Source organism: Pinus tabuliformis, chromosome J, assembly GCF_031772625.1.
Source record: "Pinus tabuliformis cultivar Carrire ecotype Pingquan chromosome J, CPIR1, whole genome shotgun sequence".
In the NCBI taxonomy this organism is placed as follows: domain Eukaryota; kingdom Viridiplantae; phylum Streptophyta; class Pinopsida; order Pinales; family Pinaceae; genus Pinus; species Pinus tabuliformis.
In genome coordinates, this window is record NC_142295.1 from 6,135,741 (window position 1) to 6,207,829 (window position 72,089).

At 38.4% G+C, this 72,089-nt stretch overlaps 1 protein-coding gene across 2 annotated transcripts; it reads left to right on the forward strand.

The window, feature by feature from the left end:
• The first annotated feature begins 13,958 nt into the window (after window positions 1-13,958).
• LOC149225146 (ricin B-like lectin R40G2) lies at window positions 13,959-50,808 on the forward strand. Of its 2 annotated transcripts, none has more exons than XM_089376945.1 (8): window positions 13,959-14,116; window positions 46,339-46,486; window positions 46,646-46,768; window positions 47,084-47,312; window positions 49,424-49,779; window positions 49,922-50,044; window positions 50,144-50,375; window positions 50,527-50,808. In XM_089376945.1, coding segments are annotated over exons 2-8 (1,203 nt in total). In that variant the 5' UTR covers window positions 13,959-14,116; window positions 46,339-46,348; the 3' UTR covers window positions 50,529-50,808. The 2 variants fall into 2 exon arrangements, with proteins under 2 accessions (XP_089233071.1, XP_089233072.1); XM_089376946.1 differs by lacking the exon at window positions 13,959-14,116 and adding an exon at window positions 14,123-14,262.
• The last annotated feature ends 21,281 nt before the right edge of the window (window positions 50,809-72,089 follow it).

Genomic DNA, 72,089 nt, shown 5'->3' on the forward strand with positions numbered 1-72,089 from the left:
GTTTCTTCCGACATTTGGGACAGAAGATAGATAATGCAACATTTTTGGAATTTTTCTTGTTTTGTATTTTAAGGGTGTCTATTTGTTCACTTAAGCTCCCTAAAATATATGTTTTAAAGGTGTCAAGCAGATTTCCTATTTTTTCCCTACTAACTGTTCCAGCTGCAGACTTGTTTATTCTTGATAAGAGAGGGTCTCTAGGACTCTTTCCAACTCTTGCTTTGCCCCTTGAGATATGTACACACAAATCACAAATATCTGCAAATGGGAGTTGGGAGATATCTCCTTTTCCTGTTAGGTTAAGTAGATCGATCCATTCATATTTAATGGCCCTGAGTAAAAGAGCTTTTAGGTTTTCTTCATCCAAATTATCCATTTTTTCTCTTTTAACATTATAAACAAATCTTTCTACCAAGTATTCAAGATTCTCATCTTCTTTTTGTGTCATTTTGAAGACTTCATCTTTAAGGTTACTAGGCATACAATAATCTTCGTACTTGCCCAAGAAAGCCTCCTTCATCTGTGCCCATGTTGTTATGGAATGCACTCCTAGACTCATGAACCATTTTAATGCTGAGTCTTTTAATGTGGCAGGAAATAATTTCAACTTTTGAGCATCATGCAGATAGTCATATGATCTGCATAATACTTCAAATTCGAAGAGAAATGTCTTTGGATCTTCGTTTCTTTTCCCATGGAAATTATGAAGAATCGAAGGTGATATATTTTTCATTGTGAGGGTTGTATCTTCATCAAGAATAGGGAATCCCGAAAGATCTTGATTCCCCCTGCCTCTACCCTTCCTCTACCTCTACCTCTTCCTCTTCCTTTGCCTCCAATCCTATCCTCTTCACCATGGACATTATGTACTTCTCCTTCTTCTTCAACCATGATAGATTCTTCGGAGGTAAGATAATGTTCTTCTAATATTTCTGGTTCCTCTATCAATGGTTGTTCAGAATAAGTTTCCAATCCCTCCTCTTCACTAGGAATTTCTAATTCTTCTCCCACGATTTGTTCACCAATGGGGGATAGAAAGATTACTCCTATGGTTGGGGATGTAGGATTTTCTTCAATTACAGCTTCAATAGAGGAAGTAGGTGAAGTTTTGGATTGAATTTATGATCTTGAGACTTTAGGAAGTCTTTGTCGACCCCTAAATGGAATTTGGGTTTGAGTAGGTGGTGTTGAATCTCGAAATCGTGGTGGAGTGAGTGGATTTGTGGGAATTAAACTTCTTCCTCGTCCTACAAATCTACCCCTAGAGTCTCTATCCCTACACATGTCATGTTTTTAAATTAATGATGGTTTTGTTTGTTGTTTTTTTTATGGCTTCTAATTATACTTCCTCGGCAACGATGCCAAAATGTTTGGTCAATTCAATGTCCTTGAATTGGCAATCATAAATTGTCAACTAGGGTGCATAGATTGATGAAGTATAGGTGCACAATATGTGCTTAGAAGTTGTTTTAGTAGGTTGTTATGTATTTGTCAAGGTCTAGTCCTAGGATGGAGGTGATGTTTGTCAATTGTATTAATGTTGTAATTCTTAAGGATGTTGATTAAGTTTCCTAGGAATTAATCGCTATTCAATCAGTTTGTGGATGATGTGAGGGTGATTTTAATTATGTTAGATTGCTGGGATTTGATTTTAAATCTCTGGAATCTTACTCTAGCAACTATGAAGGAATACTGTTGAACTCAATTGTTTTAGGAGAAGTCTTCTCACTTGTTCAATTTATGCTCAAACAACGTAATCCAAGCAACATCTATGAATTGAACACACTTCAATTATGATGGGTAATAAGCAAAGGAAATAACTGTGCAGTACTAGGTATAACGCAAAGTTAACAACAACCTAATCTAGGTATAAAGCAAAGTAGAGTTCTTATGCAGATAACAATTTGAAATCATTATACAACATGATCACACAGAACAGAGCAATTGAATAATTGAAGGAAATCAGATTGTATTTGATTAAAACCTACCATTGTTTGTAGGGGCCCTCCACATAGCAGTTTAGCGCTTCAAATCAGTACAATGCTTGCATATAGAAACCAAATTCATTCACACAAAATTCACAAATTATTCAGAAAACATATCATTCGTCGTGCACCCCAAATAACAGTGCGACCGTTAACTTTATAGCATGTCTCTTGCATAACTGTATGAGAATCCTAAGCCTAATATCTCTTAACCCTATCTAAAATTATATCATGAAATCGCTGTTTTTCTATTTCGAAAGCAAAACGATAAGGTTTCAACTGATCTCAGGCTCTCTTTTGCGTTAATCCGACGATTGACTCAGAGTTTGACTGCGATCTCCTGTGCCTATTTTAGAAAACAGTTTCGAGTGGATAGGAAGGTATCCATGAGGGAGTCATCTTCTATCCATCTGCACCTTTCGTTGCTGAACTGGAACTCTGGAACCTCACAAACAATGAAGGCAACTACGAAATCCTGGACTAGCTGTGGAAACAGCCTAATTCGGTAGCTAATTACAACTTTAATTAAAACAATAAGGTATACAGCTGAATATGAACAAGAAAACATACTAATGCATACCTTCATCAAAACCTTGTAGATATGGCTTTATTAAGTGGTAAATATATATGAAAAAGAGAGGATTATTGGGCAAAAGGATGTCACAGTAGGACAATCTTCAGACTCTACATATACACTGATGTCATGGAAATGCATCTACTAAGCAAATGAACAATTAAACTATGAATCTGTACTAGCATACATGTACAATAAAGAGGAGCCTTGGATGCTAGCGTTGGGCCCTAACCCAAGAGCTTCAGCCCTTTGAGTTAACTCAGTGCTGGTTCAAAACAAAACTCATTCTTATTACCAAAACAATGAATTACATTAAAAACTGTCACAAGTCTTACAGCTCGAAAATAGAGTAGAGTTTTACAATAAAAAATCCATTGTTTTGGAAATATAGTACATTATTATATTGTAATTTCTTAGGCTGGTAGCCCAGGAGTTGCAGCATCCTTGCTGCAATAGTGGCACTCATCATTGGGTAATTATATGGGCCTTAATTTACCTCCTAGCTTAGTCAAACCAACTATTCTCATAACTTATTGCATACTTTGATTTTATTTTGTTTATGAGATGAGTTAGAGTTGGATATTTTTCTTTGTGGTCTAATGTGCATTTAATTCAAGATTAAAGGATAAAAGAAAGGAATTTTGGCAAAGACCATGGTCAAAACTCGAATGGGACAAGGGAGAGGGATTATAGGAGGTAAATCCTCCTCATTTACTACCCCTCCATTCGAATATTCCTCCATCAACTCGGAGTGCAAACAGCCAAATCATGAGGACTAGAAGGTAGCTGAGCAAGTGAAAGACAAAGCACCAGTTTATCTTGAGTTTGGGAGCCAAGCCTCCCTAATTTTAAGGAAGTAATTGGAGACTTCAAATGTATAAGTAGAGAGGCCTAGGACCTCAGTAGGATTCGGATTTTATTATTATTGTAAAACTCTACTCTATTTTCGCACTGCAAGACTTGTGACAATTTTTGATGTAATCCATTGTTTTGGTAATAAGAATGAGTTTTGTTTTGAGCCAACACTGAGTTAAATCAGAGGGCTGAAGCTCTTGGGTTAGGGCCCAACCCTAGCAGCCAAGGCTCCTCTTTATTGTACATGTATGCTAGTATAGATTCATAGTTTAATTGTTCATTTGCTTAGTAGATGCATTTCCATTACAATAGTGTAGATTAGATTGGTTGTGTGATAGTTTTCTTCCATTTGTGCCTTCTTTCAAGTAGCAGGTTAGCAAGGAGAAAAAGGATCACCATAAGGTTGTCAGCAGGTGTCTCGGCCTCACTTCCTCCCTCTGGGACCATGACTTGAGGAAGGGACCCTTCAGCAGCCCCAAAAACACAGATTTCTAGTTCTTGCATGAGCTTTGGAGTTTGTTGTCTTTGATTCAGTATTTGGTTCATGTTGCAAGGAAGATTTCATTGTCATCTTTTTCCATCTCCATTTCTACAATAAGATCTCACTCATGCTTTCATTCCCTTCAACAACTTTGTTCATGCATAATATAGGCAATTGATTCATGCTTTTCTAGTTTATGAAAAAGTGTCTTGTTGCATAGTTCTTGGAAGACAAACATGTTTTAAGCAAAGCAAGTACTTCAGGAGGAGACCCAGACTTCATCACCAACAACCATCTTCCACCTTAGCCATCTCTTGTTCCCCCATCACCCTCACTAGTTTTTTTTTATCACTTTTCATTGAAATTCCCCTAGTTACATTGAGTGAATCTAGCCATCTCTTATCTTGGATATTGACTCCTGAGGGCTCCTAGACTTTCTAACACCCCATTCCACTCATCATACACCTTTCCAAAGCTTCCCAACACCTCCAATACCTCACAATTAGCTCTCGGTTGTATCCTATAGGCTTCCTGTAATTCCTATAGGATCATCTTGTAAGTTTCTAGTACATCCTATAGGTTTTCCTAAGACGACCTGTTTTGAGGTCGAATTGATGGGAAACCTCTAGGAAGTCACACAAAGCCTCCTAAGACCCTTACACACCATCCAACCACTCCATAAACATTCTATCCATCCTACATCACCTTTCATTCACCTGTCACATCCACAAGAACAATTAATTTGCATACTTGATTTTGCCTAAAAAAAAAAAGTGAAAACAGATTTAGTTTAGTTTTTTGCTTACACATTAGTATGGTTTGATGCTCTTTACTTTTGTAGCTTAGATAGTAGCATTTGTTTAGTGTTGATTTAGCAATTCTGCTTAGCATAGCTATTTAAATGGTTAATTAAGCTATGGTGTGATTTAGCGTTACATGTTGTTTTCTTCATTACTGCAGTAGAGTAGCTCCCTTAGAGTAGATTTTCTCTTCTTCCATCAAAGAATCAAGCTTCTTCTGACTCTATAGAAGTTTGGACTGGAACCCTTGGGGTCTCTCGCCAGACGAACAGTGACAACTGGAAGGACCTTCACTTTTACTTGTGCATACAACACTGTCACCTCCAAGTTTGTACAAATCTCGGGTTGATAAGTAAGGCTAGTAGCCCAGGAGTTGCAACATCCTTGTTGCAATATTGGCGCTCATCAACTACATGCCTCTGAACTGAGTTACAATGAGGCTCAAGAGCCTTTTTATTATTGAACAATAACTTAAAACCCTAAACAACCAAAACCCTTATCCAAGGAGATGTAACACCAAGAGTTTATGGGCCCAGTTGGGGATAGTTGGGCAGCCAACTTCCCGAGGTCGTAACTTGGTCATATTATCTCTGTTTGACGCATATGATACTTGTTGGAAAGATATCTTCAAGGAATATGGTTGTTGATGTGATTGTTTTAGCACTCGTGGAGTTTTGCAAAAAAAAAAAAAAGTTGTTTAGGGCCTCAAAACGGCTCCGGAAGTTCAGGACCCAAAAAACTACCAAAAATAGTAAATTTTGCTACAATTAAGGAAACATATGAAACTGGCTGGGGGGTCTAGGTGGAATAGGCGGGTGGCCACCAATATCCACCTAAATCATTCCTCCCCCCTTAGGAAGCAATGGTCCCCATTGCGTGTAGAACCTTCATGAGGTGAGGAAATTTTTGTTGAACCTGTTCCCTGGTGAACCATTTGCCCTGGTGCAGGAGTTGGCCTGCTTTGACAACTCAATATAGTTTTATCCTTTGTTTCCAAGTGTTCTTGATCTACGTTTCCATGATATGATCAGTTGTGGTTTGTTCCATGCAGTCCGAGTTGAGCTCTGTTGGTGTGAGTTGTTTTGCAATGTTAGATGTGTCCAACAATGGTGGAAAGTATCTCTGAAGGCGATCTACATTGAACACTAGGTGCAGACCAAGGAACGGTGGGATGATGAGCTCGAAGGCATTGCCACCGACGACCTTGGTGATGGTGTATGGCCCATATCAAAGCGGGCGAAGCTTGCGGTGAGGTCCAGCAAAGTGCTCCTTCTGCAAATGAAGCCAAACTTTGTGGCCTACCTGGAACTTGTATGGCACTCAATGCTAATCATGGCGCTACTTGTACTTAGCATTGGCTCTGTCCAATATATCATGGACATGTTGGCGGATGTGTTGAATGCGCTCAATGAAGTTGTTAGCCCTTTCAGCTTCGGATTGCACATGAGCCGAATCTACCTGAGTGGCTGTAAATGGTATGACCACATCAATGGGGCATAATGGCTGAAATACCAGCCCTACCTGAAAGGGGCTATGGCCTGTTGAGCTGTGGAGAGCTCTGTTGTAGCTGTGTTGGACATAGGGGAGACTTTCATCCCATGTGCGTGGATGCTTCGAGTTGTACATGTGTAGAATGTGTACGATCATCCTGTTGACAACCTCTGTTTGGACATCAGTTTGGGGATGGAAAGCTGTGGACTTAGTAAGTTTTGTATCCAACATCGACCAGAGACTTGACTAAAATGCACTCAGGAATCTGTTGTCTCGATATGAGATAATGGACAGTGGGATCCCAAAGTGTACCCACACTCGCTCAAAGAAGAGCTTAGCAGTGGACTCTGCTTATGATACCCTTCTTGCAGGCTACCATGATGGCCATCTTAGAGAATCTGTCGATGACAACGAAAATGCAATTGTTGTCGTGCTTAGTAGAAGGAAGCCTCGACATATAATCCATGGAGAAAAATTCCCAAGGCCGATTAGGAGTAGGTAGAGGAGTATACATGCCTTGCTTGTTGATGGTTGGTTTGGAAATGGCGTAGGCAGTGCAAGATCTAATGTACTTCCCAACATCCTGACAAAGTTTTGGCCAATAAAAATACTTCTACAATACCACCATTGTTTTCTCTACTCCGAAATGTCCAACGACCAGACCGTAGTGCGCCTCCCAAATCATCTTGGCACGTTAACTTGAAGGAACACATATGTGTCCCAAGTGGCATATCAGTGCATCTTGAAGGTGAAAATTTGGAACTTGCTTCCCTTCCAGGAGTGTTTGGTATATGCTACCGAATTCTGGATCACTCTTGTAAAGATATGGCCACCCTGATGTCCCGTGCCCACAGGAATCAAGCACAGTGATTAGTGCCATTACTGGTGGTCAGCTAAGGCAATCAACGACATTATTGGAACTGCCCTTCTTATACTTAATGTTCAAATGGGATTGTTGCAGATAGGTGGACCATTTTTGTATGGTGATCATTCTGCAACTTCCCTTGTGTTCGTATGAACTGTAAAGGCCGGTGGTTTGTGTGGATGACTATTTCCTTCCCCAAAATGTAATGCTTCCATTGACGACAGACCTGCATAATGGAATACATTTCTTTGTCGTAAGTGGGGTACTTTCGGACTGTGTCTGAAAGTGTCTCACTGTGGTAAGCCACTAGATGCCCATGTTGAGTAAGAACCGCACCAATAGCATAGTCGGAGGCATCTGTCTCAATCTCAAATGGTTGTTGCAGGTTTGGTAATGTGAGCACTGGTGCAGAACAAAGGCGATTCTTCAACTCAGAGAACGCTCACTGTTGGGTTTCCGACCAAAAGAACTTTGCTTTTGCTCCGACCTTGGTGACTTGACTTAAAGGCAAAGTGATATGAGAGAACCCCAACACGAACCTATGGTAGAAATTGGCAAGACCCAAAAAGATGCAGAGCTATGTTATGTTGATTTGTGGTAGCATCGAATGTGCTCTAGCCATGAAATTTGGTGGAGAGGCTAAAGCACACGAGATATCCAAGACCCAGAAATGGTTTGGGGAAATTCCACTCGATTAGAGAGATATTAAAATAATTAATATTTTTAATGGAGTTCCTAAGTCTAAACTTAGGAAAATTAAAATATTAATGGGTACTAATATAAGACTGGGTGAGAATGTTCTAAATGACATGGATCAAGCCAAATCTACTCTTACCCATTGATTAGAGACTTAATCTCTTGCGTTGAAGACCCAACGGGAAAAGTATAAGAGGAGGCTTGAGGTCAGTTGGAGACACACCAAGATTGATCAGTCAGTTCGATTTTCTGGAGCAGGGTTTGCCGAGAAAATTCGAACAAGTGATCAGAGTTGCAATGAGGGGTAGTGAGTGCATAACAGAGAGGCAGAGATAGTGCTAGAGGGCCAGCACAGTGATTGAGGAGGCTTACGCAGAGCCAACATGAGACACACAGAAGGCCAGAGAGACTACGCGGAGCTTAGCAGGGCCTGCGTGGGTGACACAAAAGGCCAGACAACTGACGCAGAGGAGCAGAGGGCAGACGCAAAGGGTTATAGGGCTACGCAAAGGATAGCAGGGCTAACGCAGAGCCTCAGAGAAGCATTGGAAGGATTTTTGTGGCGCAGACTTGCTGAATATCTGCTTCCGAAGAGAGGTATTACTGCCAGATAGAAATCTCTGTTGCATGGGCCAGTTTGGCACCCTAGTTGTACTCAAGAAAGCTGCTTAATAATAAAACCCTCATAGCTGTTGCACCGGTTTTCCCAAGTTGGGTTTTTCCGGGGACGATTGTCCAAAAATAAAGGTGTCCCTTGTGTGTTTGTCTATTATTTCAGTTGAAGATCTATTGATGAGTTGAGACTGCATTTGTGTTTATTTTCCGTATTTATAGGGTTAATAACTTGTTAAGGAATAAACAAGTAGGTGAAATAAACTAGATAATGTAGGAAGAATTCTAACGTGTTAGACTTAGAAATTTCAACATGTTAGAGTGGTTTGGGCTAACCAATCCTGAATGACTTGTATATTGGATGGCTCCACATGTACACCCTGCTCATCAATGATGTACCCCAGATATTGAACTCGGTTCAGGCCAAATGTGCATTTGTCCAATTTAGCACACAACTTGTGTTCTCGAAGGGTTTGAAGGAACTGTCGAATATGGTAGAGGTGCTCTTCCTAACTCTAGTTGAAGATCAAAATGTCATCTAAATACACCACCACGAATGCATTGGTGAAGGGCTGCAAGATGTTGTCCATCAGTCTCATGAAGGTTGCTTGGGCGTTCGTCAATCGGAACGGCATGACCAACCATTCGAAAATGCCATCCTTGGATTTGAAGGCAGTCTTCCACACATCAGAGGGTTCGATAGGCACCTAATGATAGCCTAACTTCAAGTCAATCTTGCTGAAATATTCCCCCCTTGAGCTGGTCTAGAAGGTCATTAATCCACCGGATTGGGTATCTATTCCAGATAGTGATCTTGTTCAGTGCCCGATAGTCAATATAGAGCCTCCAGGTCCCATCCTTCTTCTGTAGCAATACAATCGGGCTCCCACAAGGTGATGATCTTGGCCTAATGTGCCCTTTCTGTAGTAGTTCCTGAATTTGCCTCTTGATCTCATTGTTCTCCAGAACATAGCGTCGATAGATCGGTCCATTAGGCAGCGATGCGCCTGGGGTCAGATCGATGGAGTGCTTGACCTGACAGTGCAGGGCTATCCCTGTGGGTGAGGCGAAAATATCCCTGTACTCCTCCATGACCTTGTCCATTTGCTGCTGTTATGCAGAGGAGCTTTGCCTGGTAGCCGTGGCCACAACCTTCTTCCTGCCTTGGGTGCGAATCATAAGGAAAACAAATTTCTTGGTCTGGGAAATGATCTTACTACATTGCTTTACAGTGATCAAAGAGATGGCGGTAGGCGGGGCTACCTCCGGTATCCTGTACAACTTATTAGCCAAAGTAATAACCATAGAGCGAGGTCCAGACTCATATACAACATGTCACTTCCACATGTATGATTGTCCTAACAATACATCAAAAACTTTAAGAGGAGCAACGTCACACAGTACCTCATCCGTGAAGGGCTTGATGTTGTAGGGAAGGTGGCATTGTTGGTTGACGCGAAGATCTCATCCTTAGTGAAGCCACCTAATGGTGTACGGCTGTGGATGTGTTGTAGTCTTTAGGCCCAACTGATTCACGAATTTTGCTGAAATGAGGTTCTTTTGGCCCCCGCTGTCGACAATGAACTGTAGTGGAGAACCCTTCACCCACATCTAAGAGTGGAAGAGGCATTCCCCCTCCTCTGGATCTTCAGGCTTAATTTTCCGTATCTTTATGGTAGCCACAGTGGCACTGGGCTCCACATCAATGATCTGCTTCCCTTTGTCAGTCCCCTTATCGGGTTCTGATTCAGAGTTAGAACTAGTATCTAATTCAAAAGCCTCCAGCTCAACCACTAATGACTTCTTGGCCCAACACTCACTTGTATTGTGAGTGGAGCTCTTATGGAACTCACACGATTTTCCCATGTCCTTCGTCTTTGTGGTGTTGTTCTTTGCTTGCGGCTTCAGCGGGTTGTCCTGGGTAGCCCCGCCTTGGCTTGGTCCCTTGTTCTGTGGTTTGGGGGCGCCTTTTCCTTGCTTTGGATTCACAGATCCAAAGTACCGCTTCTTTTGTTTAAAATTCTACTTAATCTTTACAATGTACTGAGACGCCGTGCCGAGTGAGGAAATGTCCATGAACTCCATCTTGTCCTGGATGTATTTTTGTAGATAGCCACGGTACTTGAGCACCAAATGCTGCTCAGTATCCTTGATACCCAACTTCATGCGAAGGGTATGGAAAGTATTTGTGAACTATGGCACATCTTGGTCCCTTCCCTACCATAGCATGGTCCACTTTATGTATTTATCTTCATAGCTCCGGAAAAAGTAATATTGTTCCTTGATGGCATCTCGAAAAGAATTCCAAGTGGGTGCAGTTGAAAATAACGAGGGTTCACTCTTGTCCTTTTGTTCACAGTAGGTTTCCCACCAGTCCTTAAAGTGTGGGGTGACTTTGAGAAGTGAAAATGTAATATTTTCTCGATTGTAAAAGTTATGAACTGAAAAATATCCTTCCAATATATTTAACCATCTATCTATGGCGTTTGCATCTACTAGGCCTTCAAATATGGGAATATTGAAGTTAACTTGTACCTTAAAAGATGTGGCGCCTCCAGAGTGGCTGCTGGATGAAGATGCATCACTTGTGGGTAGTCGTCGAAGGATCTAGGCAAAGTTATCCATCATCGTATCCCTTTGTCGCTTGAGGGCTTCCTCGAGCAATATTTTGAAAGGATCTACTGCCCCCTCGTCTTTCTTTTCTTTCGCCATTGGAGGTCATCGAGTTTTGCGAGGTTGATCCTGCAATGGTTCAACCAGATCGAGCCCTAACTCCTTATACCCTGACCTCATTGGGAACATGCAAAGAAAAATCGAGAAAGAGCATACCACTCTGATACTACTGATCCAAACTTAAACATGAACGCAACAAATTATAGATATAATCATAAACACAGAGATGCAACAAAAAAACACTTCATTTCATTAATAGAAAAATACTGAACTATGCTTACAAACATAATGGAAATAAGATAGCTCGGGCGATGGTAGCTTATCTTTGAGAAGAGATGTGGCGACTACATGCCTCTGAATTGAGTTACAATGAGGCTCAAGGGCCTTTTTATTATTGAACAATAAGAGAAAACCCTAAACAACCAAAACCCTAACTCGAGGAGATGTAACACCAAGAGTTTATGGGCTCTGTTGGGGTTAGTTGGGCAACCAACTTCCCGGGTCGTAACTTGGTCATATTATCTCCATTTGACGCATATGATACCTCGTTGGAAATATCTCTTTGAGGACTAAGACTACTGAAGCGATTGCTTTAGCAATTGCTAAGAAATTTTGCCAAAAAAACGTCACTTATGGCCTCAAAATGGCTCCAGAAGTTTAGGGCTCGAAAAACTGTCAAAAATAACAAACTGTGCTACAATTAAAGAAACAGATGAAGCTGACTTTGGGTTCTAGATGGAATAGGCGGGTGGCCACCAATATCCACCTAGATCAAAAGGGGAGGGAAATGAGAGAGATAAGGGAGACCGAGTGCTACTTGGTAGGAAGTGGCAAAATCTAAACAACAAGAGGTTCAACTTGACTTTACAAAAATCCTCTTAGGGATGGTGCTTCACTCAACTTGAGAAACTCATACTAAAACATGGGACCCTAACTAGGTTGGTAGTGATAACCTTAGAACCAATGGAAAGTTGAAGAAAAGAGGTATCGAGAAGGAAATACAAAGAAGAAGGGATACCTTGTGTAGATGGAGGTAGGTGCAAAAAATAAGGGAGAGAAGGATTAAGTGATCCGAAAGATCCCAAAGGAAGCATGCATTTAAGGTAAAGGCTAACACGAGGAAGTTTTAGAAGGAATTGAGGGAGCCCTAGAAGTCCATTACTCATCATGTTTAAGGTGCCCTACAAAAGGTTTTATTGAAGCATCGAGAAAGGCATGCTTCCTAAGAAGGAAAAGAAAAAGTCATATGATGGTATGGGAATTAACACATCAACATCTCGTGCCCATCCTACTATATGAAACATCATTTAAAATTTTTCCAAATATTGGTTCCAACCTAGGAGGTACAAAAACAAGACAAATTATTATATATGGATTTTCCATGGGGAAAGGGGAGTGACTTCACCACCTTGATGTTCTATCAAAACCAACATGCCTTTCTATGCTTCTATAACTATTTTTACCAGTTTATCATACATGGAATTATTCCTTTCTATAGACATGATTGAAGGATGGTAGAGAACTTCAAAATAACTTTAGTCATATTGCATCTACTCATATATATAGAGCATATATATAATAAATAAGTGATCATTTTGGCTAGAGAAACAATGGATCTCTTCCACATTTATTTCCTCTGCTATAGTTTATAGTAAGAAGGTAGTATTGAGTTCTATCTAATTATTAGTGCCACTATGCAATTCACAAAAGAAAGAAATCCAATGTGTATCCAAGAGGTATAAATAATCACTTGCTCCACATGAACTTGGGTCACCCTTGGAAGTCCAATTAAAAACTTCCTCACACACACATACATAGATTTATTTATTTTTATTTTTATTTTAGTAAAACCTCGTAGGGAAACACAAGGAATGCTTCCCCACAATATGGGTGTCATCCTTAGTAAATATATTGGCATACCTAGACTAGTGCACCTCATTTAGGGGAATCTGAATTAGACACCTACTGGCATAGAACTAGGCAAATACCTCACAACATAGGGTGACAAATAGTTGAGCTAAACCATTACCCTCTCTCTCTCTCTCTCTCTCTCTCTGTCTCTCTATCTCACACACAAACACACACATTTAGGGAAAATGTTATGAAGGAAATCTTTTTGGCACTTCCTTACATTCATGAATAACGCTAAAGGTAAATGTTGTTAGAGTACAATATGTACACCCAACATAGAGGGATCCTTTTGAATCTAAACCCATGATCTCTCAAATGACCTTTGCCTTAAAACTAGTAAGTTCAAATTGATCGATCTAACCCATTAAGCCACTGGGCTTACAAACACAGATATCCATCCTTCCCTCTATAGCACACAATAAAAAAATAAGTATGAGTCTTACATAATTATTAGTACCACTTCCCAATCCACAAGTTTTTTTTTAAAGTGTATCCAATAGATAATTGCTACACATTAATTTAAATTATCATTAGAAGTTCCATTTAAAAGCCAAAAAAATTTTAGTCAATAATTTAAGGGAACCATGCTGGATTTCTATATTAAAAATGCTTGATTTCTATATTGAAAATACTATGAAGGTAGAAAGTGAAAACAAAGCCTCCAATTTTAAAGATTTTTTTGTAATGTTTTGCTCCAACCATTCATAATAATCCTATTAAACTTTTTTAACTTTTTGAATTAAAATTTACACCCATTCCCCGCCTCTCCTCAAATTCAAAAAAATCTATATAACCATTCATAATAATCCTATTAAACTTTTTTAACTTTTTGAATTAAAATTTACACCCATTCCCGGCCTCTCCTCGACACAGTTTAAAGTTAAACATAAAACTTAATAAAAACTAAAACCCATGGATACCTATTGAAGATTTTATACTCTACTTAAATAGCGACAACCTTTAAATATTCGTATATTCATTTTGCTTTGTACGCCGTTCCACATACCCGCGGAAACATCTACATTAAATGCTGATTTATGCCCAGTCACATGCATCGACCGACTCCGTATATAAACTCCTTTGTCCCCTATCCCTCTTAACTTGTCTGCAGATCACTTGAATCCGTCTGGTTAAGTTCAAGGGAATCCGTTCAAGCTCAAGTTTTCGTGAAAGGTACGCGAAAATTTTCATCTGGAAGTCAATAAACACAGATCGCACGCGCCTTTCCTAGTGGAAATCACTCTTAAAAAAATAAAAGAATCTCTGGAATTTCAAAAAGCTTTTCGTTGTAGTGCCGATCGAGCTTTGGAGTGATTCAGGTTTTTGTTGTTATTTTAGTTTTTTTCCCGGCAAAAGAAGCTTTTCAGAAATGTTCGTCACTCGTTTCTTTCTTCAAAACAGACATAAATCTTCTGCATTTTCTTGAAATTTGGATTTATAGATATGATTTTGCGTCATATTCTTGCTTTTATTTGTTTGCGGTCATTTGTAGCGTTTTTCTTGTATTATAAGCAGATCGGCTTGTAAACGAAGTCAAAGATCTGTTATATCGTACTTAAATTTTAGTTTGCAGTTTGCACCGTTTAAATTCGGCTTGTATCTTCTTTACTGGTTAAGTTCAGGTTGGAATTCCAATTACAGCTAAATTTCCTAGAAAACTTTTGAGAAACGTGCTGCATTCACGTTTGTTGAGTCTGTCCCTCTCGTTTCCCTGTTAATTTGTTTGGACATAAAGATTTGCCATGTAATTCGGCTGTTGTAAGTTTTGATGACATTTGGTGTAAATATTTAGCTGATTATATTAATCGATCCGTGAAAGAAGTTAAATACATGTTATTTTGTACTTGCTTTTAGCTGTCACTTGTTTTCTGGCTTAATTTTAGAGTGTATTTTTCCTGATTAAGTTTTGGCTTACACTTTCAATTACAGTAAAAGTTTCTCATATATATATGTGTGTGTATTTGATTTCTTCTAAAGAAAATCTGGGGCACTTGTGGGCATTTAGCTGATTGTAACCAGTGTAAACTTGTGGGGTTGATTATGGTGCTAATTCCATTGCAAAACTGAGGCAGAAACCACTACGTAGGCAGAACTCAGAGACCCTCTGCATTAAGATCAAAGCACATAACTACTCAAGCTAGCCTACTGCGCTTGAATTTCCTGTAATTCATATGTTGATTTTTTCTTTAAAAATCCTGTAAGGAAATTCGGGGCACTTGTCGGCATTTAGCTGATGGTACTCATTATAAACTTGTTGGGCTGATTATGGTGCCTAACTCGTACAGAAACTGAGGCAGAACCCAGAGTCCCTCTGCATGAAGATCAACGCACTTCCGAAAAAATGTAATTCATATGTTATGTCAGTTCAAATGGAATGAATTTTGAGTTTGTGCCTCCCTCTCACTTGTAAATTTATCTGGACGGGAAAATGTACATGCCACAGTGGGAAAATGTACATACTACAGTGTAATTGATGTATTTTAGGTGTTGATGACATTTAACATCAACGTTAAAGACGTGATAGGTTTAGAAAGAAATTAAAGATTTGGACTATGGTACTTGACTTTAGTTCACACCATCTTTTCTGGTTCAATTTTAGTTTACAATTCTAATTCTGGTTGAATTTTGTTGAGAACTTTTGAGAAACGTGTTGTCTGTATATCTTGAAGTTTATCTGGAGCGTATTCAGATTTGTAGCTATGGTTTAGCTGTACGTTTATTTTGCACTTAAAGATCTGCCGTATAATTGGTATATGGCAACGTTTAGTCGTCAATTTGTTCTGGACATAAGCTCTAGAGCGCAGCTGGTGTATTCTAAGTTTTGGAGAGTTTTGGCTTAAAACGTTAGTTTATTTAATTCATCCCTGTTTGTAAATAACACAGATTTTCTGTATTCTATTTTTCTTTCACTTGTAGCTGCAATTCCTTTTTTTGGGAAATGTTACTCATAGAAACTTACAGCTGTCTCTTTGGCTAAGTTGCCATGCTATTAGGGATGTACCTAGGTTGCCAAGATCACCCAGGACTTGTATCTGGCCCCATCTGCACCCACTTGAGAGATTTTAAACCTGAGTCTCCACATTAATAGAAGGCAGATTGCCTCATTGGTTGCCACTAGACTAAAATCTTGTGGGTTTAGCTGCAATTTCTTCCAGATTACATAATGAGATTTCTGCCAATATTTATTTGTATGGGTTCAAATTTGACTGGCCTACTTTTTCTGTGTAGCACTGGAGATCTGTTTTCAGTTTTTCATTTTAGCTTGGATCTCTATTTTACAGAGGCACCATTGCTCTTATAAGATAAAAATTAAGACCGATTTTCTTCGATTTTTTCATTTGGCAGCATTATTTTCTTCCAAATTTGTTGGAAATCTTGCCTTTATACTGTGCTCTAACGAATGAATCGATCTTTGCAAGGGTGCTTATTTTTCTTAAGTTTATGAATAGTTTTCACTTAACTCTGTTTTCAACACTTTTGATATAAGTTTGCAGTGTATTCTCTTTTAGAGGAAAATAGGCTCTTCTGAAGAAGAATGCAGAGCACATCTGTTATGGCTATCTGCTGCCACAATCAAAATAGTCCAGAGGACTCCAAAACTGAGCTTTTCAGACATTTAAAAAAGACAAAGATATCTACAAGACTTATCCTACTCAGAGTAGGACAAAATAAATGATAGGATCTTGCACATTACAGATATTTGTATGTATAATTGAACAGCAGATATATCACTTAATAACCTCAGATCAGAAGGCTGAAACCCAAATTGGTTGTGTATTGCTTGTTGTCTTCGTCTCTCTGCAATGTGTCTCACAGGTTGAATTAGGGGTTGCTCTTCAATAATCATTGGGTTTTGGCCATTGTAGATGTTGTCAAGCAGTGTATTGTCTTCATCTCTCTGCAATGTGTCTCACAGGTTGAATTAGGGGTTTGCTCTTCAATAATCATTGGGTTTTGGCCATTGTAGATGTTGTCAAGCAGTGTATCCAGAGAGATGAGAACTATATTCTTGAAATCTTCATCTGTTTGTGATGAATAATCTGTCTTGAGATTTATAGTAGCTGAGAGGATACGTTGATGGTTCAGTTCCCTTTGCTCAAACAAGGTCTGCCTGGTTTTCCCTGTTCTGTGAAGGAACATTCTAAGTGAAGTATTGTTGTTAAAATCCTCTCTTTAGAAACTCTGTTTCAGCTGCATAGAGGTGGGCGAGAGCTAGGGGTATGGGCCTCCTTGGTCCTTCTGTGCCAAGAAATTTGTGAATCATTCTTGCATATGGAAAGGGCTATCAAGCTGATTACCACTTACAGATGCAAAGGCCGAAGTACTTGGGCAAGCTCTCCCTCTTATTGTTAAAAATGCCACAATGTGAGAAGCAAAATGTGCAAGGGGGAGAAGCAAACTGCAAAAAGGTGTTTTCTCTTTTTAAAACAGTAGCTGAAAATATTATTTTAAGAAATATGTGCCTGGGAGTGCAGCGTTACATCAGAGATACCAAAAGTAAAAATTCAGGCTATCAGCTTCCAGCTGTTCAAAACGTCTGATATCATAACATGATTTGAACAAGACTTTCATATTATAGATCCTAATAATATAAATTCTCCAATACAGTCCTGTTATCAAACAAAATTTAACTTCCAAACAGTGCTAAGTCAGAGTATTTTGGTATTTTTCCACTTGAGCAACTATCTTTAGATTAGGTACTTATAGGTCAGTGTTGCTAACAGAGTTGCCAATGGAGAGAGAACAATGAGTTCAAAGCAACATATTTTGGACCAGTGTTGATAAAATCGTTGATTTTTTGGCAATGTGCCAAAAAATCATGATTTTTTTGGCGAGGTGATTTTTCAGCCGGAAAAATTCACAATTTTTCCTTTGATTTTTTCAGAGTTTTTTGTTGTTGTTGTGTTTTTTGCCGATTTTTTGGCCGATGTTTCCAAAAGGATCTTTTTTGGATCCTCACTGATTTTTTACTGATGCCATTTTTTCCAACACTGCTTTGGACAGCATGCCAACTGTAGCACTCACTGCCATGTGTTATGATATTATGGAATTGGTAGGTGACACCCTCTCATCTATAGAAAGGTGCCAATTCCTAATGATGTTGCCTTGTTTGCCAATTGGTTCACTATAGAGTTGTTTTGACACAAAATATGGACCACGTAAACTCATTCAAAATTTTCAAATGGGTTTGAATCCTTTTAAATAAGGTGTTGAGCTTGAAATCTGCTGGAGAGGAACCAAGATGAAGGTGCCACATTATAATCTTAGATTCCCCTATTATGGTTAGATTAAGGAGATTGAACGAGCTGGATTGGAGCAGCCACTGAAATAGAGCAGAAACCTCTACTCGATTGTATATGGCCTGCTTAAAACTCTATGAAAAAGTTAGTTCAACTTGTTCATGGAGGGGTGCATTAGTGCCCCCCTGCACTTGCCACCCCTAAAATGCGAAAAGCTATGTTGCACGAAACTTCTAGGAACCTGGTGTTTTGGGTTGTACCTGTACCCGAAGCTCCAAAACTCGACCGAAATTTGACCATCATATAATCATCTATGAGAGTTAATATAACTTGGTTTTCCTTCTAAATTGTTATCTATAGGTCTTATTCCCTTTATCTTGCAAGATAATGTGTTATTCACTTATTATAAATATATTTTTTATCTATGGTGCATGAAACTTCGGGCTGTACCCGTACCCGAAACTTGACCATCATGTAATCATCTATGAGAGTTAATATAGACTTGTTTTTTCTTCTAAATTGTCATCTATGGGTCTTATTCCCCTTTTTATTGCAAGATAATGTGTTATTCACGTATATATATATATATATATATATATATATATATATATATATATATATATATATATATATATATATATACGATGTTTCCATTTTTGGGAGGTGACGTTTCTAAATGTACCCGTTTTGGAAACTCTGAAATGTTTAGACATTTCGTATAACTTAGTTATATATATATATAACTAAGTTATATATACATATAACTAAAAAAGGTGCAAGGGGGAGAAGCAAACTGAAAAAAAGGTGTTTTCTCTTTTTAAAACAGTAGCTGAAAATATTATTTTAAGAAATATGTGCCTGGGAGTGCAGCGTTACATCAGAGATACCAAAAGTAAAAATTCAGGCTATCAGCTTCCAGCTGTTCAAAACGTCTGATATCATAACATGATTTGAACAAGACTTTCATATTATAGATCCTAATAATATAAATTCTCCAATACAGTCCTGTTATCAAACAAAATTTAACTTCCAAACAGTGCTAAGTCAGAGTATTTTGGTATTTTTCCACTTGAGCAACTATCTTTAGATTAGGTACTTATAGGTCAGTGTTGCTAACAGAGTTGCCAATGGAGAGAGAACGATGAGTTCAAAGCAACATATTTTGGACCAGTGTTGATAAAATTGTTGATTTTTTGGCGATGTGCCAAAAAATCATGATTTTTTTGGCGAGGTGATTTTTCAGCCGGAAAAATTCACAATTTTTCCTTTGATTTTTTCAGAGTTTTTTGTTGTTGTTGTGTTTTTTGCCGATTTTTTGGCCGATGTTTCCAAAAGGATCTTTTTTGGATCCTCACTGATTTTTTACTGATGCCATTTTTTTCAACACTGCTTTGAACAGCATGCCAACTGTAGCACTCACCGCCATGTGTCATGATAAGAAAGGTGCCAATTCCTAATGATGTTGCCTTGTTTGCCAATTGGTTCACTATAGAGTTGTTTTGACACAAAATATGGACCACGTAAACTCATTCAAAATTTTCAAATGGGTTTGAATCCTTTTAAATAAGGTGTTGAGCTTGAAATCTGCTGGAGAGGAACCAAGATGAAGGTGCCACATTATAATCTTAGATTCCCCTATTATGGTTAGATTAAGGAGATTGAACGAGCTGGATTGGAGCAGCCACTGAAATAGAGCAGAAACCTCTACTCGATTGTATGGCCTGCTTAAGACTCTATGAAAAAGTTAGTTCAACTTGTTCATTGAGGGGTGCATTAGTGCCCCCCTGCACTTGCCACCCCTAAAATGCGAAAAGCTATGTTGCACGAAACTTCTAGGAACCTGGTGTTTTGGGTTGTACCTGTACCCGAAGCTCCGTAACTCGACCGAAATTTGACCATCATGTAATCATCTATGAGAGTTAATATAACTTGGTTTTCCTTCTAAATTGTTATCTATAGGTCTTATTCCCTTTATCTTGCAAGATAATGTGTTATTCACTTATTATAAATATATTTTTTATCTATGGTGCATGAAACTTCGGGCTGTACCCGTACCCGAAACTTGACCATCATGTAATCATCTATGAGAGTTAATATAGACTTGTTTTTCCTTCTAAATTGTCATCTATGGGTCTTATTCCCTTTTTTATTGCAAGATAATGTGTTTTATAATATATTATATATATATAATTATATATATATATATATACGATGTTTCCATTTTTGGGAGGTGACGTTTCTAAATGTACCCGTTTTGGAAACTCTGAAATGTTTAGACATTTCGTATAACTTAGTTATATATATATATATATATATATATATATATATATGACGTTTCGGTCAATGTTTCAACCGATGTTTCCATTTTTGGGAGGTGATGTTTCTAAACGTACCTATTTCGGAAACTCTGAAATGTTTTGGTGCTTTGTGCAACTTAGGTGAAAAGGTATTGATAAGTGATCTTTTCACTGATTAAGTAGATGGGTATACATTTAATTCCACTCAGGATTGTAGGGAGCATAAGAGTGGGAAGCACAATTTTCAAAAAGGCTTATGTTAGCAAAATGTTTTGGGACCCTTTTTTATATAATACCTATTTCAATATATTTTGATGCATATATATGCACAATGTCAAATCAACTATACAAAACATGAAAACATAGACATAACTATCGGATTAATGATGATCATTAAGGCATCAATCGTTAAGTACACATATAACATCAATTATATGGTAAATATAACTTATAACATTGTCTTTTTATTTATTTATTTTTAATTAAATCTTTCGAGGAAAAATCAACAACTTTCAATTAACAAAATAAAATTTTACATAGAGTAGATGCACAAGTGCATTCAGGAATTGTCCCAGGGGACCGGTGTATGTGTTTGAAGCACTCATGGTAGCTAAGTGACAAAAAAAAATTACATTTAGCCAAAGAAATTGGTTTTTTCTTTTTTACCTTTTTTCTTTTGGACATTTTGCCAAATCGTGATTAAGTAGTAGTAACAATTTCCAACTCATTATTTCTTGAAATGTTTGGGGCTTCTTTATCTGAATTTGAGCTCTCAGAGACATGAGATCGCTTAGTTCCACCTGTGCCTTGATTGTGGTTCTTTTCCTCGTGTTGGTTCTCAAGGATCAGAACCACTGTTGAGTTATTTGGATTCTCTGCTTGTTTGTTCTGAACCTCCTCCTTCTCTTCTCCCTCCTCTTGAGAACCTTGTTGATTTTGTGTCTCCGGATGTTGCTGGGTCTCATCCATTTCTTCATCCTCATCATCTGATGAAGGAGGGTTTGGGAATTTCCATCCTTTTTGCTTTTGCGGTCTCTTCTTTGTTCTTTTCTTTGCTTGTTTGCATGTGTTCTGCAAGTGCCCTGTTGATTGCAAATCCGACATCTAAAGGTAGTGTTTTCAAAATCTAACCACTATGTCCACTTGAAGTCTTGATGTGTCAGGTGAATACAATTCAGAAGGCCTTTGCTTAAGTCCATCTCCACACAAATACATGCAAAAGTGAAGATACCTTTGTCCATTCTTTCTTGATCCATCTTTAGGAACCTTCCCAAAGAGTTTCCAATGCCTTCTAGGACTTGGTGGTGCCAAAAGGGGAGCGGAAGGTTATGTAGCCTTACCCAAACTAGCATTTTTGTAACCACCATTGAGTTTGCATCAAAACCAAGAAACCATGGGTTACAAAGAGACCCACCCTTCCCCAAAACCATGGTCCTTCATTTATGACATAATCAAAGTCTTTTTGAGTATCAAACTGAACCACAAAAAAACCTTTGCACATAGATAAATGTCACAATCTCTGGTCTATTTGATTATTTTGAGGTAGATCCACTCATTTAGATCTTCAGATTTGGGCCAGAAACCATTAAATCGACATATGATAGCTTTTGCTTGCAAAGTAGTGAAGAGACCACTTACTTCTGGTAATTCTATGGACAGATCTGGGGCTTTCTCCATCTTCTCTACAATGTATGGACCTGGGATTGTCAGATTTGGGTTTTGTTTGTCTTGTGTGGCAACTTTCCCTCTTAATGCATCCTTGAACGAAGCCGGACCCTTGCCAGTCGAAGATGATCCAGGTGGTATGCTTGCTCCTAGGGCACCACCTTGTAGTCTTAAATTTAGGATAATGGTAGAGTTCCTTTGAATACCATAGTCTTTCAAATGGACCACATCTTGCAACACTTTTTTGGAAAAATCAAACTTTGTAATGAAGCAGGAATACTTGTGATATTTTGGGCATTTTGCTTCAGATCTGTTACTAGATCTGTTCCCTGAACCCTTAGCAATATTGATTTTCCAGTAATGGTTTTGATAAAAACCTGAAACAAATCCTCTGAATCTGGATCTGCGCCTTTACTGCGGCCCTTGGAATTTAGTCCCTAGATTAACTTAGTGAGGATTTGCACTCCCTTTGACGATTGTGAACAAAACCCCAAATTGCAGGGGACATTGTGCTTCTCGGCCTTGGCTTTGCCATTGCCATTAGTCACAGCAGCAACGATGCTGATCGATGCACCTCCAACCCCGATTTCAATTCCTTCAGCCTCAGATCCAAGTGCCGTGAGGTTGGAGGGTTCCATTGAACTGCGCAAGTGGCTGTTGGATTTTGCTTTGGAGGCAACATGAATCCATGGCTTAACCATGGATCTGCGATTGCATAAGCGTAATTTGTCCCAAAGGAAAAAAAACATGTTGTCTGAAACCCATCTCCTTGCATATAAACGGATTTGGGGTTTTGAACGAGAACAAGAGGTGAGCGCAGACTTTGCGGCGTCGATAAAACCAACATAGAAAACCCTATCACTTCTTGCCTCCATTGTTCCCTCTCAACTTATAACATTGTCATTAATGATTAAATGATCAATCATCATCCCCAACACCAATCTTCAAGTTTCAACATATAAAATTAATCTTCAACAAATTGTAATAGATAACATCAACCATGAAATGAAACAGGATATCGTATTCATTACCAGAGAATTATAAGATTCAATCAATAGATCAAACTTCAAAGGTAGGATCAAAATTAAAGTTCAAACTAAAACTTTCATATAATGTTTACAAAATAAGCCATGACAAAGACAAGAATAAGTTCTAGAGACTAAATTCTAAATAGGAAAAAGAAAAAGATCTAGTATCTACTAAGACTTTCTCTTACTATGAGAAAATTCTAATTTCTTTTCCCATGATCCATGAAGAAGAGTAGGAGTAGGTGGAAGTGTTTGTGGAACATGACCAAGAATTACATGGCCCCAATGAAACCTTGGATGTTGTGAAGATAAAGACAAAACTCATGAAGCCATGGAAATGGCTTCATTCTTAAGGACTTTCCTCTTTATCAACGACCAACTTGGCCAATTCAACCATATACCCATTTTGTACCTTTTTGGATTTGTGTGTGTTGGTTGGGCCAACCAAGATGGAGAGTAATATTTGGGTGTAAGGGCATATGCTGGGGCATGGAGTGGAAAATTTAGATTGTCCTACCTTTTGACCACATGTTTATGGATATGATCATACAAGATCACATCTCTGCGGTCAACAATGTCATTGGTTTGGCCTAGCACGCTGTCCATTTACTGACACACCTCCCTAGTCATTGACTGATTTGTATTTGCAAATTGAATCATACTACAAATGAGTTTGGTGGAATGTAGAACATCTTTACCCTATTGCCAATATTGACCATCAAGTAGTGTGCCCTTCACCAACTGAAGTTCATGTTTATTAGATGCAAATATAGCCTTGTCTTTCAAATACTGCCACAAATCACTTGAGACCATACTAGCCAATGCCTCTCTCACCTTCAAAATGTGCTTGAAGGTGAGGTAATAGCTAGCAAGTTTGGTCTTGAGACCATATTAGGCAATGCCTCTCTTACCTTCAAAAGTTGCCTGAAGGTGCTAGCAAGTCTAGTCTTTGCAATCTTTAATAGGTCCAACTTAAAGTGATTCAAGAAAATATAGTTGGTCATGCTATGATTGGTAATAAATTTATCATTTTCTTCCCTCTATTTTACTAGGCACCAATACATCTATAATCGCGATCCTTCATCTTGATAATATGATGTATCAAGAGGTTTAATGTGTGAAGCAGACACCTTGACCAAAATATGTTAGCATACATATCCTCAATGATATCTTATATTACCTTACAATTAACAACATTATCAACGATGACTTGAATGACATTGCATCATTCAATTTCTTGAATGGTTTTAATTAAGGCTTTTTTGATATTAATGTGAGTATTGTAATGATTTGAGTAGTTATGGGCTGAAAGGAAGACTGCATCACTTGCAGACACACCAAGAATATTTTCCAGTGCCTTGCCTTTAACATTTCTCTGACCATTAGATACAGTGAATACCCCATAATGGTCCCAAGAATTTGTACATTTTTAAGCACTATAGATTTTGGCTCTGTTAATTTTAGTTAACAATGGTATGTTCTATGCTTATCACAATTACTTCAATGTTCCTTTAGTAGCCCAATGACAATTTCCTATTTAGATTTCCATAGCAATCACATTAACCATCCCTATCCCTTTAACGGTGTAGATGGCATTGTCTCCAAGTATATACTCTTAATTAGTCTTCTTCTCAATCATATTTGACAGGTCCCCTTTTACCAACTGAAGTGCCTTGAGGCAGCACTATCAATCAACCAATGATCTAAAGTATCTGGAGGAGAGGCAGTAGTGAGGGCAGAAATAAGATAAAATTCTTTTTGTTTTTCTACAACATTACTTTCCTCATACGTGGAATTTCTCTTCCTTTTGGGAGGTCGACCATTTCCATCTCGAGCAGCGAGAGCATTCCTCTTTCCTTAATTGTTGAACTTGTTGTTCCTTTGATTGCCATTGCCTTTGTAGTTGTTGTTGCCGTCATCCCTTGGAGTGTCCTTCTTGTGAGGACACTCTCTAGCATAATGGCATTCAGATAGATCAGAATGGACCAATTGAAGAATGTTGGTAGTTTGACTTTCACTTGAGGGGAATGGTCCCCTTTTAAGCCTTTCAGCTGCACAACCCTCACAAACACCTTCATGATTTACATTGAACTTGGGCATACTTGAGACCATCTTCCTTACCCAGATAAGGCTTTGTAATGAAGGTGGGCAAATCTTCGGTGCCATAATTCAGATTGAAGAGAAGTATCACATGTCAAAGCTCCCAAAGGGCTTCCTCCAACTTGATAGAGACCTTCAACCCTAAATCCAAGTGTAAATGCGTCTTTCGGGTTTCAATGAATGCTACCTTGAAGCCTTTATCTTCCATCACAGAAATAGACACCAGGTTCTTCTTCAAATCGAGTACATATAATACTTGTAGAAGGGTTTGACCTTGATTTAAGTGAAGAGTGAAAATCCCTATTGCTTTCACGGGGTAGATGGTATTGTCTCCAAGTATAATCTCTTAATTAGTCTTCTTTTCAATCAGATTTGAGAGGGCCTCCTTGTACTTAGTGAATTGCCTTGAGGCACCACTATCAATCAATCAATGATCCAAAGTATCCAGAGGAAAGGCAGTAGTGATGGCGGAAATAAGATAAAATTCCTTTTGTTTTTCTACAACATTACTTTCCTCATACTTGGAATTTCTCGTCCTTTTGGGAGGCCAACCATTTCCATCTCAAGCAGCGGGAGCATTCCTCTTTCCTTTATTGTTGAACTTGTTGTTCCTTTGACTGCCACTGCCTTTGTAGTTTTTGTTGTCATCATCCCTTGGAGTGTCCTTCTTGTGAGGACACTCTCTAGCATAATGGCCAAACCTGTTGCAATTGTAGCACCTTCTTTTTATTCCTTCTTTGAATCCCTACTTGAATTCTTGACCAACATTGTTCTTCCTCTTTGCATGAGTGGAGAAAGTAGTAGGTTCATTACCACTTGAAGGCTTGTCTCTCTATCATCCTTGTCTCTTCTTGAATGCATCTAGCCAATAATTCATCGAAATTAGGAATCTATCATTGTTAAGAATGGTGGTGTTAAACACATCCCATGCTTTTGTGAGACCTCCAAGAACGATGAGAGTGAGCAGAGTTAGCAACAACTTCTCCAATAGATAGAAGACCATTCTTCATTTCTGTAATCCTCAAGAAGTAGGATTAGATAGACTCCGCTTTGTCCATCTTGATATCCTTCAACTTATTTTTGAGAAAGAGGATTTGAATTTCATTGTTCAATTTTAACATCCCAACCAATTTATCATACATCTCATTAGATGTTCCTATATTAGAAACATAAGCAACGAAATATTTTTGAATGGAGTCTTTAATAATTCTTTTAGCTTTGACCTCAACTTTCTTGTATTTTGTCTTTGAAACAACAGGTGCATTTGAAGGAGGTTCCACCACTCTTCCCTTCACATAGTCCATGGCATCATTCTCTTCCAAAGTCAAGTCCAAAGTCATCTTCCATGCATGATAGTCAGATTTGTCCTTGAGCTTATCCTCGGATTTGAAGTAAGATGTAGAAGCCATTGAAGCTAGATCAATAGTCTTGACCAACAAATTTTTCTTAGTGATTGCTTTTCTCTCTCTTGCTTGGGCTTTGTCTTCACTTGTGCTCTGATACCATGTTAATTTTGGTTAGCAATGGTATGTTCTATATTTAGCACAATTACTTCAATGTTCCTTTAGCAACCCAATGACAATTTCCAATTTAGATTTCCAATAGAAATCACATTAACCATTAATCACATTGACAGTAAAAGTAGATAGAACATGAAACAAAATGTAGAAGACAAGCCAAGACAAGAGGACACCAAATTTAGCGGATGCTAGGAAAAACCCCAATGTGGGAAGTTCTTCTTATTATTATATCAAAATGTTCAGCAGAGAAAGAGAGAGTACAATAGTCGAAATTGAGTTGCCAAATTCAAGTCATAACAACCCTGTCAAAATCTACAGTCAACTGCAGTCAAACTTCAGCCCTAACCAGACTTCATAGATGGTTAACGCAATAGTCGAACTCCTCCTTTGAAGCTCGGTCAAAAGAAGTCAAACTCAACCTCCAACAGTGGTCAAATTCAGCCCAAACAGTCACCAAATCTGCAGTCAAACTTGGTCAATTTGTTGTCAATGCAGGTCAAAGTCCTTTTTCCTTGGTTTTTGTGCCCAAGAATGCGGTCTGTTGAGACAAGAATATTGTCAGGCCAGGGTAACTCCAGAATGTGCAGAAGAAATTGATTGCATATTTCATTAGACAGATATTGTTTATATACATAAAATGGACGGATCAGTTCATCTTCTTGATGACTGTTCACGTTCCAGGTTACCCAACCGTTGAAGATTAGGTGTGAACATTCCCCCCTTAATCTGAAGGGATGTTGGTGAGTCCAAGCATCGTTCTGAATCTTTCAAGCTTTTCTCTTCCAAGCGCTTTGGTGAAGATGTCTGCAATTTGCTCATTTGTGGAACAATGACGGAGATGGATTGTTTTGGCCTCAACATGATGTCGGATCAGATGATATTTAGTATTGATGTGCTTAGTACGATCATGGAACTTTGGGTTCTTGGCTAACTTTATTGCAGAGGTGTTATCAATCATGAGTGGAGTTGATTGTACTTGTTTTACCTGCAAATCTTCAAGAATTTTCCTGAGCCACACAATTTCTTTCGTTGCTTTAGCTGCTGCCACGTATTCTGCTTCTGTTGTGGAATCTGCTGGAACTGATTGTTTGCGTGATCTCCAGGAGACAACTCCTGATCCAAGACTCATAGCATATCCTGAAGTAGATACCCCAGTTTCTTTGTCTCCATCGAAGTCTGAATCAGAGTATCCAATCAAGCTGAAGTCGTCCACCTGTGTATACTTGATTCCAAGGTCTTGAGTTCCCTTCAAGTACCTTAGAACTCTTTTTGCAGCAGACCAGTGTCCCTCACAAGGCTTTTGCATAAACCTGGAGAGGATTCCAACAGCAAATGAAATGTCTGGTCTGGTAGTAGTGAGGTAGATGAGCCTTCCTACAAGCTGTCTATACTTTGTTGCATCCTCAAATTCCTTTCCTTCAATAGATGTGAGCTTCAAGTTTTGTTCCATTGGAGTAGAAAGAGGATTGCACTCTGTCATGCCAAATCTGTTTAACAAATCTCCAATGTATTTCTTTTGAGAAAGAAATATGGATTTTGGATGTTGGGTTACTTCAATGCCAAGATAGTAATGAACATAGCCCAAATCAGTCATTTCAAAACTTTTTCCTAATTCTTTCTTTATGGATGCAATATAGCTTTCATTGTTCCCTGTCATTAAAAGATCATCTACATATACCACAAGATATACAACTGTTTTGCCAACTTTCTTGACAAATAAAGTTGCATCATCAAGATCAAAATGTTTGAAGTTGAGTTTCAGAAGATGCTCAGTTAGTTTTTCATACCAGGCTCGTGGTGCTTGTTTGAGGCCATATAAGGACTTCACAAGTTTGCATACTTTGTGTTCATGTCCTTTCACAACAAATCTTTCAGGTTGGGACATAAAAAACATCTCTTTTAGATCTCCATTCAAGAATGCAGTTTTTACATCCATTTGATGGACTTTCCAACCGTTCTGAGCAGCTAGTGCAAAGAGTTTGGATGGTGGCCCATTTTGCTGTGGGGGCAAAAGTTTCCTCATAATCGACCCCTTCCTTCTGTGCAAAACCTTTTGCCACAAGCCTAGCTTTGTGCTTGTCAAGTGAGCCATCAGCTTTGTACTTGTTCTTGTAGTCCCACTTGCAGCCAATTGGTTTGGTTCCAAATGGAGGATCAACCAGCTTCCAAGTGCCATTCTTTATGAGGCATCATACTCCTTCTGCATCGCTTCTTTCCATTGATCATGAGAAGCAACTTCTTTGAAGGAAGTTGGTTCAAAATCTGTAGACAAGTTCAATTCACAATCATAAGTAACATCCATATCAATAGGTGAATTAGAGTTATCTACATCACCTCCATCTTGTCAGTTTGTATTTCTGGTTCTTGTTTTTCCAATTTCATCAGGATGAACACTTTCAAGTGTCTTTGTCAGCCACTTTGGGGGACCTTTCTGAGATGGTCCAGGCTGCTCTGTTGATTGAGTTGGGACTGAATCAAGATTGAGTCTCCCAATTCTATCAATTACATCACTTAAAGCATCATCCGTTGTTGGAGTTTCATGCAGAGGAGATTGTTCTTCAGAAGAAGATTCCACATGTTGTTCTAGTATAGGAAACCCCCCTTCAAGATGTGGAATCTGAATATCAACTTCTTGAAATGATTTCGTTTTTGCGAATCTATCCAAGCGATCAAGTTGCCGCTCAACAACACTGTCAGATTTGGATGATTCAAGAAAAATGACATCTCTAGATACAACAAACTTTTTATTTACTTCATCATAGAGACGGTATGCTTTAGAGGTGTTTGAATACCCCAGGAAGATACACTTACGACTTCTAGCACCAAGTTTATTTCTATGTACCTTTGGTATTAAAGATAATTACATAACAGGTGGAACCAAAAATCCTGAGATGTTTTACCGAAGGAACATGTCCATACCATAATTCATAAGGAGTCTTGTTTCTTATAGCACTAGATGGACATCTATTCTTTATATATGCAACACATAGAACAGCATCAGCCCAAAACATTATCTTTACATTTTTGAAGAAAAGCATGGATCGTACCATTTTCAAAATTGTTCTATTCATTCTTTCTGCTACACCATTCTGTTGGGGATTATAAGGTACAGTTGTTTGATGTTTGATCCCCATGTGGCGAAGATAGTTTTCAAATTCATTTGATGTATATTCTTTTCCATTATCAGTGCGAATAGACCCAATATGAGATTGTGCATCATTTTCAATCCACTTATGAAAATTCTTGAATGTTTGAAAAGCATCAGATTTGTTCTTCAATAAATAAAGCCAACACATTCTGGTGTAATCATCAATAAATGTCATGATATATTTATTTCCATTTGCAGAAGGAACAGGCATTGGACCACATAAATCTGAATGAATGAGTTCAAGCTTCCTATGTGCTCTTGAATGTGAATCATGAAAGACTGTTTGCTATGCTTTCCTAGAATGCAAGCATCACATTGCTTATGTTTTCTAGGAATTGTAGGCAAACCAGCAACACCATTTTTCTTTAATAAGCAGAGACTGTCATAGTTTAGATGTCCAAATCTAGCATGCCATAATAAACTTGATGGAAGTGTACCTTCTTCATGATGAGAAATATATGAGAAATGTTGTGTATGAGCAGAGGTTCCTTGCAGTTTAAGAAGTCTTTTTCTCTATACCCCTCATGACAAGTGATGGTCAGATGCCTTTCTTACCTCAAGCTTTCCATCAAACATATGAATGGAGTGACCTTGCTGGCGGATGTGGACCGGGGACAACAAGTTTCTCTTGAGCTGTGGGAGATATAGAACATGATCCAGAAGAAAGTCTGGGAACCAGCAGTTTAAGCCTGATTGTGCCAAGCCCTGATGGCTTGATTTTTGACTGATCTGCAAAGTATACTGCTCCATCAACATTGTCAGTGAAATCTTCAAAAAATCGTTCCTATGAGTCATATGACAGGTTGCTCCTGAATCAAGCAACCAATCATTTTTCGAAGAAGCAAGTGAAGCATTAAACAAATCTTCATTTACTCCAATGTTACATTGTGCCTCAATATAGTGAGCGGATTCAGGTGCTTTACCTTTGTCTGTGTCATCAGTTTTACCTTTCTGCTGATTTCTTTTCTGCTCATTTTGTCCAAGGTAGTTTGCATGTAGAAGCATCATGTGATCCATTTCGTTTGCAGTGAATGCAATGCAGATCTGCCTTTTCTCCTTGAGAATGTCTGCCCCCCCCTGCCTCTGAAGTATCTTCCTCTTCCTCTTCGTCCACCTCTTCCTCTTGTAGAATCTTGAGCAGGATGCTTTTCTTTATGAGCAAGGCAAACAGTCTCTTCAGAAGATTCAGGGACTGTCTTCTTTCCAAAGGCTTTCTCTCTTTCAACAAACTTTTTCACAAGAGAGTCAAAGGTTATATCTTTAAGATTTCCATTTGCTTGTAATGACTTAAGATAATTGGAGTAGGTAGGATAGAGTGCTTTGAGAAATGCAATAAGAGAGATATCCAGCTCAACCTTAGTGGATTTAATATCATGCATTATAGACTTTATTTTAGATGCAAGAGCAAGAGGATCATTATTTTTCAGTTCAAGAGTGAAGAGTTTAATCATGAGCTGAACAACTTCAAGTGCAGAATGTGTATCATAGAGTTCTTTCAGCTTTTGTAAAGCTTCAAAGGCAGTGGAATAGGATGAAATATGACGACTTACTTCTTCATTTACAGATGCTGCGATCAATGCATAGGCTTTGCTGTTCTTGTTTTCCCAAATGGTGAGTTCTTTGTTTGATGTAGGCTGCACAGGGTCTTTGTCTTCTTCTCCGACACACACTCCCTTCCACAACTCATTGTAGATGAGGGTGTGTTTTACCATCCGAGACCATTCATGATAGTTCTCCTTGCCAGTGAGAACTATTCCGACCATAGAGATGATTGAATGCATTCTGTAAAAATTACTTCTGCTGATAAAAAATCCTTACGTTACAGCCTTCAAATCCTTCTGATATTTGCTAAAAGCATCAGCATTTCATTGTACATATCACTGCAATACTACTATGTTTTGAAAAAATGCGCAAGGGATCACTTCAATGTATTAATATATCACTTCAATATATCAATTTTTCATGCAACACTACAAATGTTTTGATATATAAAACACTCTGACTGATATAACTTGAATGCTTTGAAAACTGCCTTGAATGATATATATGAACACTTTGAAAAAACAACGCAATGCTTTGAAAAACTGTTTATATAGACGGCGCAATATTACAGCATTATCATTCGGATGATAAAGAATTGTGCAATATTACTATTCACCTCCAAAAAAACAAGACTGAGTAATACAATCAAACCGATATTACTATTCCGTTGCCCTCGATTTACGCATAGCACTTGTGGATTGTGATGATGGCCGCCATACTCCTGACATGATGCTCATGGCCGAGCCAGACGAACCCAAAAACTACAGCTCCCACAACTGCAAGCACAACGATGAACAAGCACAGCTTGCTTACTTGACCCACGTAACACATTGTGTTCTGCTTTCTTTAATCTTCAAAAAACCCTTCCCAAATTCAGGTGCCTTTCAATCCAAGAATCAGTATACGGCCTGAACCTTCAACCCCAGAATCAGGGTACCGATAATTCCATGGATACGCAAATGCAGATCCAACGATTTAGTGAGCCGACATTTGGGAGGTTCTTTACTATAAAGGAAAGAAGATATGATGGTCTGCGTTGTTTCTTGCAAATGCTGTCCTCGGACACGACAAGAGGCATACAACGTCCACTACTTTTATATGTATTCGAACAATGGCCATACAGTAACAAGTGGTCGCGCTGGACACCAACCACGAATAATGGTGGTGGAACTGGTTTTTTTCAACCATCTAAAAAGCCACTGGATCAATGACTACTGGTTTCAGAGAAAGCAGTAATTTTTGGTATAGGAAGAGTAGTGAATCAGCTGTGATAGATAGAATGACTATCGGAGGTTCCTCCAGGCAATGAAAATGCCAGAGAGAAAATCTTCAAAATGAAATGCGCACAAAAACATGCAGGACAATCTTTTGAGGAAACTGCTGACAAGCGTAACGGACCAGCGTCATTAGACTATGTCAGAGGAATATCAGACAGAGGCAGAGCAGCGCAGTGCTCAGGACAGAGGCAGGAGTTACAACTATTTTTAGAACCTGGGACTTGTGCTCTGATACCATGTCAGGCCAAGGTAACTCCAGAATGTGCAGAAGAAATTGATTGCATATTTCATTAGACAGATATTGTTTATATACATAAAATGGACGGATCAGTTCATCTTCTTGATGACTGTTCACGTTCCAGGTTACCCAACTGTTGAAGATTAGGTGTGAACAAACCAAAAGATCGAAGTTAAATGATGCACAAAAAGTCAAAGTCAACACTAGTATACGCTGGCCAAATTGCATAATTTTTTTGAGATTTCCGGCCCTGCAATTATGTCATGTAACTTCGTCCTCTTTGTGCCACACGTGGGAGCGAGAGAATGCCAATGTTGTACGAACCAATGAGAGAAGGAGAGACAATGTGTGAGTGATGAAGATGCCAAATGAGGTGAGAGGTCACTTGTATTTGTACAATTCGTTGTGGGTGAAGAGTCATGGCCATTGGGCTTCATGAGTCTACATGTTGATGTGGCCGACCTGAACAATTTGCACGTGTGGGCATAAATTCAAAAATGCACTTTCGCTTGCCCAAATTGGATGATCTTTGTATCAATTTTGGTCCTTTCGAAAAGAGGAATTTAATGCAATCATCATCTCCATCAAATGAGTTGTCCCAAGGTGGAATTTGGCCCTAATTGCCAATTTTAACATGCTCTTTCCTTGTCAAGTTGCTAGGTTTTAGCTTTGTCATACTCGGGGCTTTTGTATCCTTCAGGGGCACCATTGATGGCTTGTACCATATCATACCAATAGTGTGAGTGAAGAACAATGAGGGGTAAATCACATGTAGAGATATCTAAAAATTTATTGCATTCATCTCATCCCTATGACATTAGTAAAGGAAATATGATATTGTTCTATGCCTTGAATGCACAAGTGAAAATCCACTATCATAGGGGAATGGGGATTGACTGTTGAATATTCTTATGAACTCTCATACTCAACCCTTGATATTTTAGATTTGTTTTGTGTTGCCTTCTTTTCCTTCTTGTATTTGTTTCTATATTTGGTTGGCACATGCTCACAATTTTGACTTCAATAATCTTACCTTTATCACATGGCATGTTCCCATAAAGATGCTTTCTCACGTAGGTTTAGGAACTTGTGTAAGTTTATGACAATGGGGGCATATAAATTTCATGGTTCCACCCTCTTTACCGCCCCCAATCTGTAAAATTTTCTGTTTCCCACCCCGTTTTCAGTTTCACCTTATTTCTCCCATATAGTTAAATGCCCATTCCCATAGCCATACATTTAACAGACTGAAAAAATAAATATTGCTGAAAACACAAATTCTGGAAATTTTTCAGAGTGCTGGAAATTGCAGAAATAAAAAATCAGCAATTAAAACAGCCATAAAAACACATTTAAACTCAGTGATTTTTGGTCAACTTGACCCTGGAAAAACCCCCTACAACTCTTGGGGAAAACCAGTTTGAGAGCTCTTCTTTATTTCTGGAAAATGCCTTTTACAGAGAAAATATTTTCAGCAAAAAATCAGCAAAACAGAAATTTTTCCAGCAAGCAAAACTTATCTGTTTTCAGCCCAAACGACAATCTGAAAACTGCTGGAAGAGCTGTACGGACCGTACGGATGTACGGACTGTACGGATGTACGGACCGTACGGACTGTACGGACGGCCGTACGGACTTGTACGGACAGCCCTCGGGAAAAGTGCAGAAAATCGCCTCCTCGATATTCGTGCTGAAAAATAATTTTTTCACTGTTTTGCTCACTAAATCTGCCTTTTTTGCTTGTTCTTTATGCTGTTCAGATTTGCTGAAATGCTGCCTTGGTGTGTGTGCCAACTGCTGCTCTTTCTCCTCCTTGTCCAGAAATCTCTCTTGCTCTCTTGCTCTCCTTCTCCCAATCTGCTCATGAAAGAATGAATGATCTCTTTCTCTTTTTCCTCCCTTAACCCAACCCTAAATGACTTTTGGGTGATCCCTAAATCCAATGGCTGAAATAGATTTAGATCAATGGCTGAGATTAAATGCTCATTTAAATCTCACTTTCTATTTTTTAATTCACCCCACTTTAATAAAGACCCACTTAGTCATTTATTTCCAAAGTCACTTTTCCTTTCTAATTTTTCATTGACTTTATAAAGTCACTTTAAAATTAGACTTAGTAACTTTATCACTTAAAGTCACTTTCAAATTAGATTTAACTTTATAAAAATTATAAAGTTACTTTAGGAGAAAAATTAAATTCTTTTGGACACTTTTCCCTAGGCCAAATATCAAAGCCTTAGGGAACCACCTGTCCTCCGGTACCAAATTTCAACACTCCCTCTTACCGAGGAAGGTGTTCCTCACCACACCCATCTTGTCTCTGAAGTAGACATGCTTGCCCCGTGGTAAGGCTTTGGTAAGAATATCTGCAACCTGCTCATCAGTGGAAATATACTCAAGCTTTACAGCTCCCTTCTGAACATGGTCTCTGATGAAATGATATCTGATCCCGATATGCTTTGACCTATCATGAAATACTGGATTCTCCGTGAGTTTAATGCAACTCTGATTATCACAGTAAATCACTGAAGGTCTCAACGGCTGACCAAATAAGCCAAACAACATCTTGCGAAGCCAGATGGCCTCACAACTAGCTAGACTGGCTGCCATATATTCTGCTTCCGCTGAACTCAGTGCTACTGACTGCTGCTTCCGGCTGAACCATGACACTACTACTGCTGAACCCAACCCAAAACAACACCCTGAAGTGCTCTTCCTATCAGAAGCACAACCTGCCCAATCAGAATCAGTGTATCCTGCCAATCTCACTCCATCTCCCTGCCTGTAGTCCAGACCATAATCCACTGTCCCCTGCAAGTACCGCAAAATGTGTTTTGCAGCCACCCAGTGAACCTTCCTAGGCTCACACATAAACTGACTCATCGTGTTGACTGCAAAACAGAGATCTGGTCTGGTGTTGACCAAATACATCAAGGAACCAATCAGCTGCCTGTACAATGTGGGATCCACCAACTCGGAATCCGAAGCATGAAGCTTCTTCCAGTTGGTGATCATCGGTGTCGACATGGGTCTACAATCCTCCATGTGGAATCTGCTAAGGATGTCCACAATATACTTCCCCTGCCCCAGGAAGAAATGCGCCTCCTCCTGCCACACCTCCAAACCCAAAAAGTAATGCATCAAGCCGATGTCCTTCATCTCAAACTCCGCTGCAAGATCTCTCTTGCAGTGCTCTATGAGTCTCTCTGCACCTGTAATGATCAAGTCATCCACATACAGCACCAGAATGAGAGGCTCCTCACCAATCACAATAAAGTAAAGGTTCGGATCTGCCTCACTCTTTGTGAAACCCATCCCCTGCAAGTATGCATCTATCCTGGAGTACCAAGCTCTGGGAGCTTGCTTCAGGCCATAAAGGGCCTTCTTCAATCTGCACACATGGGACTCCTTCCCATGCACCTCAAAGCCTTGTGGCTGCTCAATGTACACCTCCTCCTGTATGAAGCCATTGAGAAATGCGGTCTTCACATCCATCTGGTGGATCTTCCAACCCATCTCTGCTGCTATCGATATAATGGAGCGGATCGAAGTATATCGAGCCACGGGAGCGAAGGTCTCCTCATAATCAACTCCCTCTACCTGTGAGAACCCTCTAGCCACAAACCTTGCTTTGAATTTCTCAATGCTGCCATCTGCAGCATGCTTTACCTTGTAAAGCCATCTGGAAGTAACCACGGATTTGCCCTCAGGCCTCGGCACCACCTCCCAAACATCATTCTTCATGATAGAAGAATACTCCTCCTGCATGGCCTCTCTCCAGACCTGCTGGCTAGCTGCCTCCTCATAGCTAGAAGGCTCAGAGTCAAGGATGCTGGTAACCATCGCCATATAGCTACAAAACCTCTCAGGTGGTCTACTCTCTCTGACCGGCCTCTTCGGCTCAGCAACAGATGTGGCATCTCTCAAGGTGTCCTGAAGCCACTTGGGCTTCCTCTTCCCTGAGCATGCTTCTCCCATAGGAGAATGAAACTCCTCCTCCTCATCCCCATCAGTAGTCTGAACTCCTGACTGTCTGTCTGCTGTCCTCCTGCCTGCACCTGAACCTGTAGAAGCTGAGGTACCGTGTGAACTGTCCATCAGTGGACTCCCTAGTGAACTGCTCTGTGAACTGCTCTGCATGCTGCCCGGAGCACCACCCCTCTGGCTCGGCGAGCCACTGCTCACTGATGGACCTGACATCCTCATAGATGTACCTCCGGATCCTCCTGATCCCTGCCCACTGGATCCCTGCGACTGACTCAACTGCTGCTGAGGGTCTGGCTGATCCAGATACTCTAACTCCCGTGACCTCCTAAAGGCCCTGTCCTCCTCGAACTTCACATCCCGTCTGACAACAACTTTCCTTTGTGCAGGAATGTAAATCCGAAAGGCCTTTGAGGTCTCACTGTAGCCCACAAAGATACCCTTCTCTGCGGTGGGCTCTAGTTTGGTCCTCTCCTCCTTGGGTATATAGGAGTATGTAATGCATCCAAGGATATGAAGATGACCAAGATCAGGCTTCTTCCCAAAGAAAGCCTCCTCCGGAGTCATGTGCCCCAAGGCACGATGCGGACTCCTGTTCTGCAAGTAAACAGCTGTGTTGCAGGCCTCTGCCCACAAGAACAATGGCAACCCCTGATCATATAACATGGCTTTGGCAGCCCCTATGATGGATCTGTTCTTCCTCTCCGCAACCCCGTTCTGCTGGGGGTTGTAAGGAACAGTGAACTCCCTCCTAATGCCTGCCTCTGCACAATAGTCAACAAACTCTCCAAGGTTGTACTCTCCTCCATTGTCCGACCTCAGGGACTTGATCTTTCGACCTGTCTGAGTCTCCACAAGAGCTCTGAACTCCTGAAACCGCTTGAAGACCTCACTCTTGGTCTTCAAGAAATAAATCCAGGTCCTCCTGGAGTGATCATCAATGAATAAGACATAGTACTCATATCCACTCAAGGAAACATGAGACATCCGACCGCTCACATCGGAATGAATCAAATCAAGTATCCCCGTCGCTCTGCTGTCACTGCTGGGAAAAGGGGATTTGGCAAACTTGCCCATCGCACAACCTCTGCAAGTATCATGGTGATCAGTACTGAAATCTGGCACACCTGTAGTGATCTCCCGCAATGTCCTCAAGGCTCCATGAGACATGTGCCCCATCCTGCGGTGCCAAATCTCACATAGCTCAGAACTGCTAGCTCTGCTGTCGGTACTACAACTCAATGCCAAAGGGGGCTGGAATGCAAACTTGTACACCTTTGCATGGCGTACACCTATCACTCTAGCTGAATCAGCTGGAGAGCCCCTGGGATACATCAACACCTGTCATTCCCTGAACAATACCTCATATCCTCTGTCCTCCAACGCTGAGACGGATATGAGGTTCTTCCTCATCCCTGGCACATAAAGAACCTCTGACACCTTCAAGGGAGGTTTGGACTCCCTCTGAAATGTCACTGTCCCCACCCCGACTGCTCTAACAACTCTGTCATCACCGAGTACTACCTCAATATCAGTGCCACTCTCTGAAAGCTCTGAGAAGTACTCCCGGACTCCTGTCATGTGACGTGAAGCCCCACTGTCCACATACCAGATACCTGTAGATGCTCCGCTAATCGAGGGAAAAGCATGCTCCCTCTGAACCTGTGTGGCAGGTGATCCTGCACTAGAGGACTCACATGTAGTGAACGCAAACTCCCGGTCAAAACGACCTGCAAAGTCCTCAATCTCAGCTGACGCTGCCACATCCTGGTCTTCCCCTTCTTCTTCTTCTTCTCCGGACACACAACTGCATAGTGTCCCATCTTCTGACAATTCCAACACTTCACTTTGGAATAGTCCTTTTGTGAGTTACCCTGTTTACCTTTACCTTTGCCTTTGCCTCCACCACCGCTTGTGGAAGCCTGCTTCTTCCCTTTGCCTTTCTTGCCTCCTGCCATCAGTGCTACGTCCTCATCCTGCTCAACTGGCTTGGCTGCCCCAAGCTGTCCTTTCCTGATCTCTGTCTGTATACAATCATCCCAAAACCTCTCCCATGTGGGAAGGGTCTCACGTGCACAAACCCCATCAGCAAAGTTCAACCATGAACGGGGGAGGCCATTCACTGCAATACGCACCAACTCAGTGGATGGAATGGCCTCTCCAATCGCTGCCAACTCATCTCTCACATTGGTAATCTTTGTGAGATATCCAGCTGCACTATCATTCCCCATCTTAATGTTCTTCAGCTTCTCCTTCAGGACCATCTTCCGGTTCTCATTGGTACTCTGGTAGAGATTGGACAATGCTGTCCACATCTCATGGGCATTGCTCTTTCCTCTCACATGAGGAATGCAATGGTCTTTGATTCCGTCTAGAATCAGCCTCTTACCCTTGTTGTTCTTTCTATTATAAGCTGCCAACTGAGTAGCATCAGTAGGCACAACAACAGGGTGCTGTGCTGTATGCACCATGATATCCCAGACTTCTGCCTCCTCAAAGATACTCTGCATTCTCTCCTTCCAAACGCTGTAATTTGTATGCCCATCCAACCTATCCTCCACCCTCAATCCCAATGACATCTTGCTGTCCTAAAACTGAAAAATAGCACTGCTGTGGTAAAGATAAAACTGCTGTTTATGAAAAATCAGCTTGCTGGAATTTTCTGAGTGAAAAAATCAGCAGCTGTATTTTTTTCCTTTTGCTGTCCCAAACTGCCCTTCAGCACTCAACCTCTGATACCATGTAAAATTTTCTGTTTCCCACCCCGGTTTTCAGTTTCACCTTATTTCTCCCATATAGTTAAATGCCCATTCCCATAGCCATACATTTAACAGACTGAAAAAATAAATATTGCTGAAAACACAAATTCTGGAAATTTTTCAGAGTGCTGGAAATTGCAGAAATAAAAAATCAGCAATTAAAACAGCCATAAAAACACATTTAAACTCAGTGATTTTTGGTCAACTTGACCCTGGAAAAACCCCCTACAACTCTTGGGGAAAACCAGTTTGAGAGCTCTTCTTTATTTCTGGAAAATGCCTTTTACAGAGAAAATATTTTCAGCAAAAAATCAGCAAAACAGAAATTTTTCCAGCAAGCAAAACTTATCTGTTTTCAGCCCAAACGACAATCTGAAAACTGCTGGAAGAGCTGTACGGACCGTACGGATGTACGGACTGTACGGACGTACGGACCGTACGGACTGTACGGACTGTACGGACGGCCGTACGGACTTGTACGGACAGCCCTCGGGAAAAGTGCAGAAAATCGCCTCCTCGATATTCGTGCTGAAAAATAATTTTTTTCACTGTTTTGCTCACTAAATCTGCCTTTTTCTGCTTGTTCTTTATGCTGTTCAGATTTGCTGAAATGCTGCCTTGGTGTGTGTGCCAAACTGCTGCCTCTTTCTCCTCCTTGTCCAGAAATCTCCCTTGCTCTCTTGCTCTCCTTCTCCCAATCTGCTCATGAAAGAATGAATGATCTCTTTCTCCTTTTCCTCCCTTAACCCAACCCTAAATGACTTTTGGGTGATCCCTAAATCCAATGGCTGAAATAGATTTAGATCAATGGCTGAGATTAAATGCTCATTTAAATCTCACTTTCTATTTTTTAATTCACCCCACTTTAATAAAGACCCACTTAGTCATTTATTTCCAAAGTCACTTTTCCTTTCTAATTTTTCATTGACTTTATAAAGTCACTTTAAAATTAGACTTAGTAACTTTATCACTTAAAGTCACTTTCAAATTAGATTTAACTTTATAAAAATTATAAAGTTACTTTAGGAGAAAAATTAAATTCTTTTGGACACTTTTCCCTAGGCCAAAGATCAAAGCCTTAGGGAACCACCTGTCCTCCGGTACCAAATTTCAACACAATCCTTGTCACATACTTCACAAAGGTGTTGAGATCTTTTTGGGTTTCTACCCATCACCAAGTACAATTCTATTAGAATTGTTGTTTCTCTTGCTTCATTTATGGGTTGGAAGATACATTGGATGGATGTAAAGAGTACATTCCTGAATGATGTGATAGAGGAGGAATGTTTTGAGGTTCATGGGAAGGAGTTCCATGTTTGCAGATTGAAGAAGGCTTCGTACAAACTCAAGCAGGCACCCAGGGCATGGTATTCTAGGATCAAGGGATACTTGATGAGCTTGGACTTCGTCAAGAGAGTTGTGAATCCTGACCTTTACTCCATGATTGTTGATGGTGATCCCTTGATCTTGGTGTTGTATGTGGATGTTATGTTCCTTACGCGAGCAAAGAGGCTCATTATCGAGCGCAAGAGGGAGTTGGCCTTAGATTTCGAGATGAAGGATCTTGGCTTGATGCACTATTTCTTGGGATTAGAGCTGTGGTAGAGACCTGATGATATCTTCCTCGGACAAGGGAAGTACATTGTTCAAATTTTGAGGAGATTTGATATGATGGAATGCAAGTCTATGGCTACACCTATGGTGACCAATTTGAAGAAGTTGAGTGATTTTGCTTCAGATTTAGATTTGGTGGATCCCACGATGTATAGGCAGTTGATTGGATCTTTGATGTACTTGGTTAACACGAGGACAAATATTTGCTTTTCAATGAACACCCTGAGCCAGTATATGGTCAAGTCGAGTCAGATACATTTGATTGCAGCAAAGCATGTGTTGAGGAACCTTCGTGGTACAATTGGATATGGTTTGAGATATGTCTTAGGTGGTGAAATGAGGTTGCAAGGATATACTGATTTTGATTAGGTTGGGAGTGTAGAGGACAAAAAGGGCACCTTGGGTTGTTGTTTCAGCTTGGGATCGGCTATGATATCTTGGTTTAGGAGGAAGCAAATTTCTATCGCACTCAATATAGCAGAGGCAAAGTATATTGTAGCCAATTCTGCAAGTCAGGAAACAAGGTGGTTTTGGAAGCTACTTGCAGGGCTATTTGATCCAGAGCTTGAGATGACCTTGATATTTTGTGATAATCAAAGTTGTTTTAAGTTTTTGGAGAATCCAATTTTTCATAGCAAATTGAAGCATATTGAGATCAAATATCACTTCATTCGAGACATGGTGCAAAAGGGAGCAGTGAAGCTCTAGTACATATCCATAAACGAGCAGATTGCAAACATTCTCACCAAGCCTTTGTCTAGAGCGAAGTTTGTATACATCAGAGACAAGCTTGGTGTGGCGCAGAATGTCTCCCATTTTGAGAGGGAGTGTTGATGTCTTTGCAGGATCGGGCGGACCTTCCCCTGAGAAGCCATGCTGGTTTGATTAGGGGAGATGGATACATTCACCTGAGTATTCATGCTATTTGATTAGGCCATGCTAATGTGGCCAAGGGTGAATGGCCTAGGGGCTAACCTTCTCTTGAGAAGCCATGTTAATTTTCTAGGTCTTGCTGATTTGACTAGGGAGTTGGATGCATTTATCTGAGAAGCCATGCTAATTTGGCTAGGGGTAAATGGCCCAGGTTACACACATTGCCTGCTCTAGGATGGAGTGATCTATATCTATAGACAGGCATGTGAGGAGACACTACATTAATATAGGAAGCTCATGAACTTTTCTTGTGGAAGGGGAAATTTCAGCTAAGGGGAATTTTGTTTGCAGCTAAGGAGAATACCTCCCTTGCTAAGAGGGGGTGTTGATTTTTGTAGCATCGGGAGGTATTCCCACATGGATGAAGGGGTCTCCTAGTCAGCCTAGAAAAATTAAAATTAAAATTATTTTTGGAGAGACAAGTCGGCCTAACTGTTGAAAGGGTGTGCCCCTTAGGTTATTTTGCCCCATTCAACAAGTATAAATAGATGATGTGACATCTCAATTTTCTCCACCAAGGAAGAGCAATTTCTCTTCTCTCTCTTCATCATTCTCTTATCTCTTGGACAGTCGCAAGTGTGGAGTACAGTTTGACCAAAGTTGACCAGATGTTGATCGAGCTGATTTGTTATTTTTATGACCAAGTTTTACTTGCGTTCATCAAGTTGTTTGACCTCTGATTTGACTGCAAACCGTGCAGAGATTGATCAAGGGTTTGACTGCAGTTCGCATGTGCGGATTTGACCTCAGTCTAACCAGTTGCAAGGCTGCACGTGTAGGTTGATCACATAAGCCAAAGTTGACCGTAAGTAGCAGTTTGGGCATGGCTGATTTTGGACTTTTTGGTTGGTTTGACTAGTGTCGAACAACAGGTGATTTGACCACGTTTGACTGGTATTTGGTCTTGGATTATTGACACAGATTTGTAGACAATTTAGTGATTTGTAAACCTTGCTGAAAAATAATTTATCCTAAAGAATTTTTTTTTGGGTTTTCTCCCAAGGTTGGGTTTTTGAAAATCATTAGGAAGAAATTACCTGGCAGGAAATTGTGTCTAGTGCTCTCTTGCATAGAAAATTCAACCATTCACGGCAATAGATATAATTTCTTGAGAGTTCAGGAGCGGTGGTGGAGAATAGGTTCACCAACTTGAACCAACCACATGCATAGAACCAAAAGAGGTCTTGGAGGCCTACTAGGGTTGACTATGGATGAGGCCTTAGAGGTTGAAGGTTTAAGAGTTGGAGCTCGTTGAGGTTGAGACTTAAGCTACATTACCCCTTTTCCCCTTACAGACAACTTTTGTCCATACAGCTTCATCTGCTTTGGGTGTTTGTAGAGATTTGGGAATGTCAAGGGCCTGCAAGTGTAAGGCCATTTTGGTTTTGGCTTAGGCTATGAGTGGACAATCTTGAATGGGATGGTTTCTAGTTTGGTAGTAGACGTAGGTATTGAGAAAATTTATATAGTGCTGAAGTCAATGATAAAACTCATTACCAATCTGGATGTACATGAATTCATTCAAGGCCTAGGAGAGGTTAACCCACATACACACATGATGTTGAGGCAAAGGGTCAAAAAATATCTCTAGTTCCTCATAATTAAACTCCTCTAAGGGGGGTGACAATTTGACATAGGATTGGCCAAAATTGAATGGGCATGTTTGGGAAATCTACCCAAACTAGGTAGGAAAGCAAGTTATGCTTTGTTAGTTGAGAAATCATGGTTCCAGTGGGTAATCTTATATATCCAGGGGCCTCGATTCATTATCTTCTTTACATGGGAAGACTTGTTGATCTCAAATAGGGAAAAAAATCCATAGTTAGGCTTTGTGCGTTTGTGCAGTGCCAACCATTTGATTCCTATTCCTTGTAGATTCAATGTGAAATAATTGGCTTAGGGGGCACTGTTCCAACAGAATAACCAAGAATGTAAGCTACCCAAAACTCATAATAATGGCTACCATATTCAATATCTGAGAACTCAATATGAAGAGGAGGTTCCTTACCACGTATTGCACCTACATGATGGACTTTCAAGGAGTCTTGCGTGCCCTCGCTGGTAGTTGGTTCAGATTCACCACAGTGAATGATCATGCAAAATGCTAGGAGAAGACATTGGCTTGATAAGCCAGCAAGGCCACATTCAATGCTGAAAAGACAGTATGATTATACTATCACAATCTTTAGGCCATAACTCCTTTTCTGTTCACTTTGGCTCTCACTTAGGAAACATCATTTCAGATATTCATTTCTACTTATGTGCATGTTTGGATTAACTAATTGAATTGTTTCTTTAAGGTAGGAGCAATGTTTCACTATAATTAAAACTTTCAATGTAAATAAAATGAACGTAACTTAATTTATGATGACAGCTTTGGGGCTTGTGATTAAGTCACAGGAGAAATCACTCACAGCAAACAACGAATCTGCAAATGCATTAACATTAGTGAACATTACACCCACAAGGTTTGTTATAACAAAAATTACTGCAAAGAACTTTGACAACATTCTCTGTCCAAATGCTCCTGGGCCTTTTACATTCGTAAACCTTATGCATAGGTCTCTGGATCCCACAGCAAGAATCACTGCAAAAGTGAAATTAAAGTGAGAGCCACAAGGGTGCTTGGGTCTTTGGCCTTCCAATGACCCAGTTGTTCAAATTCAATGTTTTATAGTCTTCATATTGTAGGGGTTCCTAAAACTTCATAAAGGATGTCAAATTTGCATTAGGTTTTCAAAATTTTCAAGTCTGCTGTTAGAAATAGGGCACAAATCTGCTTGAGAGGGGTCATAAGAAGGCACACCAAATTATACAGGTGTCATTTTGAGATAGTAAGATTAGATGTGTGTATTGTCACCTTGTTAACAAAACCCATATCTCAGAATTTTCTAGCTCACCTCTATTTTTCTGTATTGAATCTGCCAGGACAGCAACTTATGCTCTTTTTCATTGAAATTGACTGAAATTGTCTTAATAATAAATCTTTGGGATAACTGTGTTCTGGTTTAAGAGAACATAAGCTAGAACACAATGGTTCCAGAATATTTATTACTACTACGATGAACAGTGAAAATCTGCATTCTTAAAATTCATTGAAGGTTTGTGAGGCCTTACCAAAATGCATGCCTAATCTTCCTTTTGCATGTTGAAGGTTTGTGAGGCCTTACCAGAATGCGTGCCTAATCTTCCTTATGCATGATGTAAGCAAACTGTTTATGAGGGTTTGTAATTTGTTACGCTGGCACAAAACCCATGTCATAGAGTTCCTCGATTATCTGCAACATGTATGTAGTTTGCCTGCAAAATTGCCCTGTGACACTGTTTTTTGCATTTCAAGAAAACACGTAATCATCATTACAATGCACACTGAGGCCAAGTTAAGGATCCAAATCAAAATTTGAAAGATGATCTGAGTTGTACTTTCAATTATCTACAAGCCTTTTTCAGCCTGTGCCATGTCTCCATGTCTAATTCTATAGTGTTTGAAACAGAATTGCCCTTATTTCTACATTTCAGAAAAATGCATGTCAGGAGCTTTAAAATGCACACTCAGGCCAAATTAGGCATGCCCAACTCCTGAAATTTGGACGGTAAGTACTAAGTTTTCCACACCTATATGTGAATTCAATTGCATGCAGGATAGCTTGCTTAGCCAGGTATACTCCTGCATCAATTCACCATACTCACTATATCATGTGACATGCAGTGACAAATTGAAAAGTGACAAATATGATTAGATGATTCCTCTCTCGATTGAAGCTTCTTTTTCGTCTTGGTAATACAAAGTAGTCCATTCTTGTTAATTTTACTGCTACAATATCATTCTGCTCCATGGGGAAACATGGATTTCTATTAATTGGATTAATGAGTCCCAAGGGTTCCTCATTAGGTGTCACAATTATCTTAAAATGTCACTAAGTTGGTGACATGGTGATTAAACATTTTTTTTAGTGTGAAATGCCAGTCAATCATTATGCTGATGAATCATGATACATGTATTTTTCTTCCTGCCTACAACAAAATGATCCGGTTACTTTTATTGAACAGAATCCATACAATGTTTCACCACCATAATGAGGATGAGACTCCTGGAGAAATTGTGAAGATCTTTTGTGAAGCCAATCCTGAATACTACTTAACAGCCAAAGAAGATGATGTGGTGCTTGCACCTGGTGATGAATCCAATCCTTACCAGGTAAATGGCATCGCCTTTTGTTCTTCTTCCCAGAAGTCTGATTTACAAATTCTTTTGCAGGTTTTGTATGCATAGCCTATGATAAATTGAACAAGTAATTTCATGAATATGGATGAATACTGGTGCATCAACTTTAATCGAGTTTACTGGACTTTGCAGCAATGGATCATTGATGCCACGTGGGGATTAAGGGTAAAGGATGAAGCTGGTTTCCCTGCATTTGCCTTAATAAACAAGGCCACACGTCAGGCTCTGAACCATGGGAAGGAAGAGAAAGACAAGGTCTGATAATCCCAAGCATTAAAACATTGACAAATATTTATAGTTCTTTTACAGCCAAGATGTGACTGAACCGCACATTGATCTAGTGCTTTGTATCTCTGCTAATATGATATACTGGCTGGTTCTCTAAAACTATATAACTCCGATTTGTAGTTTTTTTTTCTAAACCTTCAGATTCCTTCAAAGATTGTTTTGAGTAGAAATTGGAAAATAATTTTTAAGGGCAATCATTATCTATTTGTGTTATTGTAGCTCAATTGGATTCGTTAACTTGAGCAGTTGAGAGTCATGCTTATTTTCTTGCACTTTGACCAGGTTTACACATGTCCATACTCAAAGGATGAACTAAATGAAGTTGTTCTTTGGACTCAAAGTGATGATGTTGGAAATGGTTATAAGTGTATTCGTCCAGTGGATAACACAGACCTGAATTTGGATGCAAACCATGGTGATCCAGAAAGTGGAGGCATACAAGATGGAACAGATCTTATTCTTTTCAAGTGGAAGAAACAAGAAAACCAGAAGTGGAAGATTTCACCCATTTGTAAGTAAATCCTTTTGCAGGCAATGAGCCCTGTTTGATATTGATTGATTCTTTCTTTATGTGTTGGAAATATTGAGAGAGGTGAATCAATATTTAATTATTTTTAACAACTTTTTATCTTTTAAAATATTTGATGCACATAAATCGTAAACTTCCTTGTACAAAGTAAGCACCAACTTACAGATTTCGTAGGTGCCAATTTCATTACCCTAGCTGAGCACCAACTCAGCGAATATAGGCACAACACAATACGCTGTAGGCACCAACCGACATCTTGAAGTTGTTGCTTGGATCTGCCATCAATAAATTACTGTCCTTAACAAATTCTTCAATGAGTTGTCATCTAATGATGTAAACCTCAGGGTTGCGCCTTCAAGCTTGATCATAGCCACTTGATTTGTACACCTTAACTCTCTGCTCTTCAAGTAGCCTTCTTGACATGGCTCCTTAGACTTGATCTCCCACATGTCAGTTCTTTGTATATGATCAAAAAGAGGTCTGCCCATATGGCACTTCAACTTCCTCAACTCTTGCTATTCACTATACAACTATCATTGCTTAGGTTTCTTATATGTTCAAAGAGAAGCTTTGCCCACCGAGCAGCTTGTACTCAACAATGTGGATTTCTTTATGCTACATAGAGCTTTTCAACACCCTTGAAACCACAGAGGCCTTTACAACCTTGAAGGTCTGCTTCCTGCGGCGTATCAACCTTTGCACTAAGCACTCACCTTGTGTAGCTTACAGGCCTATCACAAAAATTACCCATGATAGCTCTGTTCTAACTTCTTACTGCACCTCTGTCCACAATAGGGCTTGGTCCTATCATCACCATAACATCACAACTACTACAGCTAACATCTACCTTAACATTGCCTTAGCCAACCAGACTCAGCCTCCAAAGATCTTTGTAACAATTCTCCAACAGAGCTCGACCACCTCAAAGATTAGACTAGAACTTGGCCTATAACAGGAATGCAACTTTGGCCACAAACCAGACTCAAACTTGGCCTTCAAAATACCAAAAACTAGCCTTCAAACCAGACATGAACTCAGCCTTCAATGCACCAGAACTTGGCCCTCAAACTGGGCCTGAACTTGACCTTCAAACACCATAATTCGGCCCCCAGAACAGTCCTGAAACTCGGCCCCAACAGGACTGAAGTTCGGCCTTCAATAGGTCTAAAACTCACTTTCACTGAAACTTAGCCACTAGAACATCTCTGCAACTTGCCTTCTTACCAGGACCAAAAACCTTCCCAAAGAGTGCCAAAAACCCTTCCAAAAATGTGCCAGAAACCCTTCTCACAGAAAACCTCTCCAAGTCAACTTCACTTCACTTGGTTCATAAGGTATGAACCTCAGAACTACTCCTTCGCTTGCTTAGACAGACCCGAATTGGCTTGAGCGAGTGAGTCTTAGGTTCCTCCCCATAATACCTATATATAATGCGTTTGACTTCCAAAAGCTAGGCCGACTTCCCCACTGGTTGTTCTAACTTGTGCATTGGCTGGGCTGACTTGTGCACTGGCTGGGCTAACTTGGCAGACTGTATGATGAATATTTAAAAAATCATCTCTTCAACCTTGAGGAGTTAGAGGATGTGTCATATACCGCTGGAAAGCTCTCGGAATAAACTTTCTAACCATATATATTATGCTTCCATTTGAGCTAGGTAATTGGAGTGAAAGTGCATTAAAAAATAAGGTATTTAAATGAGGCATCAAAAATCCAAAAAAATACTTCCAGAAAGCATGCCATATATCATTGGAAAGGTCTCGAAATATGCTATTTGACTACATAACTTTCTATTTCATTTGGACAAACTTTAATATCAATAACAACCATTTTCAACATTATGCTGGCATGTAAACCTTATGTTGGTGTGCAGGGGAATTCGTTTGTTTGTTTGTTTGTCATGATTAGTTTCATATTGAAATCTGGCTTTTATTTGTTTACGTTTTTAGCACTTTGTTCTTTCCGCACTCAAAACTTATATCGGTGTACGAAGTTGTGAATCTCCTAACTTAATAGGTTTCATGTTCTGTCATGTATTGGTTGTCGTGCACCTGGAAGTCTAAGAGATGTTCATTTTTATTGTGGTTAATAAGCATTTAATCCAATTTCACAAGTCCAAAAGCATGAAGCGGAGGATGCACCATATGGAGATGTTCCAAAATATGGAGGTGCACAGTACGGAGATGTCCCGAGTTATGGAAGTGCATCGTATGGAGAAGGTGTCCCAAATTATGAAGGTGCACCTTATGGAGAAAGAACAGACACAGTTAAAAACTATGAAGGCCCAGCATATGCTGTACACGCGCATCATCATCATGATGATTTCCCACAGCGCATTCCTGAAGGCCAGAGTGTAAGGATTTACTGCGAACAAAGTCCTGAATATTTCCTGACTGTACGTGATGGGGTGGTGGTTCTTGCATCCGGCGATGCAGATGATGTTTCTCAGGTATCCAATATTGTGGTTTTTAGTCAACAACTTATAAGAACCTTGGAAATTTCGGAGTAAATTTTATCTTTTCAATTGAGCTGGTGTTGAACATGGTAACCACTTTTTCTGTATGAACTAATTTTCAGTACTTTGGCTGCAGCACTGGATCAAGGTGGATGAATGGGGAAATAAATTACGGGACGAAGCAGGTTTCCCGGCCTTTGCATTGGTTAATAAGGCAACGTTGAAGGCTCTAAAACATGGCAGCCAAGAGTGGGACAGGGTGAGTTCAAAGATTCTAATAGTCTGAAATTGGTTGTCAGACCATTTGTTATCATCAATTATGATTTCATAAATTCTGATAATGAATTTTTCTGTGTAGGTTGATCTAACTTATTATAATGAAAATGATCTGGATGAGTCCATTCTTTGGACACAAAGTGCCGATGTTGGTCATGGATATCAGTGTATCCGTCCTGTAGGTAACATTAATTTGAATCTGGATGCAAAGCTAGCTGATGGCAAATATGGGAATGTTGAAGATGGGAACGAGTTGATATTGTTTAGTTGGAAGAAACAGAAAAACCAGAAATGGAAAATGCTACCCGTTGATTGTAAGTTATCTTCTTCTAGATTTGGAGACTTTTATTGACATATGAAGCCTGTTTCTGTCAGAAATTACTGTAGTTAAGATCAGCAAAGCTTTCGTGTCTTGTGGTTCAGAAAGACTAACATCATCCATTTTGTGTTTATGATGTTTGGCAGAGGCAAGTGTGAGTGGACGCGGGTAATTTAGGCTTTGGGAGTGAGTGTGTGTTTCTTTTGGGTTCCCCCATCTTTTCCGACCACCTCAAATTTTCTAAAATAAGATAAAGCTTATCCATCTGCTTTATAATATCTTTGCTTGCATTGCGAAGTTTATATACATGTAAGAAATCTGCATGGCGTTCTAGAGTCTAAATGTGTGCAATTTCTGGTCAGTTGTGGAATTAATACAATATGGAGGATATTTAATGATACTTATTGAATAACATATGTTTTATTTTAGATCTGCTCTCTTCGTAATGAATTAGTGCATATCGGAATTATGATTTTGAACCTGCAAATGCATGGATAATCCAGTAACCATTTAGATTGTTTTATTTTTTTTGCACTAAAAGAAAAATTCATTCAATCTTTCAGCATACATTAATTTGTGAATTTCAAATTATCTGCTTCCTAATAATTGTCGATTGCTATAGCTTAATTTTGAGAACTATGTTCTGTCTGATTTCACAGTAAACCAGATGTTCTGTCTTGATTTCACAGTAAACCAGACATTAATTTTGAACATGCGGCATTTAAAGCAAAATGCAAAATCGGAAGAGATGGAAAAATGAATATAAGCTAAATGCCATTTCAAATGCAATATATAATATAAGGCGAAAAGTTGCTGACTTCTAACTAGCTAAAGCCCAACTATCAAAGTCACGAGGAATTTTTAAATGGAGATGTAAATACTTTTCTTAAATGGAGATGAAAAGTTGACAATGAACTATTAGTTATATAATGGTTTTGTATAGTGGATTGACACCAGTCAAATATACCAGAAACTGATGAGGGGTGGAACTTTAATGTGAAATCAACACTTGCCTAGCAATTATGTCAATGTGAAACCATTAGTTACCTAGAGAAACCAAGGGTGCCTAGCAATTATGTCAATGTGAAACCATTAGTTACCTAGAGAAACCAAGGGTGGAGCTTGGGGTGATGGAACACATGATTGGAATTAAGCATATCTAGAAGCAGTAAGTTCTCTAATGTTGATGTGGGATCATCACTTGCTGTGGCATTGTCGCATATTGGAACAATATGGGTGGACGTAGTGGTGGATTTTTATGAAATTTGGTAGGAACCATAATTTTGACATAAGGTTGTTAGTTACTAGGAGCAATGGTTTATTATGTAGGAATTTGAATCAACAAGATTTAAGGTGTAAATTGACAATGAATACACTAACTATATGGAGGACCCATGAGGGATGGAACTTCCATATGAAACTATTAGTTACATGGTGGAATTATAAAGTGAAAGGTAATAATAATGGAATTCTTGAATAGAATGAATCCTATACTGGAATAATTAATGGTTGAACTTCCATGGAAATCATCGTCACATGTCTAATGAATGATAAAATAATACATATCACTTTGATGTGGAATTGTCAATTTCATAAAGAAGTTGTAGGTTAGAACTAGGAGTGATGACATTGTGGACTTTAACCTTATGGAGGGACTCCTTGGGAATTATATGATGTCTTGATGGATTACAAGATGAGTAAGCTAATATCATTACTAGGTGGAACACTTGAATATAATTGTCATATATAGGCATTGCAAAGGATGCAACTTTAATATGGAGTCATTACTTGCCTAAAATTTTATATAATGATAGTGTTGAACTTTGATGTAGAATCATCATTTGCTCCCTAAAATTATAGGGTAGAACTAGGAGTAGTTGAACTGTTAAGTTGAATTAATAGTATAGAGTTGTAAGAGGGGTGGGACTTTGAGATAAAGCCATCACTTGTTTAGCAATTACATGATGTTTAAAATGTCCTTGAGAAAATTGGAATCTTAGTGAAAATAACCATATAGAAATTTATGCAAAATGTTGAGTGTGAGAAGGGAAGAATGGTACTAATAAAACTAAAAATGTATAAGGTGGATTTAGGCATAGTGAGGAGTTGAATTAATCATATGTTAGGGAAGCTACAATGGGGAATTTTGATATGGAACCACCCCCCACCTAATAATCATGTGATATTTGGAAAAAACATACAAGTTGAGCAACCTTAAACCTAAGTTCTATAGTGGGATTGGGATTGGGATTGTATAGGTGGAATTAGTTGAACTTTTTAGTAGATTTGATTATATGTAGGAACCATAAGGGTTGTAATTTTGACATAAAATCATTACTTCCCTAGTGGTCACTCAATGACATGGAATTTTGATGTGAATTTTTTACTGGCATGATAGAACTATAAAACGTAACTAGTAGCAGTGGAATTCTCAAATGGAGTTGTGTGGAGGAACAATGATAACTTTGACATGCAATCATCACTTATCTATCCTAGTGGAACTTTAAGGTGGATCTAAGAGAATTATGGGGTGGAATTCACAATATGGAGGTTTTGGAAGGGGTGGGATTTTCACTTTAGACCATCTCTTGCCTAGTCATTAAATGATGTCTTTTTACAAGGATACATGTTGAATGCACTTATACATTTTACATGGAAACATTATATAGGTGGAACAATGGTAAATATAACTCATTAAGTAGAATCAATTTTATGGAGGACCTACAAGGGGTAGAACTTTAACATGTAATCATTATCTTCTTAGCAACTATGTAATAATGTAGGACTTTGACACAAAACTTCTTGTTTATCCAATCAAACTTAGATTGGAACTAGGGGTTGTGGAACTCTTGAGTGGAGTCAACTATATGGAAGCATTTTAAGGTGTGGAATTTTGAAGTGGAATAATTATTTTCCCTAGAACCATTGTTGGTGAAATAATACAAATAGCAGAAATATAAGTTCTTCAAAGTTGACAATTAACAATTAATTACACAATGGTTTTGTATGGTGGTTTGACAATCGATCAAATGTATGGAGAAATCATAAGGTACACAAGTTTAATGTGAAACCAACACTTAGCATTTATGTAAGTGTGGAACCATTGGTGACCTAGAGGAACCAAGGGTGGAACTAGGAGCCATGGAACAATTGATTGAAATTAACCATATATGGAGGCCACAAGTATTCTAGTCTTGATGTGGAATCATCACCAATCGTGGCATTGTTGCATAATGGAACAACATAGGTGGAAGTGGTGGTGGATTTTAATGAAATTTGATGGGAAACCATAATTTTGACACAAGGTTATTAGTTACTAAGAGCAATGGTTTATAATGTAGGAACTAGAATCAACAAGATTTAAGGGGTAATTTGTCAATGAATTAACTATATGAAGGAACCATATGGGGTGGAACTCTCATACATCGAAGCATAAGTTTCCTAGAGCCTTCACATGAAACCATTAGTTACTTGGTGGAATTGTAGCGCGGAATTTAAGAATAATGTAATTTTTCAGTAGAATGAATCTTATACAAGAACAATAAGGGTTAAACTTATATGTGAAATCATCATCACTTATCTAATGAATGACGAATGACAGAATCATTTTGATGTGGAATTGTCAATTTCAGAATGAAATTGTAGGGTGGAACTAGGAGTGATGACATTATCGAATTTAACCTTATGGAGGGACTCATAAGGGGTGGAACTTTGACATGGAATCATTGTCTCCATGGGAATTACATGATGTCTTTATGGAAATATGAGATGAATAAGCTAACATCATTACATGGTAGAACTCTTGAATATAATTGTCATATATAGGCAATGCAAAGGATAGAACTTTAATATGGAATCATAACTTGCTTGAAACTTATGCAATGATAGTGTTGAACTTTGATGTAGAATCTATCACTTGTTCCTCAAAATTGTAGCGCAGAACTAGGAATAATTGAACTCTTAATTCAAATTAATAATATAGAGGAATTGTACGAGGGGTGGAACTTTGACATAAAACCATCTCTTGTTTAGCAATTACACAATGTTTGAAATGCACTTGAGAAAATTGAAATTTTAGTAAAAAGAATCATTTAGATATTCATGCAAATTGTCAAGTGTGCATAACATTGTACACCAAGATGAGGTTGTAATAAGCTATTATCTCACATAATAATATAATCCTTTAACGAGGCTTTTGTAGTTTTAAATTTGTCCTTATATTTTTAAAATATATTTAATTAACTTTGACATTTGAAAATGTTTTTCCTTGCTTTTTTATTTTTATCGTGTGGATATCCAAGGATGAAAAATAAAGCTTTACATTTTTGTTTATTTTTAAATTGTTATGTTTTATTTTTTAATTTTAATTTTAATTTTGATAAGTTTTCTAGTTTATTTTGGTATATGATAAAAATGTTTACATTCCTACACGTCATTTCTCTTTCAACATAAAACTATAATGATAAATGAGATGATTTATACTAGCCTATATCCATCTTAACTCCGGATTTACCAAGTGCCGAGAGGGATCAAATCTCTTGAGATGCAAACTTCTTTTGGAGTGAAAAGATATTTGATCCTTCTTGGTGCTTGGTGTAGGGACCAAGCCTCTGACGCCATTTTTTTTAACCCAGAAGTAATGTAGCAATCTCAAAATGCAATTATAAGCAAATAAGCATTTTCATTTAAACTAAGAATTCGTTGACAACACCCATTACTAAAATCACATAGTACTTTAAACACCCATCGACATTGGGAACACAAAGATAATAAGGCATATACACCAATAGACCATAAATTACAATCCAATCCTCATATCATTTACTTTTACAATTTGGTAATTATTTATGCAACAATACACATGTAGAGCTTTTATAGAGACACGAGGCACTGTTCACCAAGAGTGGAGATTCGATCTTGACTTTGATGCTTTTTGTGCTCCCTTGTTGCTGTCCATGTTCACATGTGAAGAATGTTGTGGCCTGACTGAATGTTGCTGACTCACTGGTTGACCTCCCAACCTACTCCTTGGGTACCCTTCTTCCCCATGGATCGCCAAATGACAATGGGGTTGTATAGTAGAGGAATAATACTAGTTGATGGAAGAGAGCACTCTTGGCTCAAGAGTCCATTCTCTAATGACTTCCACCTCACCAAACTCACTATAGACTTTGTAGTCACTCATAATAGTATTATGTAATCCATTCGACAATAGGGTGAAAAGTGATCATTTCCCCATAGCTTGCCCCTTCTTTTAAAGGAGGCTTCATAGGCGACACTTGGAATTTCATGCATAAATATTAATTTTTTATTAATCTAAAAGTCTGATTATTCATCCACCCTTATGGCAGCCTCTCACTAAGGCTCTCCTAATTTATTTACTTAAATTTTATTCAAAAATAATATTTTCCCCACTCTAACATGACTCCCTATTTCTTCTCCTAGTTGTCTCTTGATCCCCCTTTTATACTCCTTACTTTGTGTTCATTACTGAAGTCAATTGGTACGTCTTAGATATGGTTCCTCAAATACCCCTAGTTTATCTCACATTGACTCCTAGATGGAGACCCTTGTGTTGTCTCTGGCCACACAGAGGTTCTCTCATAAAACTAAATTTCTCTAATTTAAATTATTATTCTTTATTTTCATTCACCGCCCTCTTTTTTTAAAGAGGTTAAACTATACTATGATTAATGTTTTTAATTAACTTAGTCCTTTTCTCGTTTTTACCTCTTAAACAATTACATACTTTAGGGTTACTTTATATGCACTTTATCTCCCTAATATTTTCCAAACATGGGAAGGGTAGAGTTACTCAATTACTTTATATGCACATTATCTACCTAATATTTTCCAAACATGGGAAGGGTAGAGTTACTCAATTAGTCCAATGTTTTTGTTTCTTCCTATTCTCCCTTTACCCCAAGGTTTATCTTGATTTAGATAACTTGGTTCTAAAACCTCATTTACCACATTATGTGAAATAGTATGATTATCATATCTTAATTATATATCATTAGTTTCTTCTTAATGTGAAGGGTGCCAAGTTGGTAATGTCCTTTAGGAATTTCTCTTTGAAGTTTCAAGGGTGCCACACTCAATCAGTTTATTCTTGATGCCAAGCGTCCTACACCGCTTGCCCTTCAAGAATCTAGTGACTACAAGGGGAAAAAATAGGTGCAATGACGAAGGCCATTACCCTCTCTTATCTTGCCCTCCAAAATGAGACTAATGGTGTCCGGATCAAGGAATCCTCCTTCATTCACGCCCGTCAGTAAAATCTTCGTGACCGACCCAATTCAGGGTCCTGCCTCCATGACATTGCGATCTTCAAGGCGAAGGTATCCCAACACCTTCCAGCTTAAGTCACGACGGGAGTGATAGCGGGTGAAATCAAGGACGCTGTCCCACCCCTCCCATGAAGTTCCATCTATCTATACAACCCCATCACCAATGTGTGAGTTGTTCGACCAAACAACTAACTTGTGCCTACTGCCACTAACATGTCATTAGAATTCACAACAAAATTTTAAATTGAAATTTAAACTCTTTTGAGATAATAAAATGTAATTCAAACCAAACCAAAGGTTGTCGACTCATCACATGGAATGCATCTGGGTAATCTCCTACCACACTCAATAATCATCAATAATACTTGATTCATATTATTAATGACCAATATAATTTTGTATGCTAAATCATCAACATATCCATAAATCATGAGCAAAAACTAATGTACGGAGACAACATAATGAATCCATCGCATGATTAGACATAGTCATAAAACATATCCATCATAGCTATTATTATCATAACACCAAACCATAAAATAATTATTATCACATGCGCAAATGGTAAATGTCAAATAGTTGGATCCTTGACCTGAGGTCCTCAAAGAATATTGTTTAAGACCTAAGGCTATATCAAGGTTTATGTCATATCAGGGTTAGTCAACCGAAGGGGGGTACAACATACACCCCCTCTTAACAATGGACTTTGTTTCAAAGTCCTCAGAACATAAAAGGAAAACAATGACACATTTCCCTGGTGTCCTCCCAAGTAGCGAAGCTAGAACTATAACTATGCCACTGGACCTTAACTTGGTCCACCAAGTGTCATCTAAGATGCAGAGTTCACTTGTTTAGTATGCGAACTAGTTTGACCATCATTGTGCCCTCGTTTGAGACCCGCAAATGACCCAAGTCAATAACATGCAAAGGATATGAAATATAATGACACAATACCGACACATGGAATACATCATGCATATGTGCTACAAATGAAGGTAAGGAAAGCATATATGCCACTAACCCTTTATTTTCTACGCTTTCAAAAGGTCCCACAAACCGTGGAGACAATTTTGCTCCCTTCCCAAACCTTATGGAGCTCTTCTGGGGCCTTACTCTCAAGAACACCCTATCTCCCCCTTCACAACTTTGATTAGTTTGATGAGCATCTACATAGATCTTTGTCGATCTTGTGCTTTCTTTAGCATTGCCTTTCATCATGAACATTTGATCTTCTATCTCTTGTATTACTTCATGTCCTATCAATACTTAGTCCTCAAGTCGATCCTGACTTAATGACATCCTGCAAGACCTCCCATATAGGAATTTGAAAGGTGCCATTCATGGATTTTTCTCTTTCTGCTTCCTAAAGATATGGCACATTGAAAAAGGACTTAAATATGCCATCTCAATTTCTTGACACTATACTTATGAGGCCTTTATTAGATGTATGCACATTAGAGTAATTTTTGTCACTGTGTAACCCCAAAAGTGGCGGACTCGTAATCCACTGCCTTGGTTTTCTTGGCTATGTCTACCCCAAAAATACGAACCAATTTTTCTCTATATACAATTATGTTCCCAAGAAGGCAACTTTAAGAAACCGATCTTGGAAAAAAGAAGTGGTCCTAAAAATAAAAGTGTGTACCTTTCACGAGGCATATACCTAACATTTGTTCCAGAATCACTAAAATTTAGATTCATCCCATCCATTTTTATGAAGTCTCCATTTACATATCCAAACCTTGTTGAGAGGAGCGACAAGGAAAGGGGACTTTATAAAATTTCAGTTCAATGGTCACTTGTTTGTTAAGTTTGGTAACTAAGGAGTGATGATCATCATGATTTAGTTATGTTTTCCAAATCCTATGTGCATGACACAATCATCCTTGAAGTGTTCAACTTGCTTCTTCTAGCTATGGCACATGTCTTATTACTTTTCATAATGGTATTGCCTGCCAAAATGATTTATTTCATTAGACAACTACACTTGGCCATTGTTGACCTAATGTATATCCTAATGCACTACCTAAATACGTTAGGATTCATTTTGACAAATAAAAGCTTCCAACAATTTGGAAATGTCAACAACCACAATCAAGGTACCCACTTAAAATAGATCTTGAAGCCTGGAACATTAGCCTACTAAAAATAACACATGTTGTCCCACTGGAGCAATGATCTGCAAACACTCATACTAATGCAACTTTGGTTGGAATAAGGACTTACAATAATGTACCAATATGGATAAGGTACTCATGAACTGTCAATGTTAATGGTGAACTCTGTAATGTTAAGTTCACCCATGTATGATGACCTCAAAGCATCGATGTCAAGCGATAATGAAGACATAGAAGTCCAACCTGACCTAGAAAGTACTCATGTATATATGTTGAAACTTGACACTTGAATATGTGTGCTCAATGCAAAGTTAACATGTCCAAGTTGACTAAGGCATTGGTCACTAAAAAAATCAAAATTTAAAGTTGCAAGTTGTTAGAGATACTAAGTAAATTCAGTGAGCACTAGCTCTTTAGTGAAAGGGATTTTTTTTCAATGATAGAAGCACCTTTCTTGATATGCTCATTCATAACCTTTTGAGACTAATTCTTCACTCGAGAATTCTAGGCAATAAATTTGCATAATGTTTTGGAAGAAGATTATACAGTTTACCACGTGAAAAGTGGCTAGTAGGCTATTGCCACAACATACCCATTCTTCCTTTTGTTGGGTTTGATATCTATGCCATCAAGTATTTTGACCATCAAGACATTGTGGTGTTTCACTATATCAATGATTTCATGCACATAGCTTTTCCCTATTTGTGATAAAAAATATTCGATATTATACCTAGAACTATAGTGAATTATTTGATGGTTCTTCAACCTTAAAAATTGTGTTTTTCTTTGATTCCACCTGATGTGCAAGACACTTGTGCATGATTTGGTACATCTAAATTTTTAACGCATTGTGCAATACTACTTGCACAGTGAAATTGATATTTAGTGCAAAAGTACCTTCTACAACATGATACAGTAGAAGGATGAGCAAATTCAACTAAACTGTGGAAAAGGACTACTATAGATCACTGAATTTTGTGCAAAAACACAATAAATATAACACCACAACTCTGGTTCCCAGAGTTTGATCATTATTAAAAAGTTGTGAAATTATTCTCGAATTGTTTACTGTGCATACTATAAGCTTCTTGGAAATTCAAGGAAACTTTTTCCTAGCTACAATACATTGTTGGAAAACATGTTGCACTTCTCCATGTTTTGGATTTAATTTAGTTACCATTCTATACTTGTCCACATTAAGCTCCACCTATTAGCACAAGAGATCATTCAAGCAAAAAGGGTACTAAAAATTGGTCGATATAAATTATTAAACTAGTCTATGTGTTTTCAAGATATTGGCGATAGCCAAGATTTAAAATTTCTTATAACAATGCTCAAAGGATCCTAAGATTAATCAAATTTGGTTAACCTCCCTCATTGATTTCTGAGTAAGAGCCTTGCTTACAATAATTTGTCCTAACCTCACTGTGATCCCAACTTTTCTCTCTTCACTTACCTATGGTACAAAGGACACCTTTCTCAAGACACACCAATGGGTCAAAAGAAATGGTTTAATCATAAAAGGGTGACCTTGTGTCCTTGTTTCGTGGATTGACAATGTTATGCTTGTGAATGGACAATGAAAATTCTAGGGAAAAATATCACCATTAAACAAAATCTGAGGGGTTGAAAAAGTTAGTGTGAAAATTTTATATTATGATATTTTTAAAGTTTAGCCCCACACTAAATATTTCGTTATTTACTAATGACAATGAAAATACTCTTATGAGATTTCACATAATGTTTCTATTCCTAGTTTACTTTTGTCCATGTGATATATATATATATATATATATATATATATATATATATATATATATATAATTTCAATGGTCAATGCATTTCACCCTTCGAAGTTCAAGTTACAAACTACAACCCATCGACCTCTCTTACTTTTGCTTTCCTGAGGCTACCTCTTGTTGTGCCAACAATGATGGATCCTTATTTTTTCTAAGCTTTTGAATTTCATAGAGGAAAATGAAAAATTTAGTCCAATCGAAGTATGAGGTAGATCATCCTAACCAAAGACCACCGAGAAAACTTTGGATTTTTTTACTTTTAACAATCTCTCAGTTTTTTATCTTTTAACAATCCTAATTTTATAAGAAATGATATATATATATATATATATATATATATATATATATATATATAGATATATATATATATATATATATATACTTACTTTTCACATCCATTTCCATGAGTTTTTGCTTTGTTTTATGTTTATTAGTGTTCGTATCAGGACATTGGTAGAAGAGAATGGAATCCATGAATGTGACATTGTTGAGTCTTCATTTCTTAGTACAACGAAGCCTAAAATATATTGGGAAAAAATGTTGCATATCTCAGTACAATAAGAACTTAGGAAATATAGAATTTTGCATTTTTCAAAATCAATATGTTAATAAACTGCATAGCAACATAATACCTTTGGTAGGGCAAATAGTTGCAGTAGAGAAATATACATATTTAATTTCTCTGCCCATACTGGTACAACATAGCACATATCTTTTTCTTATTAATTACCTTTAGTTAATTCATATTTATTTTAGCATTGCATCATTTTATGAGAGCAAATAAAAGTGGAATAGATTGTAGAGACAATTCTAAAATGGGCATAAAACTTAACCTTTGAGATTGCTCAATCAATTGTGTTCAAGTACAAAGTTGGTTTTAGGCTATGATCTTGTTTTGGGGAATTTTTTTTTTTTTTTTGAAAATTGATGTATAGACTCCAGAGGTTGGTGGTTATATGTGTCATTGGGTGTTGACGTTTATACAAAGCACTTATGTCCATATGCGGAGAATTCTGCTATATCTACATTTATGAGTAGTGGCACATCATACTTATCAATAGATCATACTTTTCATTCGGTATAGTGTGCCAAATATATATTCCAAAATTGCAAACATGGCTATTTAGGAAAATAAAGAAAGACAACATATGCACATTGACAAAGTCTAACATCCCAATCATAGGAGAAACATCAAGATGATAAAAAGTGACACATTGGTTTCTCTACTCAGTCACTCTAACTAGTAAAGCATACACATATCATGTGAAATATTCTTATAGTAAAATATGGTTACTAGTAAACCATTTTCTTGCATGGGAAAATATGAAAAATATGAGGGCCAAAATTTGAGGAGAATTTACTCATAGAGTATCTGTTCAAAACCCCCTGTTGATCGTAAATGTCATAAAGATAAGATGTTATACTAAACAAGATTAAGAGAATAACATATTCTCTTTGGTGATTGAAGAATGGATCCAATTGCTACTTTGATACCAACGTTTCTGCTCCCAATATGAGCTTTATATGTCAATTAAAATTTAATTGATAACATATTTTTAAATAACAAACAAAGCTAGGTGTTATACCCCTTAAATTCTGAAATGCTCTAAACTAATCCTTTGATAAACTTGGAAATACAATATTTCTACAAAGGAAAAAATTACACAATTGAAGAAATTCTTGCAGAAATAAACCTATAACACAAGAAGGGACACAACCTCCAGTGGCACTTGTAGAGTGGGAACTTCCTCTGAAGATTATCGGGTTGAATCTCTCAACTACAAATGCTAGTAAAACAAGTGTAGTGAAGCAATTGTATTTATGTCTATTGCATTAATCTTGCACAATAAGTCAAAACAATTTGAAATGTGTCAAATCCTTCTTTCCACAACCAAACCCAAATGGGCTAAGATCCAATATATGTAAAAGAACAATTATCGTGTCCCAAATATAATATACAACTCTCAAGACTATTTTTTTCTTAAACTACTCTAATTGTTCTTTAAACATAACTAATTTCAAGGAACTAACTAACTAACAACTTCTTGGGAATTCCTAATAATTACTATCCAATTTTGATGGGTCCTCTTCATGCTGGAGGTGTTAGTTTTGTGGAAACTACAATGCCTTCTACCCCAGTCTTCCTAGATACATTAGCATCCCACCTTGGATGCTCGTGTTTGAAAATTTTAGAAAATATATGTTGCAAGGGCTCATGAGCACTTCTGCAACAAAGACTCCAAGTGAATTCCATAGTAGAAATTCTAAATAAATTCCAAAGAATACTTCCAATAATATTTCTTTGCACAACAATTTCTTTAATAATCATTGAACTAACACTACAAACTTGTTATTTATGCAAAGATTAATTAGTGCTCATCACATCATAATATATAAAACTCAAACAATTCATTTAGACTTCCTATAAAAATTGTTAAACCGCATAAATTGTTAAGAAATTCTAAAGAGAACCTAGATGGCTATTATGGGACGATTTAGTCCCTATAAAGATTAACTTTCTCTATTAGTGAGCATATGGTTAGATTTGTGGGAGATCCCCTCTTCGAGTTTAGTTGAATACCTTATGAAGGTAATAAATCCATCCATCAACCAGATCCATTTTGAATAACTTGGAACCTTGACGAGCCCGATTTCTGACATTTCACCTACTGAAGTGAGTTTACTATTGTATGGCCCAAGGCCGAAACAACATACTCACATAAACCCCCAAACCCACAAAACTAGCATTGTCAACTCGACCAATATGTAATACTATTAACACCCAACTCTTCTACATGTCAAAGCATTTACATAGATTAACACATCCAAAGGTGGGAAGGTACATTCAAAATTATGATGAGGAAATAAACTACCTCTGGCTAGTTCCCTTAATATACCACTAATAAGAGAGTGCTAAGTAATTCTTTTAGGCTGAATAAAACCCCAATCCTATTAGATATTATTACATGCATACTCTAGTGTGCTGCCAATGCAACTCTTCTTTTTCATAATATAGGTCTCACTCTGGTCACTACTACATATGGAATGGAAAGATCTCACTCATAGATGATTGGGGCAGAGGATGTGTCAAACTCACATGGAATACAAACAAATAATGTAAATGATAATCATTAGATTTCAGATATTATTGACATGATATATATTTATAGTACATGGTGTGACCATTGGATTCATATTCCAAGTGGTCTCTTGGACTCCTGTGGCTGTTCACATTCCACACCAACCCATAGGGGATCAGGTGTCCAACATTCCCCCCTTAATCCAAAGGGGTATGTATGAGTCTACGAAGAGAGAAATAATACGATAGGTGCAAAAAATGCATGGCAACACTAGGCTGACTGTGCTCTTTGAAATGTTGGTATAAGGGGGGTGGTTTAAGGATGACCACCAACACTGTAACGCTTAGTGCAGTTCCAGGAACTCTTCCAAATATGGCATGAAGCTAAGGTCTTCTACTAGAGGAAGTGCTCCTCATGTTTTGAAGAGGGAAACCTTCATCCTTGAAAGGGAGGTCTCAACTTGTGATGGTTTAACGATGACCACCAACTTTGGAATTCTTAATGCAATTCTTGGAACTCTTCCAAAATTGACAGGAAGTTAAAGTCTTCTACTAGAGGAAGTGTCCCCAATTCTTTAAGAGATGTCTCAACCCCACATAGATGGTTTAAGGCTGATCACCAACCGAAGGCATGCTCAAGGGCATCTTTGTCTCTGGTTACAACTCTGAATCTGGTATGGAAGGTTGTGGCTCAAGCTTGCTTGATGTGGCTTTGAAGTTTTTAGATGACCATCACTTCCCCCCCTGTCAGATACAAGGTGAGAAGATGAAGATATCTCAATTGCAAGAATTTTCAATATTCGAGAACAAATCCTATTGTATGAGTGAAATAAATTCTTGGCTGTTGAAGCCCATTGCCAAGAAGCAATCCATCCAAGGTGAATCTTTGTTCTCATAGGGGGCTTGTTTTTGAAGCATCTGTGTGAAGAATGAGTATGCTGACCACAATGCTTGCAAGGATAAAGATCAAAACAATGATCTTTCATTTGGTCAACTCGGTCACAATGTTGGCATTTAACATTCTGTTGTTGCTACTGTGGAAAGGGAACAAAATCTGAAACAACTGAAGGTGAACTATCATGAATAAATCCAACACTTTGAAATTGAATGGGCTTGGAATAGTATGGAATATGAAAGGACGCCTCCTTATCATATCCAAGACCTGTTATGTGCTTGTTGTGGACAAGCTCTTCCAAAGGTCTGATGATTTGCTTGGGAAGTGCAGACTGAATTTCTTCTTTTGCATGTAAATTTTCTCATGAAATGGGTACTACATCTTCCATTTCTTGTTTTTGATGGGCGTCATGATGCTTATGTTGCTGTAATTCATCTTGCTGAAGCTAGGATTCAAGCTGCAAAAAATCAATCTTTTCCTTTGCATTCTGCAGACATGTTTTAATATCACAGAGAGCGTTTTTGTTGATTTTCACCATCTCATCAACAGTTGAATGAGTGAGAATATTTAATAACTCTAATACATCACCAATCAGAGCCATTTTAGAAAAGAAGTATTAATTGACAATCACAATGATTACAAAGATTTTCCAATCTCCACTGCAATCAGAACTTTACTCTCTTTGTAGCATAAAATACATCTTTATGATACTTGTATAATAGGCAACAAACTAATCTAATTAAATCTCAATACACATGCCAATTCAACCCAAACTATTCACTTCTAGATCCAGTTGTTGTTGTTTCTTCTTCAGTATTTTGCTGCTATGACATGCATTGTACCAAGCATTACTCTAGGAATGAAGTTGTATTGTTCACTAACATATATATATATATTTCACAAATGAAAATAGGTAACAATTCCTTGGAAGTGCTGCCACCATCACTCGGATACCCTTAGAGCTTAAAGCTTTTCTTAGTCAGCGATTCACCCAAATTGAAATGCGTAAGCCATTAAATAGAGATTGAACATAGGATTTTAGTGAATACACTGAAAATAATGCTTTCTTGGATCAACGTACACACATATAATAGAAGGACAACACCATGTTGCTATAATGCAAAGAGTCAATGCACTCAAACCATAACCCCATTCATCGCACTGCCATCAAAACTCAACGCACAAAGATGCATCAAATTTTTATCCAACGAAGAACTAGAGTTCGAGACCAACGTTCTAATTGAACCAATGGAATAGCTCTCAAGAGGGGACTTTAATAATCACAAAGAAATGACCTTTTGTATTCCGTATTTACGATGTTCAACAAAACCAATCATGCCAATGCTCCAATCGTTGTGTTCAAACCATTCAAAAATATATATATATATATATATATATATATGACTCCTTTATGGAGAGACACAACCTTGTCTGTCGAGCTCCAGGAGAAGTGTCGTCACGACCCCCACCAATGTAGCCAATTCCTCTCAGTGCATTCACCACTAGCAGGGACAAGGTCCTTTCTGTAGCAGTCTCGTTGGTGGAAGATCTATAGTGAAAAGTCAAGGATTATCCCTTTGTTCTTTTGGAAGAAATATAGTTAGAAGAAGCATGCCACAATCAAATGGGTTCCTCTGCATCAAATGAGTTTTCCTCTATGTCTTTCATCAGTCGGTTGAGTCGAGACCAACTTTTTCTGGCTCAATCATAAATACCTTACCTCTCAAGCAGTAATTAACGACAACTCTTCAACTATGATTCAGTGCATAAATAAATCAACCACATATAATCAATGCTCCATATAAACAATAATAGAGCTTCAACGTAGATAACTCACACCGCACAACATGGTCTCTTTTATCTAAATAAAACCGAGCTCTTCACAATCCAGGATTGAGCGCCATAATTTTCAGAGCGGCTCAAATCAATGCACCACGGGCTTTGGACTCTTCTCTCAACATCGTCCATCATAGAGAATATACAACCATTTTGACCCAACACATAATCTTTAAAAAAGGATTAACACAGAGGAAGTTAGGAATGCACACCAACATATGGAATTCAAATTTATTTAAGCACTAATCCAACACTCAAATAATCCATATCACCATTGCACCATCTCCTTTCAACGCTGCCTCAATGTTGCTCCTTTGAATAGGATCTATGCAGAGGGACAGAACATAGGAATAATGGAAAAGTTCTGCAACCAAGAGTTACACACACATTCTAAGCTTCAATCAACGATTTTCAGTGAATTTGACATACCAACACATACCAAGACGACCATCGAGGCCTTTCGATATCCCACAAGGAGGTGGTTTACAAGAGAACGGGCGTTACTATGCCATCAATTCATTCAGAAAGTGAGAATTTTATGTACGTTGGTTTGGTGAGAAAAAATAAATGCTTCTGCAAGAGTAGGTAACATCTGACATGCAAGGAACATTTTTTATGACTGCAACATAATTGATGGGCGAAGCAACAATCAAATAGAAGATTTATAAGCAACCATGTATAAACTTAGCTCTGACAAGTTCAGGATGGAAAAAAGTTCAAGATGGTAGAATGAGAAATTCACTTCTGCAAGGGCAGATCTGCTCACAACAAAGGAATGGTAGAGATGATAAAGGGAACGACCTTTATTCTAACAAATTCTTAGAAAGGCATAGAATCCATAGGGAGAAGAGCGCTGGTTTACAAAGGACACATAAATAGGTAGCTCACACTTGAGTAGAGCAGGGGATTTCTCGCGGCTCTGATGCCATGTTAAACTCACATGGAATGGATACAACTAATGTAAATGATAAGCATTAGATTGCATATATTATTAACATGATATATATTTATAGTACATGGTGTGACCCTTGGATTCATATTCCAAGTGGTCTCTTGGACTCAGGTAGCTATTCACATTCCACACCAACCCATAGAGGATTAGGTGTCCAAAGGAATGTCTATGATAAGGCCAAACATTTATGTAATATCCACTAATACTAGTGAAGAATATAGTACTTCTTCACTATAGTACTAAAAGTAGGCAAGATAAGGGGTTTGAAGCAGTGGGAGGTTCTTTTCCCTACACAACAAAGGTCGATGGAGGTCGATGGGGACATTTATCATGAGGCTTATGACCTTTAATGATGCCTTGAGAAGAGAGAGAGAGAACATTTATGTACTATATCTGGGAAGTCGAGGGGGATTATATATGTGTTGGCAACTTTCCGTGATTCCTCTCACTTAACCATTTTCGTGGACCTACTCTCTCAATTATTGGTAAGGACATAATCTGCAGGGTAATGGATTACTCATTATTTCATTGGGGATAAAACTTTATCTATATCTTAGAATCGTAGCTTCTGGTTTTGCGTTTGCCTATGCCTCTATGAAATCTACTGATTATTCTTATCACCTACTTTCTACAACATATGAAAATAATGGAATGGATGGGAATATGATACAATTGAACAAACAGAGGCAGGATCCGTCCACTTACTATGAATATGAAATACTATGGGTAATGAAATACAATTAAGAAGACATTACAATGGTTTTGTTCCCTTGTTTGTATATGGAATTTGCGATCAAAGCAATCAACTGGCTATATGAATATGTCTTATTGGGATTCAATTAGGAGGCATGCGTGTGACGATACCTGCCCTAATCATAATACTTTACTAAGACTTTCACCCTTATCCCCTGTTTAAATGATATGTGGGGATAGAGCTTCATTCACAAGAAGGGTGAATTCAGGATTTGTAATTTAGATTGGAAGACTTGAGTAGCCACGGACACAGGGGCACTAGTATCTGAGTTAGTTGTAGATGAAGCATCTATTGATCCGAGTGCTTTGTATGTTGATCCAATACCAAAAGCAATAGTCGGTCCAACAAAATCAAGTAGTAGATCCAGTGCCTTTTGAACAATAATATCAACATGTGTAGATACATATAGAGAGCCAAATCAAAGTCTAGAGAGCCAAATCAAAGTCTAGGCTGGTAACAAAGCCAACAAAAGAAATAATAGAAGAAGCACGACCTGGGTTTGATATTTCCTTCTATGAGGATTCTTGTACATGAGAGTGTGATCCATACCTTCCAGATATGATACTTATTGTATTGAAGAAATTATAGATAATAGGTGTCGACCACATAGGTCTAGTTTCTACCCAATGATCCATTTTTTGCATCAGCCATGACACTTGGTTCGATGGTGCCACTCGACATCGATTAGTAAGACCATTTGTTGCACATCCAATGATCCACTTTTTTCCTTTCTGGCCACATGGAAAGAATGGGCAACGATCTAACAAGCCATGTTGCGAATATCTACGTGCCACATAGGGAAGACATCTAATGGGTTGCATTAAAATGAGGCATCTGATGTTTTTCCACGTGCCAAAGAAGTTGGAGTGTAAGCGTAGATAGAAGAATCTAAATAAGCCTTCAAAGAGTAATTGGTTTTGTAGTATTTAGCTTGATTCGATCTGGCCTGACATCAAAGGAAGTGGAACTCATGCCATATGATTTATCCTCATTCTTTCTAGCACGACTCAAACCCTTCCAATTCGATTTAGAGATCTCGTTCAACTAAAAGCTAACAAAAGCAAAGACATTATAATAGTGATATCCAGATGAAAATCGAAATATGTGTCAAGTGCTAGTAGTGAAGGTAGTCAAAATAGATGCAGACCCACTAGGAACATATTGATACAAAGACCTAGTTTACCAAATAAAACACCCACAATAACTGTTTCTTTTGAACCTATTGATCCAATTACGTTCTTTTCTTATGAGGAGAACAAATGTTAGAAGTGTTTTCTTGGTATTTGTGATCTTCAACCTCCTTTTGTCGGTTGGCACACGAGATGTGCTAAAAAAACCATTTATTTTTTTTTGACGATTTATTTAAGATTTAGATTAGTTGTTTCATCATCTACAAATCGATTCTTAGATGATTCTACTCATAAGAAATCATTCCTCCAAAACGTGTTTGATTTATCAAAATTTATTTTCTTAGTGGGGTACCGACATGATTTGAGATTTCAAAAATAAATTGGTGTACCATGGATGTTTCTTAAGAGTTTTAAAGTAAGAAGACAAATAGAGAGTTCCAAAAAGTGTCCCACAAGTGCGACCACTTTTATTTGGACCCCTATCTAAAGTTTTTGCACCCGAGCCTTGAAAATTCCAGTGTTTATTTGTTGATTTTCCAAGTGGTTCTTAGGTTAGAGAAGCCTAGAGAGGCGCATGATTTAATAATTTCTATAGGGATTAATACATGGGTGGTTGTGGATGAAATACCTTCTCGGATCTTCTTGGGACCCAAGGCAGATTGTTTAAGATTAACTGCAACTGTCACAAAGAAACACACATATATTCATATTAATCCATGATTGACAAAACAAAAGGAGAAGGATTACCTTAGTCCTTGGTGTAGTCCTACTGGAGAACTCAACGTGGCAAAGTGGAAGACCTCATTGCCAACTCCTAGATCAAAACCTGCACATAGACAAGGCGAAGCATTATCCTACATCATATAAACCTTGATAATCAAAACATCAATATATGAGACTATAACATAGAATGCATCTAAGCTACTTATTAATCATAGAATCGAATCAACATGTAAAGGAATACAATATCGACACCATCAAGTAGACAACATAGAAACATATCTATATTATTAGATAGAAGAAGAATGATTACAACCATCTTGGCTGGATCAAGCCTCCTCTAGTCCTTCAAATCCACTCTTTCTCTCTCTCAACTTCTTGGAAGCATAACAATACTAAAGCTCTTGCAAAGTTTCAACAACCATTCGACCCCCATTACAATGACTGAGCCTTCAATATATAGATGGAGAGAGGCTCATCCTTGCCAATTCTTTCATGAGTTCCATTGAGGCAAAAGCTTGGATGTTGCCTCGCTTTATTTCTCTTTCCATTCCCGTGAGACTTCGTTAGGAATAGCAATGTCCTTAGTTAGGCTGGAGGCAGATGTTTCTTGCTTTTCGAGCTAACATTTGAGTGAAAAGCGGAGTGTCATTCAGCCAACTCGCGATTTGACCTTCAGAATCTCATAAATATTTAGTAACATTTCCCTTTAGGCAAAACAAAGTGTTAACCTAGGGACTAATACCTTTGGCTGAGAGATGGAAAGCGTTATAACTCTCCTTGTCTGTTTTTGGGGTGCGTTACCCTAGAAAATAGGCTTGTAATTTAGGTCTTGTCTTCAACCAATGTGTCTTTCTCCTCTGAGATGATGAGGAGGTCATTTTCTTGTATAACAGATGCCCCCTAAAGTGTGAGGTTAGAGACGAAGACGATGGCCAAAATAATTTATAGATATTGTAGTAAAAGAGAGAGAGGACTAGAGCTTCGGGACTGTGAGAGACCTGAAACAAGCCACATATGTAAAAAATATAAGATCATGTCCTGAGTCGGGCATTCCCATGCTCAATAGCTATGTCAGAGTGATTTCTCAAAAAAGAGGTATGACTATCATGTCCACTGATAAGCACAATGTGGAACTGTGTCATAATATGATCAACCTGATGAGCTGTCTCCAAAAACAATATACGCAGCTTGGGAGAGGAAACAAGGCTGAGTGATGTAAGCCTCTACCCAAGGTCTTGGTCGCCGCTTATCTGAACAACATATTTTTGCACATGTGAATAAAGGAGTTGAAGTCGAACATGTGAGAAATCGTCTAATTACTAGTCAATGATGAAAACTGTTAACAGACGTGAGGATGGCCACCGATAAGGATGATGGTCTCCAAGATGCGCAGTACAATCTAGCGAGTGTGAGAAGGATGTTGTCATCAAACACTTGTAGAATCATTCAACTGGGAGCCAATGATGAAAACCCCCAATCAAATGCAAGGTAACCTGCCACTGAGGACTGCAAGTTCCAGGGTACTGATATGTTTCTGGATCTGCTTCCTAGATAGAGTGTTGGAGTCGATAGGAAGAGATATGTCAAAAGGCAGGCAATGAGGTGTCCTACATCAGTTGACATGAAACGAGACAAGAATGATTGTTTTGGAGATAAATTTTGAGCAATGGGTCAAATAGACGGAGGGAATTTTTTAAGTATATGATGGATGGTCGATACAAGAAGCAGAGGATAAATGAATCCCTTGAACAATAGAAGGCACGACACAAAGGTTTACCAGGAAACTTAGACTCATGAACACCAAAGAGTGTTAGGATATAGGGATGCAGGAACATCAAAGTATGAAGGCTAAACTCATAGGATGGTAAGGTTTGGTGAGAGGCTGACAAAAGAGGTTTGTTGAGGGAGTGCCATGTTCAAGGGATAGACTGCTGCCAAAAAATCCTTTCGAATACATATATTGAGTCACTGTGTTGTCCAAATTTTCCCCATCTAATTAAGTTTAATGAGTCCAGATGGGTAAACTTGATGGTCTTTTCATATTTAGAGAGTCTGAAAAGATCTTAAAGAGAAACTCTAGGGGGGTACCTTTGTCATGGTTGATGACCAGGTGCGACAAAGGTTTAATAGTATA

Excerpts from the sequence above, each read along its gene's own strand:
- LOC149225146 (XM_089376945.1), top strand. The coding sequence starts at position 46,349 with ATGTTTCACCACCATAATGAGGATGAGACTCCTGGAGAAATTGTGAAG. Across the intron at positions 46,769-47,083 it reads GGAAGGAAGAGAAAGACAAG|GTTTACACATGTCCATACTC; the intron begins GTCTGATAATCC and ends CACTTTGACCAG. Across the intron at positions 49,780-49,921 it reads ATGCAGATGATGTTTCTCAG|CACTGGATCAAGGTGGATGA; the intron begins GTATCCAATATT and ends CTTTGGCTGCAG.